This window comes from Macaca thibetana, chromosome 13 (genome assembly GCF_024542745.1).
Source record: "Macaca thibetana thibetana isolate TM-01 chromosome 13, ASM2454274v1, whole genome shotgun sequence".
Classification (NCBI taxonomy): domain Eukaryota; kingdom Metazoa; phylum Chordata; class Mammalia; order Primates; family Cercopithecidae; genus Macaca; species Macaca thibetana.
In genome coordinates, this window is record NC_065590.1 from 71,648,729 (window position 1) to 71,720,817 (window position 72,089).

General features: G+C 35.6%; 1 pseudogene; it reads left to right on the forward strand.

Moving 5' to 3' along the window:
* Positions 1-14,519: 14,519 nt before the first annotated feature.
* LOC126934421 (60S ribosomal protein L23a-like) lies at positions 14,520-49,065 on the forward strand (annotated as a pseudogene).
* Positions 49,066-72,089: the final 23,024 nt, after the last annotated feature.

Sequence of the window (72,089 nt, forward strand, 5' to 3'; positions counted from 1 at the left end):
TTTGTAAAAAATTAATATGCTTCTTTGGAACTAATCTACCCAAAAAGCCCAAGAAAGATTGATTTAAATTAAGTAATCATAGTTGCCCTTTTGAAATTATGTTAGCTTATTAAGCATTATGTAGACAAGGCAACAACTGGAAACAAATTAAATACCCCAAAACAGATAACCGATAAACTATATGATGGTAGGTTCATATGTACAGAATCCTTAAAAGTCATAGTTAAAGAGAATATTCAATGGCATAAAGGAATACTTCTACGTTACATTATATTTTAAAAATCCAGAAAGTGAAATCTCTATACAATACAGTTTTTCTCCCCTACCCTACATGTGCACACCCCCCTCCTTTTGTGTATGCATAAAAATATATGCTCATACAGATTTCACATTCTTAGAAAAAAAACTGGAATGATTTCACTCAGAGAGTAACAGTGCTTATCATTTGACTGTGGGATGATAGATCATTTTAAATTTTGAATCTGTCTGGTTTTTTTTTCTATTTTTCCCCCACTGGATGTGCATGATTTTATAATGCATTATAAGATTTGTAGTGCATTTTTCCCCAGTGGATGTGTATTATTTTCTCATTTTATAATGAGAAAAAAATGTTATTTTTTAGTAAAAGAGAAAAAAGAATCAAGTTGTCCTAGTATTTAAATACTTTTCTAGGTGAAAAATTCAGATGAGATTTATATCCTAAAGAATCATCCAATCTACCAGAGAACTGAAATAATTCAAAGTGTGATGAGCTTTTATAATACATAAAAGCAGCATGGGGTAGAACTACAGGAGAGTATTTAATCTAGTTGTGAAAGAAAGCCCTCCCTGTGGAATAGATATTTGCATTGAGGTCCAAAAGATAAATGTGGGTAGAATTATTTTGTGTGGAGAGAAAAAGTTAGTATGAATGCTCTGGGAGCATATTTTCGCCTGCAGAATAACATGAGTAAAGGTCCATAGTGGGAGAAAGGATGACACATGAAAAGAACTGAACTAGAAGCAAGGGAGAAAGGACGGGTTTTCTAATATGAGAATGGACATGTTGGTGGGAGTTCAGGTGTGGTGGCTCACACCTGTAATCCCAGCACTTTGGGAAGCAGAGGCAATTGGATAACTTGAGGTCAGGAGTTCGAGACCAGCCATGGTGAAACCCTGTCCCTACAAAAATTAGCTAGGTGTGGTGGCATGTGCTTGTAATCCCAGCTAACCTGAGAGGCTGAGGCAGGAGGATCACTTCAACCTGGGAGGTGGGGGTTGCAGTGAACTGAGATCGTGCCACTGCACTCCAGCCTTGGTGACACAGTGAGACTCTATCTCAAAAATAAATAAATAGAAAAGACATGTTGGCAGGTGCCAGATCCTGTAGAAGCTGTACGCTTATTAATTGTGTTGGACTTACACACCAAGGGCTAAAAAAAAAAAAAAAAGCATGAAATAACCAAGTCTTCAATTCTAATTGACCACATTGACTATGAGTAGATAACAAAACAAAGAGGACAAGAGTTAAATCTGAGAAACCAGTTAAAAGATTATTTCAGACCCAGGAAGAAAAACTAATGAATTAAGGAAATAGTAACAAGGGATAGATAAAAGGAAAAATCAAGAGAAACTTAATAATTTACCTTGAAAGGCTTATGACAGATCTGGATGGTGATATAAGGAAGAAAGAGGAGTCAACAGTGGTTTGCAGGATATTGGTATGAGCATTGAGAAGTAAACACAGTCTTTATAACAACAATCTCAATATAAAAGGAAGAAAAATTTTATTAAGCTACTATCATAAGTAGGCAGTTGAGTTTCATGTAATTTCCAGAACCACAACACAAATGAGCTCCAAATTGTAATCCAGGGCAAATTACAATATTGAAACCAGCCCGATTGTCTGGTAGAACTGATGTTTATGGTTTCTTTTGAACAAATATAGACCCTTCCAAGTCCTAAAACATAGGAAAGTTACATTTTTAAAATATTAGTTCTTTTCTCAGGAAACCAACCATCAGGCCCCTCAGACAGTATCAAGGAGTTGAAATTTACCAGATCACCATATCTAGATAACGAGACACCAGACCCCTCTCTCATCAAGATTGACCATCTACTACCTGACCATCTACTACCTGAAAACCAACTCCTCTTTCTTACCCCTCCGTAATTTATGTTCACCTACATGTAGTTGCCTTCTTTCCTCACTGGATAAACCCCCAATTTTGGTTGGTCAAGGAGATGAATTTGACACGGATCTCCCATCTCCTCAGCTGCAGAACCTGATTAGAACTTTCTTCTCCAGCAATACTCATAGTCTCAGTGATTGGCTTTCTGTGTGGTAAGCAACAGGACCTAGATGGAACCCCTGGTGTTTTGGTAACAATATTCAAGCAACTCGGATCAATTTAGTCAAACCTAAATACTGTTTGAATGTTGTAACATTCACCCATTATCTAATGAGTTTCAATACAATTAAGTTTGGTGAAACACCCTTTTGGTTTCCATGATTATCTCAGTTCCAGAGCTCCTTACAGGGTCAGCTAAGGCTCTTGCTGTGATTGCATGCATTTCAGCTTCTCCCTCTGCCCAATCTTGCCTCCTTCACTCTCTCCACAGGTGTTAATTCTGAAAGCTCTCCCCAATACATTTACGTCAGGCTAATCTCCATTTCAAAGTCTGCTTCCTGGGAAAACCAAAGTGTAGCATCATTTCAGCAAGGCCTCATTTGCTGTCCTTTCCATCTCTGATAGGGGCAATATTTCTTAAGCATGTATCTGTGATTTTGCAGCTTATATTCCAGTATTTAAAAACACTGGACTTTAGAAATTTAGTTGCATATGCTGATCTTTCTTCAGAAGTTAATGGTGGCCCTATAAAATTGGAATTAAGGATGAACACACTTTTGAACAGTTAATTCTTTATAGTTTTGGCATTTAACTATTAAATCTTGTTAATGGTCTTTGGGCAATTTTGATAATACTCAAATCTTATTGATGAAGTCAAATATGGTTTAGAAACAGGAATAACTATATGCCAGTCTTCAGACATGCTTTCCGTTATGGTGGTAATTATGTCAAAAGTCATCTTGTCTAGCGCTGCTGCTATGTGTAAATTAACACCTAGTTTTATAAATTAAGTGTCTCTTGAGATTAGAAAATCTCAAAACAAGGACTGCTGAAGGTAATGCAGTAGTGGAAGAGAGGCTAATTATAGAGGCTTTAAAAATCCTGTTTGCAAACCAATGTGGCATCTGCTTTAGCTTTGACTTCTCATTCCCTAAAAGGCAACCATGGACCTCCTGCTGTGTCTTTATATTTGATGTCAGGAAAACTGCTGGAAACTGGCAAGAGAAAAGCTATGTTCATCTCTAAAAAGAAGAGATATCTATGTCTTACAGGGATGTGAGAGGGTGAAGCATTATTTGAGGGAAACAACACTAGAAAAATATAATGTTATATTTTGCATCTTTGTGCTTAAGATGCAAATGCTTTGTGAAGGAAAAGTGAAATGGGAGATGTTAAAAATGAATAGATTAGATAATGTGAAAAATAGCTTTATGAGTTAAACTTTTAGGTTTAATTCATAAAATGAGACATATTGGAGATGTAGTATTGGCTCCTAACTTAAAGGTCCTATCATTCTGTAGTCCTGTGTTGAGCAAAAGATAGATTTTGTTTTCCTTGTTCTGCAGAATATTGACTGCATTGACATGAAGAGATGGCCACTAGATGATTACCATTTGATGAGTGCTGCTAAGTGTCTGCAGTTGGGCTTCCAGGGTTGTCTTTAACATGGTCTGAAGGGCAAAACGTGATCGTAGATTCATCTATGCTCATTGTACTTATTTGTATGGGAGGGGGCTCCTGTATCAGACAGATAGCAACTTGAAAAAGTGAATAAGCAAGATTCACTAAGAATAAATTGCTTTCAGTGAGTCACTGGAAAATTTAGTTTTTACCGTAAAGTATTTTAATAGTTGTTCTGTATACATAGCAGGCTACATCCATTCTACCAAATTCCTCAAAATGGAGACATAAAAACAAAAACAAAATCAAGCAATGTATAAAACCTCAAAGTATATATTTTGTAAAAAGACAACAAAAACATGAAATATAGTGAAACCAAGCAAAATATGAAAGAAACAGCCAGAACATCATCTAAGCAAGTATGTTTCAAATGTGCAGGGCATGAACTAGCATATGACATTGAATGGAAGCAAAATGTGCATAACTCATTGAAAAAAAAATTGTTTTCTTCCTAGGACAGTTGAAATTGAGAAACAGCCGTGCCTGTCCAAGATTAATTTTTATACTGAGCCGTAAAGCTGACAAAAACTGCTGGTGTGTATGAATTCATTTTCAGATCTAAAACAGAAACCTGAGACATTTCACGATTTCAAGCTTAATGCTAAGTAGATTTGAGAAACAAAGCTTTTATATGATCTAAAATTCTCATTTTATTGCTATATAATGTCTGCAGTTATTTTAATAGTTCTTAGTTGTTTTTTATTTTTCTTTCAGAGTTTTAATTATTATTAAGTTATTGGGCTAAATCCCTGTAAAACATGTTATTATGTGTAAGAGATAAAGACACTGAGTCTCAGTCATACTGAATATTTTCCCCCAGGAATGAGAGCAAGTCCCCTGCAAACTGAAAAACGAATTTATAGCCTTTAACATCATCACTTGCTGAGTTTATCTACCTTTTATCTGCATGAAGAAAGCTTGATGTCATTATCATATAATCTGTGATTTTGAGAAAGTTTGTTTCTCACTTATCCTTTCATATATTTGTTTCTTTCTTATTCTCAGTACATAGTATTATTTATCAATTTAGATTCCTTAGGAGACTCAGACCAGGGAATATATATATTTTCTACAGATACATATATCTGTATAGCTGTAGATAGATAGAGATATATAGATATATGTATCAGTATATATATAGATATATGTGTATGTGTATATGTAGATACAGATTTATATGTTTATATACATATGTATCTATCTATATATCTATAGAAAAAGGTAACCAAAGACAGGCAATTCACATATTTTGGGAACTCTGGTGTTTTAAGGGCTCCAAAAGAACAAAGTAATTTTGGAGCCGATTATCATCTTTATCCTAAATATCTGTGATTGAAATTTCATTTTATTTTTGGTAGGTACAAACAAACAAAAGCAGCTGATGTCTTTGTCAGTCAGAGTATTACATGATTTATATGTACATATTTACTTATTCGTTCATTTATTTAGTTAACATTTATTGAAAGCATTTTGTCATGAATGGCTTATCACTGTATGCGAGAGAAAGACCATAAGGAAAAATTATATAACAGATACCAAGGCCAATCACAGTGGCTTATGTCTTTAAAAACCAATACTAGTGCCTGTAATCCCAGAACTTTGGGAGGCTAAGGGAGGATCACCTGAAGTTAGGAGTTTAAGACCGCCTGGCCAATATGGTGAAACCCCATCTCTACTAAATATACAAAAATTAGCCAGGTGTGGTGGCATGTGCCTGCAGTCCCAGCTACTCAGGAGGCTGAGGCAGGAGAATTGCTTGAACCTAGGAGGTGGAGGTTGCAGTTAGCTGAGATTGTGCCACTGCCCTCTAGCCTGGGCAACAGAGCGAGACTCTGTCTCAAAAAAAAAGAAAAGAAAACAAAAGACTGTATTAATACATAATATCCTTTAGGGTATCAGGGAGCATGTTAACTAGAACTCTGACTTTAAGAAAGAGAACATCAAAATGGCTGACTAGAAGCATTCAGCACTCACCTCCTCAAAAAAAGGACCAAAACAGCAAATACATAACTGCACATCAAATAACAGAACACTGGAATTCAGCAAGGAAAGAAAAAAACCCTCTGAGGCATGTAAACTCGAAACAGCAGCATAGAGAAGGAAATGAAGCAACTAGCCTGGATCACCTTGCCTTTATGGGGACTCTCCATTTCAGGGACAAGGTAAGTGGGAGATCCCCAGCAGTCCACATTCCCAGCACAGACACCTGCAATTATAGCTACAGAAAAGCCTCTGAGGCCTCACAGGCCCTAGGTTTCTAAAGAGAGCTGCCTGGAGTCCATGTGACTGTACTCTATTCTAGAGTGGGAATTCTTGTTGGGTACCCCCACACCCTACGGCCCAGGCTGCAGCATGGTGACATGTTGAGAGCAAGGCTATCCCCAGAGTACATTCTGTTCTGTGACCAAAAGCCCATGAACCTCCACATTCCTGAGGCCCTGCTGATATACCCCCACATCCACCCAAAATGCTGCAGCATCATGACATCAGCTAGACCCAGGGGTGAAGCCACATCTCTGTGGCTTAGTTGCATCTATATATGCAACTAATCACAGACCACCCAGATATATAAAGCAAAAATTATTAGAGCTGAAGAGAGAGATATATCCCAATACAATAATAGTTGGGGGATTTAATGCCACTTTCAGCATTAGATACTCTCAGCATTAGATCATAAAGACAGAAATTCAACAAAGAACCAATGGACTTAAACTACAATAGATAGATCAAATAGACTTAGATCAAATGGACATACCAGATATATACAGAACATTTCATTCAACAGCTTCAGAATATACATTTTTCTCATGAACACATGGAACATGCTCAGGATCAACCATTATTTCATTACTTATTTTCATTATTTCATCACAAAACAAGTCACAGTAAATTTTAAAAAATCAAAATGATATCAAATATCTTCTGAGATGACAAAGAAAACTAAAACTAGAAATAAATAACAAAAGGAACTTTGGAAATTGTACAAATACATGGAAATTAAATAACTTGCTTTTGGATTACTAATGTGTCAAAGAAGAAATTAAGAAGATACATTTTTTGAATAACATTTTTTGAAATACATTTTTGAAATTTTTGAAATATATTTTTTGAAATAAATAAATTTGTTTATTTAAAATAATTTATTTTAATTTAATTTCTTTAAAATAATTTATTTAAAACAATTTATTTTAATTTAAAATAAAATAAAACAAGACACATCAAAACTTATCAGATACTAGAATAGCTGTACTAACAGGAAAGTTATAACAATAAATACCTACATCAAAAAAGCAGAAAGATTTTAAGTAAACAACATAATGATGTACCTCAAGGAACTACAAAGCAAGAACAAATGAAACCCAAAATTAGTAGAAGTAATGAAATAAGGAAGATCAGAGCAGAAGAAAGAAATAATAAACCGTTTCTCTAAACAAAATAGAGACTAAAATACAAAAGATCAATGAAAAGTTAGATTTTTGAAAATTGAAACAAAATTGACAAACTGTTAACTGTTAACTGTTTCTAGCCTAAGAAAAAAGTTGAGACCCAAATAAATAAAATGAGAAATGAAAGAGGAAGCATTACAACTGATACCAAAGAAATTAGACTGTAAAAAAATGATACATCAAAAAATTATGAAGCCTACAATAAACAGACAAATTTCTAGACCCATATAACCTACCAAGGAAGGAAGAGAAAATCTGAACAGACCAATAATGAGTATCAAAATTCCATCATTAATAAAAAGTCTCTCACCAAGAAAAATACAGGACCAGATGGCTCTAATGTTGAATTCTAACAAACTGTTAAAGATAATTCAACACAAATTCTCAAACTATCCCAAAAAAATGATGAGGATATAATTCTTCCTAACTCATTCTGTGAGGCCAGCGTCAATCTAATAACAAAACCAGACAAACAAAATCAACCAAAAGAAAACTCCAGGCCAATATTCCTGATGAATTGATAGATGCCAGAAACCTCAGTAAAATACTAGCAAAGTGGAATCAACAGCACATCAGAAAGATAATACACTGGGATCAAGTGGAATTTATCCTAGGGATGCAAGAGTGATTCAACATACACAAATCAATAAATGTGATACATCACATCAAAGAATGAAGAACGAAAACAATATAATTATCTCAATTGATGTAGAAAAAGCTTTTGATAAAAACTCTCAACAAATTAGGTATAAGAGCAACATACTTCAACACAATAAAAGCCATATGTGACAAAGCCAAAGCTAGCATCATACAGAAAAGTTTCCAGCATTTCCTCTGAAGAACTAGAACAAGGCAAGGATGCCCACTTTCAACATAGTACTGGAACGTCCTAGCCAGGGCAATTATGCAGGATAAATCAATAAAGGGCATTTAAATTGGAAAGAGTAAGTTGAATTGTCCCTGTTTGCAGATGACATGATGTTTTATATAGAAAATCCTAAAAAATCTACCAAAAAAGCATTTAGAACTAATTGGCAAAGTTAGCAAAGTTGCAAGATTCAAAATCAGCATACATAAATCAGTAGCATTTGTATACCCAATAACAATCTAGCCAAAAAAGAAATCAAGAAAGCAATCCCTTATAAAAGTAAGATATCTATAAATAAATTGAACCAAGGAAGTAAAAGTTCTCTACAATGAAAACTATAAAACATGGATAAAAGAAATTGGAGAGGAAAAAAAAATGACTATGGACTGGAAGAATTAATATTGTTAAAGTAGGCATACTACCCAAAGCCATATACAGATTCAGTGCAATTCTTATCAAATACCAATGACATTCTTCATAGAAATAGAAACATCTCTCCTAAAATTCATATGGAACCACCAAAGACCCTGAATAGCTAAATAAATACTGAGCCAAAAGAACAAAGCTGGATACATGACACTACCTGACTTCACCATATACCACAAAACTATAGTAACCAAAACAGCATAACACTGGTCAAAAACAGACACATGGACCAATGGAACAGAATGGAGTACCCAGAGGTAGATCTACATATTTACAGCCAACTGAATTTCAACATGCATTAGGGACAGGACACCCTCTTCAATAAATTGTGCTAAGAAAGCTAGATATTCATATGCAGAAGAATGAAAGTAGATCCCTACGTCTCCACATTTACAAATATCAATTCAAAATCGATTAAGCACTTAAATGTAACACAGAAGCTATAAAACTACTAGAAGAAAATGTAGGGGAATGCTTCAGGACATTGGAATGCACATATATTTTATGGGTAAGACTTCAAATGCAGAGGCAACAAAAAAGTGGACAAATAGGACTATATCAAACTAAAAATCTTCTCCACATCAAGGAAATCAATGAATAGAATGAAGTCAAAACCTGTAGAATGGGAGAAAGTGTGGCATGCTTTTCATCCGAGACAAATATCTAGAATACACAGAGAACTCAAAAAACTCAACAGCGAAACAACTACAACACAAATAATCTGATTAAAAAGTGGGCAAATGTTTTGAATATATATATACATATATATTTTAAAAGAAGACATACAAATGGCCAAAAAGTACATGAGGAAATGCTCAATATCACTAATCATCAGAAAAATGCAGATCAAAACCACATTTATCTAATTTCACACCAGGTAGAATAACTATTGTCAAAAAGGTAAAAAATAACAAATGCTAGTGAGGATGCAGAGAAAAGGAAATCCTTATACCCTGTTGGTGTAAATGTAAATTAGTACAGTCATTATAAGAAGCTGTATGAAGGCTTCTCCAAAAACTAAAAATAGGACTACTGTATGATTCAGCCATCCCACTACCGGGTATTTATTGAAAGGAAAGGGAATCAGTAGGTCAAAGAGATATCTATACTCCCATTTTTATTGCAATACTATTCACAATAGCCAAGATACGGAATCAACTTAAATGCCTATCAATGAATAAATGGATAAAGAAAGTGTGGTACATATGCACAATGGAATACTATTTGGTCCTAAATAAATGAAACCCTGTCATTCATAGTGACATGGATGAGCCTGAAGGACATCATGTTGATTGAAATGTCAGACACAGAAAGATACATACTGCATGTTTTCACTCATGTGGAAGCTTAAAAACTTTGAAGTCATAGAAGTAGGGAGTAGAATAGTGGTTATGAGGCTTGGAAGGGTAGAGGGAAGGAAATATAGGAACAAGATGGTTAACAGATACAACTAGATAGGAAGAAAAAGTTCTAGTGTTCTATAGCACTGTATGGTGAATACAGTTAAAATAATTTAATGCGTACTTTCAAAACGATAAAAAGGGACTTTGAATGTTCTCAACACAAAGAAATGATTTCATTTTATTTTATTTTTTGTAGAGACAGGGTTTCATTGTTGCCCAGGTTGGCCTTGAACTCCTGGCTTCTAGTGATCTTCCCGCCTCAACCTCCCAAAGTTCTGGGATTACAGATGTGAGCCACCACACCCAGCCCCTGATAGCTGTTTGAGGTAATTAATATGCTAATTATCCTAATTTGGTCATTACACATTGTATACATGTATCGAAACATCACTCTGTTTCCCATATATGTACAATTACACTTGAACTTTGAACAACACAGGTTTGAACTGCATGGATCCACTTATATGCAACATTTTTTCAATAAACATGTTAGAAATTTTTTTGGAGATTTGCAGCAATTTGAAAAACTCATAGGTGAACTGCATACCTAGAAATATCATAAAATCTTAAGAATAGCTGAGGTATCTCATAAATGCATAAAATATATGTAGGTACTAGTTTACATTATCATTTACTACCATAAAATACACACGTCTATTATACAAAGTTTATATTTATTGAAACTTACGCACATAAACACTTATGGACTGTATGTGATGCCATTTGCAGTAGAGAGAAATGTAAACAAACATAAAGTTGCAGTATTAAATCATAACTGCAAAGAATTAACTGTAGTACTACTGTAATACTATAATAATGTCATAGCCACCTCCTGTCACGGTTATGGTGAACTCAAGTGTTCCAATGCAAGTATCTGCTTAGAACACGGTGAGATGCTAATCATCTCGGCATGAACAGTTCATCTCTCCAGTAAATTGTGTATTATAGTAAAAATTGTCCTCTTTCAGTTCTCACCTAGTTTTCACTGTGTTTAGTGCAATACCATCAACCTTGAATGACACCAAGGGACCCATACAAAGTGCCACTAGAGATGCTGAAAGTGCTCCCAAGAAGCAGAAAAAAAGTCATGACATTACAAGAAAAAGTCGAACTGCTTGATATGTACTGTAGATTGAGGGGTGCAGTTGCACTTACTCACCATTTCATACAGGTAATTCATCTTTTAAACAGACTATGTAAACTTATGGTGTCAATAAATATAGCACAGCACTATAAATGTATTTTTTCTTATGAATTTTTAATAACTCTTTTCTCTACTGTAAGAACACAGAAAATAGCACATACATAATATGTATTAATCAACTGTTTATGTTATAGGAAGGCTTTAAGTCAACAGTAGCCTATTAGTAATTCAGTTTTGGGGGAGTCAAAGGCTATACAAACATTTTCAATGGCACAAGGAGTCAGCACCCCTAACCCCAGCGTTGTTCAAGGGTCAACTGTATTATGTGTCGACTAAAAATAAGGGAGAGAAAAAGAATAAAGGCAGAAAGAGAAGAAATAAAGTCAGGTGAAGGAATTGAAAAAGAACTACTTTCCCAAATATTGTCAATACTATATGTTTCCTGTTTCCATAAGCAAGCTTCAAATATTTTAACAACAAGTAAATCTGATCATAGTCAAATCACTCCAGTGAAATAAAGAAAACGAGTAAAATGAGCTAGTAAAACTCAGACATTAAAAAACTGAGAAAAATGAATTAAAGGTCTAGAAAGTAATCTCAGATAGATATAAAAGTACATAGTAAGGTATTCATCACTGGAGTCCAGAAATATATTATAATACCATTATATAATTACCAGAGAGTCTTCATGATCCAAATGCATAATGATTCAACACAAAACACCTCAATGAAACCCATAGTATAATAGAAAAAAATTAAAAAGATCGTTTTATTATTAACATTTTTAGTAACTTTTATTTATAAACCTAAGAGATAAATCATATTACTACCAGTTTTAGATGAGAAAACTGTGGCATAGAGAGTTTAACTTATTTGTTGTGAAGTTATATTTAATTTTTGCTTTGTGATAATGTTAACGTATTTAAAACAATGAGCCCTTATCTTTTTAGCGATTCTTATTGAAATAATAGCACATATAAAATAACACAGTTTTTAGAATTTGCTTCAAAATAAAATGGGTGCTTTAAACATGGGCAAGGACATAGATGAAGCAAAAGTAGCCATGAACTGATAATTATTGAATCCAAGTAATGGGAAAAACAAAACAAAACAAAACAAAACAAAAAAAACAGTTCATTGTACTATTCTTTTTACTTTTGGTATCTTTGAAATTTTCCCTAACAAAATAAATAAATAAATAAATACACTCATCTTAAGAATAAACTTTAGGGGATCCATATAAGGAGAATACAAAATTCTAATAATAGGTATTAACAAGTTGCATAAATCAAGAAACAAATAATTGCTTGAAAAGGAATGTAAATGAAGAGATTAGCTCAAAATTAATTTTAAAATTTAACAATTATAACCTTAGCACATTTTTTTCAATCACCATTGAAGGATATTTACAGTATACCAGGAGTCAAGAAAATCCAAAAAGAAAAACCATAATGAAATATTTGCATTAATACTTTTACTCTCCTATAGACCTGAATTAATTATGACACAAAGACACTGAAAATAATAAGCGGGAAGAGATGGTTGGACTAGCAGGACCAGAAAAATGACCAAGAAATAAAGATAATTTGTTCTGATAGACACGGCATTTAAAATCAGCATGAAAGAATGATTTGTGCAGTGAATGAAATTAGAAAAATTGAATAATCACTGCAGTAAAATTTAAATGAAACTCCCACTCAGTCATATCTTTAAAATAAACTTTAGATAAAATACATATAAATGTTAATAGATAAAAACATAAATATACTAGAAAAATATTTGTAAATATATATGGAATTGTGTGTTGAAGGAGATTTTATAAACATAGAAACAAAGCCAGAAGACATAGAGTTATAGTAAATAATTTTCACATATAAACACTTACAACTTTTTTTAAAAAATGAAAACTCTCATTTAAAAAATCAAAAGACAACTTGGAAACCAATTTTTATACAAACATAAGAGATAAGCCATTAATTTCCTACAAGATTTTTAGGGGGTGAAATGAAATTGTAGAAAGCAGAAGTGCTTTTAAAAATACAAATGAAGAAGTTTCACTCCCAGAGGAATATCTAAATACTGAAGGACTCTACTGCAGAAAAAAACAAGTAAAACCTTAATAAAGCATACTTTTAATGTTGTGTTGACAGGGCTTGCAGAAGTGAGGGAACTTTCAAATACACACTACCCCATTGCCTATATCAAGAACCCTCTAAAAATGTGTATTAGTTGGTTTTCATGCTGTTATGAAGAAATACCCAAGACTGGGTAATTTATAAAGTAAAGAAGTTTAATTGACTCACAGTTCTGCATGGCTGGGGAGGCCTCAAGAAACTTACAATCATGGCAAAGGCACCTCTTCCCAGGGTGGCAGGATAGAGAAAGAGTGCCAGCAGGGGAAATGCCAGATGCTTATAACACCATCAGATCTTGTGAGACTCACTCATTATTAGGAGAACAGTGTGGTGAAAATCACCCCCATGATCCAATTACTTCCACCTGGTACTGCCCTTGACACGTGGGGATTATTACAATTCAAGATGAGATTTCAGTGGGGACAGAGAGCCAAACCATATCATTCCACTTCTGGCCCTTCCCAAATCTCATGTCCTGACATTTCAAAACACAATCATGCCCTTCCAATAGTCCCCCAAAGTCTTAGTTCATTGTAGCATTAACTCAAATATGCAAGTCCAGAGTTTCCTCTGAGACAAGGCAATCCCTTCTGTGTATTAGCCTATAAAACAAAAGCAAATTAGTAACTTCCTAGATACAATGGGGGTACAGTCAGTGAGTAAATACACCCATTCCAAAAGGGAGAAATGTGCCAAAACAAAAGGACTACAGGCTCCATGCAAGTTTGAAATCCAATAGGGCAGTCATTAAAGTTTAAAGTTCCAAAATGATCTCCTTTGACTCCATGTCTCATGTCCATGTCACACTGATGCAAGAGGGGGACTCCCATAGCTCTGGGCAGCTCTGCCCTGTGGCTTTGCAGGGTACAGCCCCCCTCCCAGCTGCTTTCATGTCTGGCGTTGAGTGCCTGCAGCATTTCCAGATCCATGGTGCAAGCTGTCAGTGGATACACCATTGTGGGGTCTGGAGGACAGTGGCCCTCTTCTCACAACTCCATTATGCAGTTCCTTGGTGGGGACTCTGCGTGGGGGCTCTGACTCCACACTTTGCTTCTGCACTGCCCTAGCAGCGGTTCTCCGTGAGGGGTCTACCCCTGCAGCAAAGGTCTGCCTGGACATCCAGGCACTTCCATACATGCTCTGAAATCTAGTTGGAGGTTCCCAAACCTCAATTCTTGACTTCTGTCCACCCACAGGCCCAATACCACATGTAAGCCACCAAGGCTTGGGGCTTGCACCCACTGAAGCAATGGCCTGAGCTGTATACTGGCCCCTTTTAGCCACAGCTCGAGCTAAAGCAGCCAAGATGAAGGACACCATGTACGGAGGCTGCACAGAGCAGGGGTGCTCTGGGCCAGACCCATGAGACAATTTTTTCCATCTAGGCCTCCAGGACTATGATGGGAGGGGATTCCACAAAGGTCTCTGACATGCCCTGGAGACATTTTCCCCAATGTCTTGGTGATTCACATTCTGCTCCTCATTACTTGTACAAATTTCAGCAGCATGACTTGAATTTCTGTCTACAAAAATGGGTTTTTCTTTTCTATTCCATTGTCAGGCTGCAAATTTTTCAAACATTTATGCTCTGCTTCCTCTTGAAGGTTTTACTGCTTAGAAATTTCTTCTGCCAGATACCCTAAATCATCTCTCTCAGATTCAGAGTTCCACAGATCTCTAGGATAGAGGAAAAAAGGCCACCAGTCTCTTTGCCTAGCAAGAGTGACCTTTATTCAAGCTCCCAGCAAGTTTTTTATCTGCATCTGGATGAGCTCGGCTTGGACTTCATTGCCCATATCACTATCAGCATTTTGGTCAAAGCCATTCAACAAGTCTCTAGGAAGTTCCAATACTTCCCACATATTCATGTTTTCTGAGCCCTTTAAGACTCTAGGAAGTTTCAAGATTTCCCATATTTTCCTGTCTTCTTCTGAACCTTCAAACTGTTCCAACCTTTGCCTGTTACCCAGTTCCAAATTTGCTTTCACATTTTCAGATGTCTTTATAGCAGCACCCCACTCTCTGTGATACCAATTTACAGTATTAATCTGTTCTCACACTGCTATGAAGAAATATACAAGACTGGGTAATTTATAAAGAAAAGAGGTTTAATTAGCTCACAGTTCTGCATGGCTGGGGAGGCCTCAGGAAACTTACGATCATAGCAGAAGACACTTCTTCCCAGGGTGGCAGGATAGAGAATGAGTGTCAGCAGGGGAAATGCCAGATGCTTATAACACCATCAGATTTTGTGAGACTCACTCATCATCACGAGAACAGCATAGGGGAAACCAACCCCATTATCCAATTAATTCCACCTAGTACTGCCCTTGACACATGGGGATTATTACAATTCAAGGTGAGATTTGGGTGGGAGAACAGAAAAACCATATCAAAATGTAAAAACAAAAAAGGGTCTGAAATTGATGCTAAATACATTGAACTGAAACACAAAGGACAAGCAGTGTAGCTTTGTAGGAAAAATACTGATAGCAGCCTCCAAAATCCTAAAATGAAGTTGTGCCAGTAGGAAGGAGAGGGAGGTATTGAACATCAGGCTACTGTATTAGCTGAAACTTTCAAAGGGAATAAAAGACAAAAAAGAGTTCTTAAAAGCAGCTGTAGAAAGAAAGGCAGATAATCAACACCTGCAAAATAATCAAAATGTGATTAATAGAAGCTTTCCTCATAGCAACAATGAAAATAAGAGGCAAGAAAAAATATTTTCCAAGTGCTGAGGAAAAATAACTGTCAAATAATACACTTTCAGGTAAGAATGTAGGGTGATACATGTAAATCCAAATATATCTGTAGAAAGAATACATCTACACGAATACAACTACCATCGATTATCAGATTAGAGTCTGATGCAGAGGAATATGTTATATGTCATATAGAAGAGACACATTTAAACCTGAAACATGAAAAGTTTGAATGTACAGAAGGTCAGAAATGTTATACTAGATAAATACATATAAAATAAAGCTGGAAATGCAATATCAGTATCAGAAAATGTGGGCTTTCAAAGACAAAACACATTATTGGCAATAGAATGAGTCATTACTGAATGATCCTTATAATTATCTTTTAAGAGTAGCCTTATAGTTTTTATAATAATAGTCCTATGATTATCATTGTAAGAAAGATAATAACTAAAAATAGCTGATGTCAATATAGCAAACACTATGTGCTAGACATTTTCCTAAAATCTTGGATACATATTTCATTTTATTTTCACTACAATTCTATGAGATATCTACTATCATTATCCTCATTTCACCAATGAAGAAATTAAGGCACTGAAATGCTAACTTATAGTCATACAACTAGTTAGTGAAGAGACAAAGAGTCAAACCAGGAAGATAAACACCAGTCTCTATGTTCTCAATTCTAATCCATAAATCTATTAAAATATTATATTAACTGAAAAAAATGTAGCGACTAGGCCAAGCAAGGTGGCTCACACCTGTAATCCCAACATTTTGGGAGGCTGAGGCGGGTGGATTACTTAAGACCAGGAGTTCAAGACCATCCTGGCCAACATGGTATAACCCCATCTCTACTAAAAATACAAAAATTAGCTGAGCATGGTGGTGTGTCCCTGTATCCTAGCTACTCGGGAGGCTGAGGCAGGAGAATAGCTTGAACAAGGGAGGCAGAGGTTGCATTGAGCCAAGAACACACCACTGCACTCCAGCCTGAGTGACAGAGTGAGACTCTGTGTCTCTCACACACCCCCACCACACACACACAATGTAGCAACTATGAATATGAATGTACCTATTTTTTTAAAAGCCAGAAGACAAATGAAGCCCAAATTAATAGAACTAAAGAGGAAAGTTGATAACTCCACTACCATAGTGTAAGATTTTAGCAAATTTCCCCCAATTATTAATCGATCAAACAGACAAAATATTTATTCATAACGTGATATGAATAATGTAATCAATAAGCTTGATTAAACAAACATATAGAGTTCAGCATCCAAGTGGAAAATAAGCATTCTTTTCAAGCAGATATTGTTACTGTAGCTTAGACCCTGAGTCTTCACTCTTGGACAAATAGAAATGAACACCAGGTCAAACAGAAATGTTTCTCAGGCAAGCTTTAATAGGCTTGCAGCTTGAGCAAAGCAAGGGAGCAATGCATGGGAAAAGGTTCCCAGTGCCAGGTCTCTGAAGGGCTTGGCTCTTGTCATTTTATAGAAGCTGAGGCCAGAAAAGGAGTGACATGTAGGCATCTAGAGGCAGGGAACTTTCAGCACCTGCTGCACTTTAACATCCGATATGGTTTAGCTCTGTGTCTCCATCCAAATTTCATGTTGAATTCTAATCTCCAAAGTTGAGGGAGGAACCTGGTGGGAGGTGATTTGATCAGGGGGTGGATTTTCCCCTTGTCCTTATCCTGATAGTGAGTTAGGTCTCATGAGGTCTGGTTCTTTGAAAGTGTATAGCTCTTCTCTTTCTCTCTCTCCTGCCAGCCATATGAAGACGTGCCTACTTCCCCTTTGCCTTCTGCCATGATTGTAAGTTTTCTAAGGCATCCCCGGAAGCAGAACAGCTTGTACAGCTTGCAGAACCATGAGCTGATAAAACCTCTTTCGTTTATAAATTACCCAGCCTCAAGTATGTCTTTACAGCAGTGTGAGAGTGGACTAATACAACATGTTTCTTAGTGTGTTGTATGTGTTGTTAGCATGTTGAGTCTCCACCCCTGGGTGTGATTTTCAATACTATAATGAGATTATAGTGAGGAAAAACTCCCTGAAAGGTCAGCACTGTAGTTTATCTTGCCTTTATGCTGCCTGGATCTGGTCTGGTTCTTTCTGGAAATGCCAGAGTCTGGCTTCAGTAACCTCAGAAGACATTACTCAAAGAGGTAAAGAGTTGGTTTCTTCTTTTTATGGTTAGGAGTTCAGCCTGGTCAGCTGAATCAGGAGAGGCCCCCCTTCTGGCATGTAATTTGTGTCAGCTTGTAAGGGAGGCAAAAATAGTTAGGGGAGGAAATATGCCTAGTCATGTGTGACCCATGGGGCCTTGGTTACATTGTCTCTTATCTGCCAGGACCAAGTCTCTTCTTTATACTGTTTCGGTGTCACTCTATAGATTGCTTCATGAATGGGCTTCCAGTAGAGGACTATTTCGCTAATAATTATAGCTGGAAAAAAAGGGCCAAAGAACCTCCATGTAACTATGTATTCAAGGACATTTCCTGTTCAGAAGAGAGACCTTAACAGAAATGGGGAAGTTTTCCAGCTGTACTGATACAGAAGTCCCTAGTGACATATGGCCATTGAGTACTTCCAATGAGGTTAGTTCAAAGTGAGATGTGCTTTAATCATACACACTAGAGTTTGAAGACAAAATTAGAATAACATGCAAAACATCTTATTAATTTTTATATTGCTTTAATGTCAAAATAACATTTTAGATATAGTAGGTTGAATAAACACTTTATTAAAGTTAACTTCATCTGTGTCTTTTCACTTTTAAAATACTATGGCTACTAAAAAAATTTAAATTACACATGTGGCTTGCGTAATGTACCTATTGGAAAAGATGATGCTGGTCTAGAGCTTTATTGAATTCATACCAACTGAGCCAGAATTTTGCTAAGCTATAGAATTGGTGGAGGAGATCAGCCTCTAGATCAAACCAAATTTTTCTGAAGGACCTAAAGAAATGAAGATCTATACTATTCCTATAAAAATGAAAGCTCAAAATCATATACACATCAGTTGTCCTTTAATTTATCTGAAATTCAATGCAATTTTGACCGAAATACCAACAGTGTTTTTCATGAATCTTGACAAACTAATTTGAAAATTTATCTGGAGGAGTAAAGACCAAAAATGGCCAAAACTGAATAATGTACCCTACCAGCTATCAATGCATATTGTAAACCTCTAGTGATAAAGTCAATATGTTATTGGTACAGAGATACAAAAACATTGACCCACGGAACAAAATGAAGATCTGGGAAATAAGACTGTGTTTTATAACTTAATATATCACAAAGGTGCAATTGAAGATCATCGTGGAAGAAAGAGTATTCAAAATGTGAGACTGAACAATTAACTGCCCACATAAATTGGATCCTTATATTGGATTTTTACTTTCCACCATACACATAAGTTAATTCTAGATAGGATAAGGGGAATGGTTCAAGGGGAATATTTGAGACCTTAAAAGAAAATAAGATTTTTTTTTTTTCTAAATTTGAGCTAGGGAAAGACAAATTAAAATACATGTTAAGCATTTAAAATGGACAAATTTTACTATATGTTCATTAAAAACTTCTCTGCAAAAAACACCTAAAGACAGTGAAAAGACAAAACACAAATGTCTGCAGTACATGAAATTTGCAAAGGATTAGGAAGACTCTTACAAATCAGTTAGAAAAGGACAAAACTCAATAGAAAATTGAAAAAAGGACACAAACGGGCATCTCACAGAAGAGGAAACATGTTGCAAACAAGCTCGTGAAAGATGTTTAACTTTATTAGTACTAAGGGAAATACAAATTAGCATTTAAAAACTATTGGCCTGATTTTATTCCCATTGATGATAATCCCACAACAATTACAAAACCAGACAGATCCAACAATCAGAGAGGAGATGAGTCAACCAATTGCTGGAGGAAGTATAAATATAAGCAGAAATAAGCCGTCGTTATTCTTTGAGGCTGAAAATTTACATCAGCTATGATCCAACAATTTCACTCCCATGGAATACATTCTATGCTTTCTCTCTGTCAAGTGTCAAGAGAGCTACAAGAATGCTTATTGTGGCCGGGCGCGGTGGCTCACGCCTGTAATCCCAGCAGTTTGGGAGGCCGAGGCGGGTGGATCACGAGGTCAGGAGATCGAGACCATTCTAGCTAACACGGTGAAACCCTGTCTCTGCTAAACACACACACACACACACACAAAAATTAGCCGGGCGAGGTGGCAGGCGCCTGTAGTCCCAGCTACTCGGGAGGCTGAGGCAGGAGAATGGCGTGAACCCGGGAGGCGGAGCTTGCAGTGAGCCGAGATCACGCCACTGCACTCCAGCCTGGGCGACCAGAGCGAGACTCCGTCTCAAAAAAAAAAAAAAAGAAGAAGAAAAGAAAAGAAAGAAAAGAAAAAAAAAAGCATGCTTATTGTAAAACTGCTGTAATAAAAAAAAAAGAAAAGGAAAAACAAGGAAGGAAGAAAGGATGGAATGAAACAAAGAAAAGAAAAAAGGAAGAAGAGAGGGAAAGAAGGGGAGAAAAAGAGAAAGAAAGAAGAAGGGAGGGAAAGAGAGAGAGATGCAGGAAAGAAAGAAGGGAAAGAGAAATAAGGAAAGAGAGACCTCAAATTTTCAGAAAAAAATGGGCATGTAGAAGGATTCATTCACCCACTCAGATATTTTGCATGTGGAAATGAATGAAATGAAGATATGTGGTACAATATGCATGAATATTATGTAATTCATATTCAGGAGACCTACTTACAGTAAGATACTCCTTTTACAAAGGTCCAAAAAAGATAAACTGGCAATTGAACGTTTATGAATGAATATATAAGTATTGTATGTAAATAAAAATAAAAACGGATATAAAGATAGCATTTATAGTGCGCTCACATTTGTGGGAAAGGCAGTTGTAAGGAGGAACACTTAAGATGAAATGATATTGTAAAATTTTACTTTATAAATTAGATGGTGGTTTAATGGATATTCATTTTATTACTGTGCTTTAGTATATAATACAGGTATGTTACACTTTTTCATGGATCAAATACTATTACATTAAAATGTAATACCTTACATTATTACATTAAACATAAACAAATATGTAAATATGCACACCAACAAATGGTGAGTTGAGAAGATGATAATGTCATTTTCTTTGGAACTTTCTTACAACTCCCTGAACCACTGTCCCTTATAGAGCCATTTGTTTAATCTCCTTATGATTTCCTCTTTGGCTCAACTGTTTAGTGCAGAACAATGCATGAGTTTGTTCAATCTCTGCTTAGTGTGGTGCCTCGCTCCTCATTAGTGGATGCACAACAGATGAAAAATGATAAATGAGTAGCTGTTCCAGATTGTGGAAATATTGCAAGTGATAATTCTATGAGAATTTTTTAAGCTGAACACCCACCTATTTGGTTCCAAATTGCATAAATCATCTTGAAAGTAGGCTTTGTTCTAGCTCTCAAGAAACAGCACAGTCTGACATATCTGTAGGGAAATTGGATTTTTCATAATATGTTCTTAAGAGAAAGCAGTAAAAAGGGCTTCATAAAAAAGAGAAGCAAAATGCATATGCAGCCTTCTGAAAATGTAAAAGCTGATGATATTTCTCCTTTGGGCATTAGATCAATCTCATACATAAACACTGAAATGCAGACTTACTAAGGAAATAGATCATTGGATGTCTAAAAGCATTTGTATTATGGGACTAGTAGAAAAACAGAGAATATTTTCTGCCCCTGCAATATAATGCAGACATTTTGATAGGAAATATATGTTGCCCATAGTCAAAATTCATTGGGAAATACAACCTCAGCATATAAGGGTCCAAAATTAAATAATTAAATAAATATTTTTTTCAACCTTATTATTATTATAAGAAATGACAGTTAACCTCAGAGAGTATTCTGAAGGAAACAGTTTTGGCTTAATGATTCTGCTTGCAGGTATCTTATTCTATCTTCAGAGAAGCTTATGATGTGCCAAGTAAGATCATGTTTCCTTTCAGCGTTTGTATATTATCTTGAGAATGACACCACATTTGCTGATGATATTATCAAAATATCCTTATGGTATTGACTTGGTAAATGGACTGATATGGTTTGGCTCTGTGTTCTCACCCAAATCTCACCTCAAATTATCATCCCCATGTGTCAGGGGAAGGGCATGGTGGGAGGTGATTGGATCATGGGAGTGGATTTCTCTTTTGCTGTCCTCTTGATAGTAAATGAGTTCTCAGGAGATCTGATGGTTGAAAAGTGTGACACTTCCCCCTTTCTCTCTTTCTCCCGCCACCATTTAAGACATTTGTTGCTTCCCCTTCACCCTCTACCACAATTGTGAGTTTCCTGAGGCCTCCCCAGCCATTCAGAACTATGAGGAAATTAAACCTCTTTTGTTTTTAAATTACCCTGTCTCAGGTGGTTCTTTATAGCAGTGTGAAAATGGACTAATACATGGACACAATTAAAAACTACATTTCCTAAATTCTTACTTCTAGCCTAATTTCTGCCTTTTGTAAAGATTATTAAATTTCCTCGCTCTTTGTTAGATTCCAATGAATGTGACCTTCTTTGTATTTTTTGAGAACATGAGCAAATGTAGAGACAAAGGCAAAAAGAAATTTCTACCATCTTTTAGTGTTGGAGATTATATTTTCAATATGCCTGGTTTACTAATGATTTTTGATTAAATGTGGCTTGATTTTTCCTTTGTTGTTCTATTTCAGATCTTATAATGTAAGGAAGAAAGAATTGTCTTAAATAATTACCTCTCATTGTGAGGGAGTATAGTGTATTGTTTAAAAGTGCAGACTGGAGTCAAATAATAATTATTTTTAATGGAAATATATCTAATAGAATAATATTGGTAAAACTGAAACATTAACTGGTAAAAATAATAAACACTAATAACACTAATTATATACATCTCTCTGTCCACTTCATGCTGTCACCCACTTAGCTGAAGGGGGTTGGAGATAACACATACCCATGCCGATTAGTCTTATTTTGAATATGTGACTTCAAACTTCAAATGGCCCCAAAATGCTGCTTGACAATCACACTACCTTTTTCTGTTTCATTTATTCTGGAACTCTATAAGGTGACTCATTCCTTTTAATCTCTTCTCAAAATCTCAACCCTTTTAAGATTGCCACATTTAGCCAAATGAATACAGGATGCTCAGGAAAATTTGAATTAAATCTAAATGCTTATGTATATGTACACTGTGATAAAAGAAAAAGATAACATATGGAATACTTATACTTAAACAATGATTGTTTACCTAAAATATAAAACAAGTATGTAAATCACCTACCTCTGTTTTTAAAAATCATATTCCCTGATGGTTTGGCTCTCCTAAATGGTTTTTTTTGTTTCACAGAGTTTGCTTATAAAGTTCCTTGCAGTATGTATTCCATTTATATGTCATTCCATAATGACACAGTTTCTATAGTGGTCATATCTAATTAATTTTGTTCATTTGTTCACTGAAAAATTATTAATGATATGACATATTCAACGTTGACACTATGAGCCACTATATTAGCATGTACTGGCATAAAGTTCACAAAGTCTCTGGCTTGTCAAACTTGGTTTGTTGAAACTTACAATGCCATCTTTTTTTTGGCATAACTTTATTCATTCCTTTCCATTATTAGGATTATGTAGCATGGATTGATTGATGATTTTTCAAATGCTGTGGCCTGAAGAGAAAGAATATGGTCTTCAAATTTTATTCTCTTGTTGTTCAACACTACACATGAGGATGCCACTTGTTCCCATGTAACTGTTATGTAAAATCAAATTCTTCAAAGTATAAAACATATTTAAAAGATAACTCATGGCAAATGCCATAATAATGATACACTTAAAGATGAAATTTCTTTTCTTGTTCATAAGTAATGTCTCTTTTAAAACAGCTTTGACACTTAAAGAGATATTTTTCCATCACTTTTTGATTTAACATGTTCAACAAGTTTCTGAAGCAATGGAGCACTTTTATGACACAGTGTGCTTTTCGTTCAATTTGCATAATCCTATTGTTAAAGAGATGCTGAAAAGTATTAACAAGGAATAAATAGAATTCATTCAATGAATTACTTAGAAAATCAACAAGCATTGGGAGGGGCCTGTTCAGAACTAAAGTATGAATTCAATAAGCTGGATATTTTCTCACTGTATTTGTTAAGGGAGAGCCAATGGGCTTCTGAATATGAGAGAACTGAACAATCCTGAATTCCAACAAAATCTCGAAAGTCCTTTAGTCATGGGTTTGATAGCATACATACTGAAATTAGAAAATAATTTCATGTGATCTCTGTAGTGCCAATAGGAAATATTTGATGCCAATAGCATGACGTCTCTTGAGCAGTGTCATGTACAATATGGATCAAAAAGCTAACACCTTATGAAGAATCATTCATGCTTTGATTCAACTTTAAATAAACCTTGTTTGCATATTTACACATTTACTTTTATTTGTATTTTTATTACTTCTACTAAAGTCAGTACATTTTTTCCTCATTAAGTCCTAACTAAAATCAAGTCTGCAAAAATTTGCTGTTGTTTCTGAAGTTTCATCTAAAAGGGATTTTACGCTTCATAACCTTCTGAGGAAGCCTTTTTCATGAGGAAAATATTGCATAAGCAAAGGGAATTTTTTTTCTGCATTGTGATTATTTTCACCATGGCTCTTTTGTAAAATGGCGAATCATTTTGATATTTTATAAATGTAGCTATTATATATTTGTATTATTACGGTAGATGTAATTTTGGTACTTAAAAGTTTGCTTGTGATTTTAGAATCAGAAAATGCTTTTGGTAGCTGTTTGTTCCAAAGAAATTTGAGCTTAAATACTGATGCTGATGTATATCGTATGGAAGGCATTCCAACTTCCACTGCTTCATATGAATTTCCCTTAATCAAATTTTTATTTTTTGCCACAATTATAGTATTAGTTAAGAAATCTTATATCACTTGTGCCTATATGCTGGTTTATATCTGATTTTTCACCATTTTCCATATCGTATGAGTAATTGTACACTACACACAGAGGTCTAAAAGAGCATTTTCTTTGTTTAGTAAATGTCACTCTTCAGAAAATTATCACAAAGTTTATTTCTGTGTTTTAGTATTTGAGGATTAAAATATACAAAAACACAAATAGGTAATAGAAACCACCACAAGAATTGAAAAGACTGAATTTAATAATCTCAGGGAATCTTCATTGCATTTGTCACTCACAAGTCCAAATTAATAAGTAACCATAAACAAGGGTTGAGTTGTTGAAAGGGTTGTGAACTTGCAAACTAACAATAAAATTGACTAATATCTGGAGCAAAAGGTGAAGTTTTCCTTTGCTTACAAGTAATAGAGATGACATTACATAAGGTTTCGGAAAAGACTGGCTTATCAAAGCTTGGCAGACTTTCAGAGGTAGGAGGGTTTAGGGACTGCAGAACTTCATATTCTACTGGTGTGGTCATTGTACTAAGGCTGATGTTCACCAGCTGACTTTTAGAAACACAGAAAATACACTGAAACATTTGTTGATTGACTAATGTTCAGAAGCATGGGGTTATCACTGATTAGTATATTTTCAAAAATGAAGTTTAATGATTGATTGACTGACTTTCAGAAGTTATAGTTACATGAATCAGGCTGGTGTTTGACTGATTTTCAGAGCATGGGTAGTAATCTGATTTTATCCCTAATGGTGGTTACTTATGCAAGACTTGGAACCTTGGCCAAAGAACAATCTTTCATATCCTAAATATGAAAAATAAATAATTTTAATTCTTACATGTTTCTTTTGGCTTTCTTTCAGTCAACACTGCAAGAAGAAACTTAAGAGACTCTCCAGATCTTTATTTGTAGAGGTATGACTTTCAGCTTGTGTTGCCATTGAAGTGATTTAAGCTGCCAATGGGTGTGATTGAAAAATTGCTCTAAAAGCCAATTTTTTGTCATTGACTGGAAAAAATACTGAATATAGAACATCTAGAGTGTCCTGGCAAAGACAATACAAGACACAGGAGAAGAGTGTTAGATTCAGAACATTATTCTTAACTTTGTTTTCTATTTCATTGAGAAAATAATAGAAGATAAGAGAGAACTTCTACAAACTGTCTACCACATCTAAACCTTACTTGAATCTATTCCCAATTATTCTAACTTTTCTCCAGTTAACAATATACATAAATTAATTGTGCAGCTGATAAAAGCAATAAATTCCACTTACCTAGTAGATCTTATCACCTCTTACATGAATAAGGGCATAATTCAATCAATCCTCATATTCCTCTCAAATGTATACCTATAGATAAGACCTCTTCCCAGAACATCAGGCTTGTATATCTAACTGTCTGGTAGACATTGCCAGTTGATTGTCTGATAAGCATTGCAATCTTTAAGTGTATATGACCAAGATCCTAACCCATCCCTCAAGAAGCTCCCAACAGCTTTACTGCCGAAACTGTATGCCACAGTATTTTCTATCTCTGTCAAAGACAGCACCATCATTACAGTTCTTCAGGCCAAAATCTCTACATTCACACTGTCAGAAAACCCGATTTTTCTACCTTTAAAATGTATCCAGAATCTTACCACTTCTCATTACTTCCATCATAACACCTTGATCTAAACCAAATTTAGGTTTTTGCCACATCCCTTTTATGGTCTAGCTGTTTTTCTCTTGGACTTTTCTCAGTCTTTTCTTAAAATAGAAATCAAAGAGATTCTATTATAGAGTCCAAGCATGACATGACTGTTCTCAATTCCTTTCAATTATCCAGCACCTCACAGAAAGAAAAAGCCAAAGGCATTGTTTTGACCATCAAGGTTGAACAGGATTTACCTGCTGTAAATTCTGTGACGTTTTCTCCTATTACTCCTTTTTTTTTTTGCTCACTCAGCTCTAGCCACACTTCCCTCCTTGCTGTTCCTCATATACTAGGCACCCTCCTATTCAGGACATTTATATTTGCTGTTTTCTCTTCCTAGAATTCTTTTCAGGATACTCCAGTTCCTTTCTCACCTGGTGTGGACCCTAACTCAAATGTAACCTTTGCCCCAGATCATAGTATTGAGGATTACAACGTCCAAATAGTCTGTTTTCCCTTTTCCTGCTTTTTTTTTTTATTTATCTGTAGGATCTATCATCATTTAGCACTCTCTATATTTTATGGTTTATTGTCTGCCTCCCCCAACTGGACAGTAAATTCAGTGAAGGCAGAGGTTATTGTCTAATTTTTTTTGTCTATATTCTTGATTCTTAGAATGTTGCTCAGGTATTTAATGAATGTTTACTATTACTGTTTTTACTTTATTTTGTCACTGTCATTGTTATAAAGTGCAGTAATCTCATTAAAAAGTCGAAGCTATTAAACTGCTTTCAAAATCTATTTCGAGTCTCGCTCGCATAGCTTTGCCCTTTCTCCAAATGAATTACCTGACTAGAGTAATTCAATTTAATATAATGAGTACTCTTCAAATATCTGTTTTTTGCTTAATTTTAAACTACTTTGATTAAGGGAGGAATAAAAAATACAGATACTCTGTATTATTCTTAAAGGGCTTAAATATTTTTCAGGAAGATAGAATATGCACGTATAAAGAAATAAAAGAAAATGTATGAATAATAAAATATTCAGTCATTGTTTCAAATATACAATAAATATTTCTTATGTATTTATTGCCATGCATGGCTCAATCTAGATGTTATTAATGTAAGTAAATGGAGAGGAAACTACCCTTAGAAACTCATAGTACAATCAAATGCCCTAAATGCATTGAACAGAACACAAGAATGATGAGCACTAATGAGAGAGAGAAACTAAAGATGAAATTCAGGAAGGAGGAGGTATGGGACGTTTTGTCTGGACCATGTAGACTAGACAATCCCCAGTGGAAACTGAAAACTCAGTGTGTCAGTTCATTACCCAGGAAATATCCCCATCTGTCTTACCGCCTTAAATTACGATTATTGTCAAGATTTCCTTGATTTTTGCTCTGGGTATAAATTATTACTACACAGGAATATTTCTACTTTACAATGGAGCTTGTGAGAAATATCATAACTTTGAAATAACATTGGACTACAATCAAATTTAATTTAGGGATGGACTATAGATGTGGGCTAAGAAGATTCTTTGACTATTCCCCTCCTCTCTTCTTTTTTCTGGCTCAGAGTATGTATAAAGTGAGGTTTCCCTGTACCTGCAAGGCTATATTTCAAAGTTTGTGTTGTTCCCTGACATAGGCTATGAATCTGTTTCGCTTCCATCTCTGCATGGATGTGCAGGGCTGTTATTCTGGCAGAGTTACCCACCTAACAACTCCAATGCACTTAGTTTGCCTTGTTTCCTAGCAACGGGTTCCATCTAATTTGTTTTCCTGTAGCATCCCTCCTGCCTCAGACTTTCTTGTTCCTCTTTCTCTTGCTAAATAGATTTATAAGTGTCTAATAGTCTTTGTGCCATATGTCTATCGAACAAGTCTTTCTCCAGAAAAGTAGGGGACTGGATAACACCATGTACCTTCAGGACAGCAATTTTAAATTAGGGGCCTGAACATAAATTTCAGAGAGCTGTGGTCATGTAGTTTGGTAATACTGTTTTATTTTGTAGTATTAAAATAACTTTGCAGTGAGAAACCACTTTTATCCCCAAGGGCTCCATATTAAAAACAACATAGGAAATTTTTACTTTCCTAAATTCAGTTTGTAACTAATCCAAATTATGTGAATTTGATCGCGTGTGAGCAAATCATTTAATTCTTTATTGTTTCCATGACAAGTTCTATCCTTGTTTTTTAATGACTGTTAAGGAGAGTCAACTTTACATTAATCAATGGGGAACTGGTCATGCACGCACATCCTTTTTAGAGGGTAGTGCCCCACTTCATAGAGAAATGACAGATAAGCAGCAACTCACTTTGCCAATGGTCAAGTTATACCTGCCCAATTCAAACAACAATGTACTAATACATATAAATAATAAATTATGAGCTACTGCTTGTGTCATGTATGTAAAATATAGGGGAACAGCCATGGTAAAACTTATTCCATAAAGTATTTTTTTAAGAGACATCCTCCCAAGTGAAGGGAGGAGTGCTGTGTCAAACATCTACAGGGCTCTCCAAGGCACTACAACTCTCTACTAGCAGAGTGAATAAAGAAGTGGGAATAAGCCAGTGTTATTCTTAGGAAAAATTCCATCCTCACAGTAATTGGTAATGGTTAAATAATATTCCACTTTATAACTATAAGTGTCATTGGTGTTATTTTATGGATGAAGACTTGGGTAGATTGGATTAGAAGTAAAAATGACAGCCTTGCGGGGTAAATTAAATACCCTAGACTATAAAAGCAAATACTGGAAGGCTCCTCTATAGCAATGGTTTGTAGTTAGAAAGGGACTTCAAAACCACCTGAAGATCTTTACCAACGATTTGCCGAAGACCTACACATGGGGAGATTCTTTTCATGCAAAATGGGGTTACAGAGGCACGTCATAACAAATATTAAGGAAAAGCTTTTGTAATAATAAAGACATGTGTATTCTGTACCCAAAGTAATGCTATTCTGAAATTAGGACTAGACAATAAATTTATTGCATAATTAAGAGATATTCTAGATAAATAGTTTGAGGCCACATATAAATATTGATTACTTACTATAAATTAGATATAAATTACATATTTTGGACATACGGAATGATTGGAATTATATTTCACCATCATTTAAAAAATTACTATGCTGGAAAGTCAGCTTCTCCCTTCTCTTTTTTGATTCCAGGATTGCTCAGTAGCAATGCTCAGAATTTCAACATGGATGGAATTCTGAGCCTTGAAGACAAGTAGCCTTGTGTTCAAGGCTCAGAAATTCTCCACAGTGATTCTAATTGAAAGGGTTCTTGCTATCTTTCAAAAAGCCATTTGAATTGCCAGCTCTTACTGCAAAAAATTTACTGACAGCTCAAGTCCGTGGATAATAAGTATTGTCTGTATATATTATGTTATGGTTAAAGGTTAAAGGCATCTGGGAAAATGGAATCATGTCTAACACAGAGAGAAATGTATTATTTCCTTTGTATTTTTTTCTTGCATGTTGACAAATTATAGTCGTATATATTTATGGAGTACAAAGTGGTGTTACAATTTTTGAATAAAATGTGGAATGATTAAATTAAGCTAATAAACATATCTATCACCTCAAATATTCAACTTGTTTTGTGATGAGAATATTTGAAATGTATTCTTAGTGACATTGTAATGTGTAGTACTCAGTTATTAGCTATATTTACCATCCTGTGCTATTGATCTAAAAAAATAAAATTTATTCCTTTTGCCAAACTGAAACTTTGTACTCTATTACTATCAATTCCACATTCCTCACCAGCATCTGGTAACCACCATTCTACTCTTGCTTCTATGAGTGCCATCATTTTAGAGTCCACATATAAATAGAAACATGCTGTATTTGTCTTTCTGTGTTTGGTTTATTTCACTTAGGGTGACATTCTCCAATTCCATCTATGTTGTCATGAATAACAGAATTTTTTCTCTTTTTATGAATGCATAGTATTCCACTGTGTGTATAGTAGTTTCTTGGTATCCATGGGGAATTGGTTCCGGAACTCCCATACCAAAATCCATGGATGCTCAAGTTCCTTATATAAAATGGTGTAGTGTCTACCTATAACCTATGCACATTCGCCTATGTATTTTAAATTGTCTCTAGATTTTCTAAAATACCTAATACAATTGAAATGCTATCTAAATAGCTGTTACACTGTATTTTTAAGATTTGATCATTTTTATTGTCGTACTATTAATATTTATTTATTTCAGATATTTTTAATCTGCAGTTGGTTGATTCTGCAGTTGCCAAACCTCCAGATACAGAGGGTCAACTATAAATACCATATTTTCTTTATCTATGCATCCCTTGATGGACTCTTACATTAATTCCATAACTTGACTACTATGAAGAATGCATCAGTAAACATGGGAGTGCAAACATCTCTTCAACATACTAATTTCAGATCTTTTGAGTAAATAACCAGAAATTGAATTGTTGGATCATTTGGTAATTCTATTTTTAGTTTTTGGAGGAACCTTCATAATGTTTTCCACAGTGGCTGCACTAATGTGCATTCCCATCAATAATGCAAAGTGTTATCTTTTCTCTATATCCTTGCTAATACTTATCTTTTGTCTTTTTAAAACTTTTCTAAATTAGCCATTCTTATAGGTGTGAGGTGATATCTTATCGTGATTTTGAATTTTCATCTTCCCAGTGATCAGTGATATTGAGAATTTTTTTGCTTATCTGTTAGATATACATGTCTTCTTTTGAGGAATGTCTATTCAATTCCTTTGCCTAATTATTAATCAGATTATTCATTATCCTTGTATAAAGTTTATAGATTCTTTTAGAATCTTAAAATTTCTCCCAATTCATAGGTTCTCTTTATTCTGTTGTTTTCTTTGCTATACAGAAGCTTTTTGGTTTGATTATCCCATTGATCTATTTTTTTCTTTTGTTGCTGCACTTTTGGGGTGAAAATTAATATAAATATATCTCTCTATATATATTTATATATAGATATCTATAAATAGATATCTATAAATATATATACCTATCTAAATATCTCTCTCTCTCTCTCTGAGACTAGTGTTGTATAGCTTTTCCTCTGTTTTCTTCTGTCAGCTTGTTGCAAAGGTAATTGCAGTTTTGGCCAAACCCCATCACTTTTGTACCAAACTAATAGTAGTTTTACAGTTCTTGGTCTTATGTTTAAATCTTTGTCCTGCCTGCCTACTTCTTCTGATATGGGGCAGGTAACTTCATACATAAAAGATAATCAAATGTTTTTTGAGTTAATAAATAAATAAATGAGTTAATGAATTAAAAATTTTCTGTGATATTTGCTGGAATCTGGCCAAGATCAAGTTTGATGCTGAATTTGTTAAATGTTTAATATTTTCTAGAGTTAGATAATTCTATCATATATGCCCTAAGCGTTGTCTTTTTTGTGGGACAATCAATTAACCACTATCATCTGTTATCTTTATACTATCCTCTGGCCTCTACCATCCTCTGGTCTCTGTTGCCTCACATTATCATCTTCTGCCACTAGGGGGAAATTGATTCCTTCCCAGTAATCTAACACAACTTTCTAATTTGAAAGTAAAAAGGAAAGGAAGGAAGAAGGTTAGAGAGAAGAGAGGAAGGAAGGAGGGAAGGAGGCAGGGAAGGAAGGAAGGAAGGAAGGTAGGAAGGAAGGAAGGAAAGAAAGAAGGAAAGAAAGAAGGAAGGAAGGAAGGAAAGAAGGAAGGAGAGAAAAAGAGAGATAATGAGGGAGGGAGCAAAAGGCTATTGGCACCCATCTGTGTTCAGCCACACCCACAACATTGTGCCTTCCCATCCTGCCTCACGTTTCCTTTGCTCTGATATGACAGTTGGAAGGCCTTCTGTCATATGATAAAATGAAAATCCATAGCAACAAGACATTTCTTACTGTGTGGAAAAAATAATATAAAACCTTTTAAAATTGTATTACTACTTTAGAATACACTGGCTGGGCATGGTGGCTCATGCCTCTGATCCCGACTCTTTCGGAAACTGAAGTGGGCAGATTGCTTGAATCCAGGTGTTCAAGAGTAGCCTGGGCAACATGGCCAAACTCCATTTCTACCAAAAATACAAAAAAAATAGTTGGGCATGGTGGCACATGCCTGTGGTCCCAATGACTCATGAGGTTGAAGCAGGAGGATTATTTGAGCCTGGGAGGTGGAGGTTGCAGTGAGTCAAGATTGGGCCACTGCACTCCAGTCTGGGTGACAAGACCTTGTCTCAAAAAAAAAAGTTTTGACATATAAATAGGATTGATTGAGTTAAGAAGTCCCAGATTTCTCTCCATAAAAGATTCAGACTACCAAAATTTCAGATTTGGGAATATAATCTAGAAGTGTCTCATCCTGCCTGATCTGCTGCAATTCACTTAGTTCATTTGACTTCATTATAATTCGTGTGGATCAGGCTAATTAACCATAATTTATTCTGTGAATTTCTGTCTAATTAATATAATTTACTTTGGCTGTAGGCAGCTAAAAATAATATGCCAAGCTCTCTTTGTCAGAAACTTTACCAACATTTATCTTGGATTCAATTACTAGAATTTAACTATAGTTTCAGCATAGAACTGAAGATCTGCTAGCTCCTCATGCAAAGCAGATATTATCCTAGGTCTAACGTTCTTGTGAATAGTAGATATACAGTCCTTTTAGGAAGATGTATTATTGACCCTCTGGTCCCAAAGCATTATCTCCATTCTCTTTAAATGTATTTCAGACAGTCTAACTAACTTGTAACAGAGTAAATTGATCCAGCTCTCATTTAACAAATTCTCCTTCATCACTTAATAAAAAACTCTATCATCAAACAATTTTATATGTATCTCTTGAAGGTAACTCATGTTTCTTGTGACATTTAACATATTTCATTATGTAATATAATTTCCTGAACTCTTTTCTAGAATTTAAGTCAATCTGTACTTTTGAAGAGGATAAAAAAAGAAAAAATAATTCTTCCAGTGGATGAAGCTGATTTCCTTTTCTTGATAAATGGAAATTTATTATTACTGTAGCAAATGTAGCATTTTTGTTTACAAGAATCTAGTGTTAATTAATTCAGCTGAACTTTGTACGCTATAACTGAAGTAACAAAAATGCTGAAAGATTCCTGAATTGCATTTCACATGGACAAGCTCCATAATCATTGTTTAAACAAGTCAGTTCTCTAGGAGTGTTAATCATTTTGTCCATGAGATTCATTCTTATCATAAGTGAATATAATAATTTCAATAGATTTGAGATTGCACTACATTTAAAAAAGAAAAAAATGTTTAAAATTAGGTAGATTGATTAGATACTCTCTGCAACATAAAGTAATAACTAATACTTATCTCTGAACATGAAAGCAATCAAACCATCATAACAAAGTCAAGATGATCTTGCTCCACATAGAATATGAAATCAAAAACAAGGTTACTTCCTGGGGAGGCTTCTGTTTTCCTTCTCAGGACCTGTAGATTTATCCTGTACTAAACTTAGGTTCAGTTCCTAGAAGGGAGAAGCCAAGTATCAGTGAGATCTTAGGCAGAAATCCCATGAAGAACTCAGTTTCCTCTGTCTGGACCAAGTGGTTCCACTAGCTAAAAGGCAGTCCTTCAATAAAAGATACAGTGGCTGCTGGCTGTTAAAAGTCCATGTTTGAGGCAGATGTATTAGGCAAAAAAAAAAAAAAAAGGTGAGGCATTGTCCTCCATAATATTTTTTACGTAACTTGATTGATTTTGGTGGTCTGTATTCATATTTGCCATGCTATAAGATTCTTGAGATCGCGATTCATGTTTAATTTGCCTTGGTAGCTTCTAAAATAATCCACAACTAGTATGACCCCATTAAATACTCATGGCACTACAAGAAATTAATTCTACCTTGCTCACAATATTTTCCTGCCTGCATTTTGAATTTTTGCAAAATTCAAAATATTGCAAAAGTATATTTGCAATATACTTTTATTTTTCACTTGTATTTTAATTCACCTGTTACTATATTGCTTTGCAATAGTTTTCAAATAGTTTTATAAATCAGATGTTGTCTGATTTATGAAAGAAAGTCTAAGGATTATGAATTCCAACATCAAATTTTGTTACTGTGAAGAACTGCTGTGAAATCTATTTGGTTTCCAGTTTTCTTTTAGAAAGGTCTAGTTGACTCTGGAAATTGCAGAATAACTTTCTGCCTGACTGTATTCAATCTGAGACATCAATCCTCTTCTGCCTTTGGATTCAGACTCAGACTGGAACTTACACCATTGGCTCTCCTGGTGCTCAGACCTTCAGACTTATTCTCGAACTATCCCATTAGTTGTCCTTGTCTTCAGCTTACCAAATGCAGATCTTGGACTTTTTGGTCTCCATAATTGCGTGCATCAATTTTCTCACAGTAAATATCTTTACATATGTGTTTGCATGTGTGTATGTGCGTGTATGTTTGTTCCCTATTGGTTCCATTTCTCTGGAGAACCCAGACCAATACACCCACGCAAGAAAATTATTCAATTTATTAAAAACAAATTTTTGTTTCTGTGTACCAGCAACAAAGCTGGAAAATAAAATTTTAAAACAAAAGAAAACAAACATCAAAAAAGAAACTACAGAGCATCTAATGTAAAATGATGGCTCCTGCTGATTGTGCAATAAGGTGAATGCCTGGAGAGTATTTTTTTCTTTGCCCTAACTGAATAGTAAGTTATCTGAGAACAAATACTCCTCTTTTATTTCTTTAGAATTTTTTCATTAGCTAATGAAATGCTTTGTTCCATGTATGGGTACCATATAATTTATCTGACAAACTGAGTAAGACTGTGATTATAATGCTAAGTCACTGAGAAACATAGTTTCTGGGACCTCTGGGCCCTGTTTGGTCTCTATTTTCTCTACCTCTGTCAATATGACCAATTGCATCAAAGAACTTTAATGTAAAACAAGTAATCAATTTCTACTTAGCTGATTATTTCAGCATTGCCCATGCTTCTGTGAACCTTGTCAAGTATGAAGTTATGTGTGAAACAAAGTGAAGCTGGGAAATTCTAGTTACTCATGTAAAAGCTTGGAAGCTTTTTATCCAAACAACTGTGAAGAAGGAGACTTCTTCACAAGGCAGCAGGAGAGAGAAAGAAAGTGAAGGGGAAGAGCCCCTTATAAACCCATCAGATCTCATGAGCATTCATTTTACGAGAACCACATAGAGGAAACTGTCCCCATGATCCAGTCGCCTCCCTCCAGGTCTTTCCTTCAACACTTGGTGATTACAATTTGAAATGAGATTTGAGTGGAGACACAAAGCCAAACCATATCACATACCATGCAAATTGTTGAAAAAGAATGTTGTCAATTTAAGGAAACTACTTGCATGTGCTTGCTTCTTTCCAGTCTCGTAACCCTGTCTCATTCCAGAAATAATTATTGTCTTATATATTATATTTATCACTCATATACTTTTTAATATTGAGTTTACCTAATTTTATTGATTTATCACTAAACAACACATAATTTAGCTTTTATTCTTTTCATGTCTTATAAATATGGTGTCACACCGAAGGTAGTAATCAGAATTGCTTTATGTTTTCTAAATATAAGGATACATTTAAAACTCATGCATAAATTTGCTTGTATTCATTTTACTTTCATTGCTAGGTATTATGCTGATGAATGAATATATGTTTTTTTCTCCAGGTGATGAGCATCAGGCTTTTTTTTCTTACAATTTTCTTGATATGAATAAACATTGTTAAGTCATTCTATAGTCATATGACTAGGTCTTGGTCTTTTAGTAAAACTGCCTGTCTTAACTGTGAACTTCACAAGTGCTTCTGGGCCTCCTTGCACCCACCTTTGGTATGATAAGACAGCCAAAGTGGGCTAGAGTTAGGCACTTCCCTTTTCCCACGTGGAAGGCCAGAGAGGGCTTGAGTCAGTATTTCCCTTTCCCCAGATAGTCTTTTATTAAAACCCCAATAGTCTAGGCTCTGGTAATATAGTTTCTCTTGAGGGTAGGCCTATTTAAAAACAGAATTCCCTGGTGTATTTCAATATGGTTTATTTTCCCCTCCTCCTAACAGAAACATGAGAGGATTTTTCTCTTGTATTCACTGGGAGAACATGGTTGAGCTCCTGGATGTAAATCTCACAGTGTCAGGGTCTCTCTGTGATTGGGTCTCTCTGAAATGTTTAACTCTCAGACATGCGCACTCTGAGCCTCTAGCAATTTATCAATTATGGTCAGGTTCTCTTACTTTATTACTGGTTTTCACGGAGGTTTTTGCTTAGGATTTTTGTTTCAGTAAATTGTGATTCTCCATATTTGCCTGTTTATCTCCCAAATTTGTGGGCAGGAGTTTACCCTATAGCCTTACTTCTGGACAAATTTATAAAGAGTTGTTAATTTTTCACTTTGTTCACCTTTTTACTTACTGTTAGGACAAGGTGACAACTTCCAAGTCCCTGACATGGTAGAATAGAAACTCAAACTCCCTCTTATTATCTAATTTTTATAGATACAATTTATTTATACTGTGTTAGGGAACATCTTTTGTGTGATATTCATTAGTATTTTCATTTTTAGAAAAACACAGATTCTTGTTTAGTGATATAATATAAGGTACATTTTTGTAAATATTCCAGGTGATATTTAGAAAAATGCATATTTTAATTCATGTACACAGAGTTTTGGTTACATGTGTTAAATTAATCTTTTAAATGTTTTCCAAGCTTTTATCTCAATAAAAATCAGAATTCTTTTATGATATAATAGAGAAATAATGTAATATAAATAGTAGATGCAATTGTGTAGTGTTAAAGTTTTGGTACAATGAAGGCTCTAATTCACATTTTCTCTGGAATATGATAGTAATAAAAATCTAATTTGTGTTGATGGGATTATACGGAATTATACCGATGATCTCTTTTATAAAGTATAGAGCAACAGTAACAATATAATGTACTACTATGTAAACTAAAATGTACTACATAATGTACTATTTAATATATAAAATAAATATTTTATTTATTCATATCTGAGGTTCATAATGGGTGTGACAGCTACCTCCAAGGTGCCCACAATCAATTCCATCTTTTTTGTATACATATGCCTTTTCTTCATTTAGTGATTGGCATAGGCAGGAGAACAGATATGTGGGAACAGGTATTATAAGTAATAGAAAAAATAAAATAAAAGCTTAACTTCTAAAAAATATAACAGGTAAAAAAGAAATGTGTGCTTCCTGTAAATATGCATAAATGCAGAGTCCAACCAAATGATGCAATATATTGCATAAAAGACAAAAATAATATAATTTATTATAATTGAAATTTAATGTTTTACTATACATAAAAGAAATTCTTACTATCTTTATATCTTATTTATGTATTTCTGCAACTATTAATAGAGCTTAGTGTAATTGGCTGGCCAATAAAGGAAAGAAAATGTCACCAGTAAAAAGGAATATGATAAGGTTTCTCAGTTATTTGTATTTTTTTAGAATGTCATCAATAACCTTCTTTCTGCAACTTAAGCAAATTGTGTTTCAAAAAGAAAGCTTGCTTTCTTGGGGCTGTCAGTCACTTCTCTTACTCTGCTGTGAAATTAATACACTTACCTTACACTCACCATCAATCTCATAGACCCACTAGAATTTTATGTTCATGGAGTATAATTGACTCTGTGTGTGAATGAAGCATCAAGAAACAGAGGGCACATATTGCATGTATTTCCTCTGCCCACACACATGCCCCATTTTTAAAATCACCTTCCACTTACAAAACACAAATTCTAAGATAAAATTAAGAACATAAAGATATAACAGATCATCAAACCAAGTGAAGAACCCTTCTGAGTGCAGGAGGGTCCCATGTGACTATACAGGTGAAACACCTGTGAAATTGATCTACCAAGATACATCTCACACAGAGCATAATGTCAGCAGAATGTTAGAAAATACTGAAGATTGGTTAGAAGTTTATTGATGTTATTCCATCTAGAGATCTCAATATCCCAAAAAAGCAAGAAAACAAAATAAAATTATAGATAATTATTACAACTGTAAAATTAATAGGACTAATAAAGTTTGGGAGGTTTGGTATAGTATAATAAAACACCGTCTTCTTCTTCCTGGTTCTTAACCAAGAGAGAGTAATTATAAGGAAGCATGAGCTCAAAATTAAATATCTGTTTATTCTGCAAAGTATAAAACTCCATAAGAAGTAAAATAAAAGAATGAGTCAGGAACCAGAGACTGATATAATGATTCTTCATTTTTTTTTCATCCCCAAATAAAGGCAGTCGGGGACATTGTAAAGAGCTGTCACAACTTATGAAATCAATCAAGGTTAGAGAAACTGGACATAGAAGAGAAAAATCTTAACCAGACCTTTTAGATCTACGTTTTTCTTTTTCTTTCTTCTTTTTTTTTTTTTTTTAACATCTTCTACATGCAGTAAAATGAGTTCATCACATTTAAGTACAATTAGACCTAAGAGGCTAAAGGGGCTAACAACAGGGGAAAATAGGGTAAGCAATGTGAGGGAAAACCAGGCACAAGCATCGGTTTTCATATTAGTCCACCTAATAAAATAATATAACCTATTTTGTCAATCGGAGAAGTCACCTCTTTCCCATTGTGATAAGCAAAACAAGGTACTGAAATTTTAAATTGGTAATGATAATGAAAATGTTGTCCCCACCTGGAAATAAATGAGGAAGTCATCTTTAGAAAACAAGAGGTTGGAGAAAGAGTAATTCTTTGTCTTTGAGAGTGATCAAATGTGAGAAGTGAGGGAGAATAGTGAGAGATGACTCCACATTTCCTTGGGTGCAAAGTGAGTCATTCAAAAGAAAGGAATGCATAGCCAAAAACATTAAGAAAGGGCTTGGGTGTTTGTTTTGTCACTAGAGTATTTATTCTGCCGTTTGGAGGAAACTCTCATAGTTAAGAGAAGTGGTTGGCTGACTTCCCCATACTCAGACAATGGGAGTTATATTTTCATTTTATAGGTATTATCTTTAATAAGTAATAACAGTGCATTACTTATTAAAGGTTTTCAGAAGCAGTTTACTTACTGTGGTTTTCTTGATCAGCTCCGTCCCAAGTTACTTATCAAGAGCTCTATCATAATGAAATAAGCTAACATCTCCAGTGAAATCAAACATTGATAGAAAATTTTAATGAAAAATAAAAACTAAAAAAAACTTTCAGAATCCTTGGGAATAGTAAAATGAAACTGTTTAATTTAAGGAACTTCCAAATTACTCTTCTAGTCCTGCTACTTATTTCTACTTGCCTATTTTTTTCTAGATTAAGATGTGTAATTGTTTACCCATCTCCCAATTTTTATTAAACAACTGAACTGAATAATCCATGTTCTACTCACTTCTCTATCCTGGCACAAAAATAAGCACTACCATTGGTTAAACTGTCTCTATAAGATACCACTGGAGGATGTTTATAATATTTTAAATAGAGTTCACAGTGAATCTTGACCACAATTCATATATCACAACAATGATTAGGGCATGCTATAGCCCATGACTCAGTTACAGTAAATACCATTATCCATATTCTGATTTCTCCTTGCCTACATATTGGACTTAGTTTAACACTTTGCCATGCATACTTTAGACTGGAACCTTAAAGATGTTTTATTCATTAATTCAACAATCATTTATTAATTGTCTTCTTTGTGCTAGGCTTTTTACTACATGCTTGGGATTCAGTTTATAAATGCATCCCTCAACCTCTTACACATTTGGCCCTCTGGCGTCACTCTCTTTCTTCATACCTGTCTGTTTTGTGGTCTTTCCCCACTAATTGTGGTGCTTGCTATATGCATCTCTCTTTCCTTTCTTGCTACAACAATTTGTCCTTCTGTTTGTCATCTTGGATCTAGCAAGAGATACAACTCATACATACATTAAGGGGATAATTGTCCCATGAATATGTTTGTTGACTTTCACTGGCCATTTTTGAAAGTGCAATAACAATTTTACTGGTTTTCTGTTATGACTGCCCTCACTCTGATTACTGCCCAAGCTTGCAAAGAAAACCTGACAAATCAGGTAATTTCTCCTTCAATTCAGTAGAGGAAATAGAATTAAGTCAATTTACCTATTGCTTAATTGGTTCATTGTCCCATGAGGACTTTACCAGTTTCTTGGGGTTGCTCTAACAAATTACCAAAACCTTGCTGACTTAAAATAATACACTTGTGTTCCTTTACAGTCCTGGAGGCCAGAAGTCTGAAATTAGTTCCACTGGAACAAAATCAAGGTGTCGGCTGGGTCATGGTTTCGCTTGTAGGGGAGAATCACTTCCTGGCCTATTCCAGCATTTGGAGGTTACTGGAATTTCTAGGCTTGTGGCTCCATCACTCCAATCTCAAGAGTAACATCTCTAAATCTCTCTCTACTCCATCTGCATATCACTTCTCCTGTCTGTCTATATGACCTCTCCTCCTGCCACTCTCTTATAAGGACATTTGCAATAACATTTAAGACCCACCTGAATAATCCACTGTAATCACTCCGTCTCAAGATCCTTAATTGAATCACATCTGTGAAGATGCTTTTTCCCTATAAGATAACAGATACAGGTCCCTGGAATTAAGACACAGATATCTTTGTGTGATCACTATTCAACCTGCTACAATGATAAATACAAATCAGTACATGAACCTGAGTTAGACTTGCACAGCAGAATCATATTGTCATCATCATCTAGAGGGTTGTTTTCAGGTATTCACCAGAATCCCTTAGGGTATTTGTTAAAAATACGAAATTAATAACATCAATTCTAAAATTGTGATTAAGTTGATTTTGTTTTCGATACAAGATTATAGAAACTTAAGAAGCAAATCTGAGTTCTTTGACCTAGGTGGTCTTTAGGAAAATACCTTGGAAAATAATGACCTGAAGTACTTTGCTTTGTACTATATAAAAAAGGACTTCCTACAATAAGTTTTTGTTTTAGGATTTAAAGTGAGACAAACCAGATAAATCAGATTGTTTTCTCAGTGACTTACAAGAAGTTCTGTAATTCATCAATGAAGAGTAATAATGTGATAGTTATCTCTGTGTCACAACTATGTCAGGCAGTCATGTATCAAGGAATCAAAGGAATATTCTGCCTTTGCTTTGGGGGAGCTGTTAAATTGGGTGATCTGTGTCAAATTTCCCAAAGAATAAACCGGACTGAGGCAGAGTTATCTAATATTATTTCCTACCAAATCTCTTAAATCAAGTCTCAGAATCTTACTATTGACAGAGTGTATCCTGGTCCTTTTCTCCTTTCCTCACTCCTTTCTTTCTTTCTTCTCCTTATCTTAGGCACAGGTGGTTGAATTAAAGACAGTCTTCATGTCGTACTTTATTACCATTGGTCTGTACATGTACTTGTATTCCTATCTGTCTGTCTATATATTTATACACATATATATGCACACGCACACATGCACACACATTACTTTTTTGGCATATCACACTCACGTTTCCCTCCTTGTTCCTTAAGAAAACATTCTCTATTTTTTTTTTTTTTTTTTTTTTTTGAGACAGAGTCCCGATCTGTCGCCCAGGCTGGAGTGCAGAGTGGTGCAATCTCAACTCACTGCAACCTCCTCCTCCTGGGTTCAAGCGATTTTCCTACCTCAGCCTCCAAAGTAGCTGGGACCACAGGCGTGTGCCACCACGCCCAGCTAATTTTTGTATTTTTAGTAGAGACAGGGTTTCACCATGTTGGTCAGGATGGTCTTGATCTCTTGACCTCATGATCCGCCTGCCTCAGCTTTCCAAAGTTCTGGAATTACAGGTGTGTGCCACAGTGCCCGGCCTAAGAAAACATTATTGTTTTTGTGTTTAATGTTTATATTGTATCTGTTCCTGTAAAAGGTATATTTTGCATTGTATGGCTGCCTGTATAATTTTTTAATAAACTCAAAGGATTTCTTTAATTTGAATTTTAACATGACAATAAAAGGATCAGTTAATGACTCGAATTGTAGTAGAGGTTCAGATTAAATGTTCAGATTTAATTGAACAATTCAGATTAATATGATATATGGTAACCTACTTGTGATATAATCATGTAATTTTGGTAATAACGCTAAGTGTTTGCAATAAGGGAATTTGTGAGCTCCATTTGGAAAAATGGTTAAGAGAGGAATGTCTCTTCTTGTGTTATTCTACTGGTTCTCCTCTTCTACATTCCATTTGGTCTATGTCTCAGGCTGATATGTGTTATATAACTTACATAAATCCTGTAAATCTATACTTGGAATTTCTCAAGTGAGAACTTTTAAGTGTAGTGTCTTCATCCATTATTGAAAGGACATTTGCTGTTTGGAAGTCAATCTGCCACTGTGTATCATGAGTGACAGTAGAAGGTGTCATCCTGGCTGTAACAGCATAGATTTTGCTATTTAGCTAAATGCTTACCTATGTTTGAGGATACAAACATCACAGTGTAGTATTTTCCCCTAATAGACCACAAATGTGTTGGAAAATACCTACTTCCAAATAAATGGACTTTTTTGAGATCCCCCCAATTAGATATGAGATCCATTATGATTGACTTACTCAAGACCAATGTTTGGCAAAGCACAGTTTGAGGGCCACCTGCATCAGAATCACTTGGTATTCTTTTTTTAAAATCAGTTTCCAGAATACAATCTAAAACTACAACACAGAAATAGTTTGGATGTGATCTGGGAAGATGCAGTTTTAATAAGTTCCCCAACTTATTCTGGTGCATAATAGAAATGGAGGAGCATTTAGATAAACATAATGAAATGACCTGGAAAGTACTTCACATTTTGGATAAAGATATATAAATTGATTATCAACTGATAATTTTAAATAATATATTAAGTACAATGAGTTCAATGAAAAACAGCATTATCTCTGACAGAATCATAGTCATCAAAAGACGCTCAGCCAATGGTGTTCAATGTTCTATGTCTAGCAAATGTATACATAAGGTCACTGTATGAGGCAGACAAATTTTAATTTAAAGATACGTACAGAACAGGTCAAGTTTTGGAAATCAGATGGCAAGTGAGATTTCAATTTTTATATGTTTTAATTAAAACGTTTTTGACATTGTTGTTAAATAAAAATAATACATTTATAAGTTTTGAGAATTCAACTTGTTTAAAAAGCTAAACATGATGAGAGAAAAATCATACCTTCAAATATTTTGTTCCAAATGTAACCACTAATAAGTTTCTTGATTCAATTTAGGGAAATAAGTTGTATATTCGTGTACATATGTTTATTTGTGTGTATGTGTCAAAACAGAATATAAATATATATACACATGAACATACACACACACGCATATAGATATGTATATATACACACATTTATGTATATATGTATATATGTTCACAAGCATATATATATGTGCGAATATATATACTTATATATTATGCTTTTTAAACTAGCTTTACTGTGGAATAGTTTACATATCATAAACCTCTTTATTCTAAGTATATAATAAATGATTTTAGTAATGATTTAGTCCAGTTTTAAAAATATTTTCATCAGCCTGAAATATTCTCATTTCCATTTTCATGTAAACACCACACTCTACCACGGCCCTTGGAAACCACTGATGTACATTCTGTCTTTATAAATTTTTCTTTTCTAGACTTTCTATATAAACAGAATCATACAATTTGTTTTGTATCTAGCTTCTTTCACTTAAAATGATGTTTTTCATATTTACCCAAATAGTAGCATACATTAGCAGCTCATTCATAATCCCAGGACTTTGGGAGGCTGAGGCAGGCTGATCACAAGGTCAGGAGATTGGGACCATCCTGGCTAACATGGTGAAACCCTGTTTCTACCAAAAATACAAAAGATTAGCCAGGCGTGGTGGTGGGAGCCTGTAGTCCCAGCTACTTGGGAGGAGAGGAAGGAGAATGGCGTGAACCTGGGAGGTGGAGCTTGCAGTGAGCCAAGATTGTGCCACTACACTCCAGCCTGGGTGCCAGAGCAAGACTCCATCTCAAAAAAAAAAAAAATTTTTTTTGGAATAGTATTCCATTGTATGGAAATACAACATTTCATTTATGTATTCACAAGGTGATAATTTGAGTTATTCTCACTTTTTTGCTATTATTTATAATGCTGCTATGAGTGATAGTATACATGTTTTTGTATAGACATATGTGTTCATTTCTCTTTGTTAATATTTATAGTCTAGATTTATACAGAAAAAAATTTAAACACTAACATTGAATATATTTGTTTTTACATTAGTAAGTACATTTTTAAGGAGCTAATATGTACCAGGCATTGTCTTAGGTCCTTAAATAAAGAAATAAAGAAAAAGACAAAATTTCCTTTCATAAAGCTTTGTTTTATTGTGTGGAAGACTAATAATGAATACAAGATAAAAATGTATTATACTGTATTTTAAAAAATTATTATTGGTCCAGAATTCTGATTGGTGAAAGAAGAGATTGCATTTAATTTTTCATATAATATATGAATATAAGAGTTTTTGGCTAATTCCTTAATATACTTTATTCCCCAGATGATTCAAATTGGCATAATGTACCTAATATATTAAATACACAGGGTTCGATGAGGTGAAAAAATAAAAAAATGAAAATGAAAACATATTGCTAAATATGGAGGCAGAATATAAAGTATAAAGGAATGTTCATGTATAACATATTTCAAATTTACTTAAAAACTTTCTGAAAGCAGATTCAGCTATTTACTTATTTTTAGCTATTTTTAAACTAAAGCTCATTTTAATTATGATCACACAACATAAACATCACTTTGAAAATACTTGGTTTTCTGTATATTTTAGAATTTTCAACCTGCCCAGTGAATTTCTTCATTTCCAGCCACCACCAACTTCCAGAGGGAGATATGAGAATTTCTATTTGAAATAAGAAAACAAATTTTTTGCAAATATTTTTATTTGCAAACCAAAACAAAAATTTTAGCACAATATTTAAAACAACTTCTGGTAATGTTTATTCATTTCCCTATTTAAAAATAAAGCTTTTTTGAGGGGCAGATCAAGATGGCCAAATCGAAGTTTCCACTGATTGTTCCCCCGACAGGAACACCAAATTTAACAACTATCAACACAAAGGAAATACCATCATAAGAACCAAAAACCAGGTGAGTACTCACAGTAATTCGTTTTAACTTCATATCACTGAAAGAGGCTCTGAAGAGGGTAGAAAAGACAGACTTGAATTACACCACTATTCCCCAATCCCTTGACAGCAAAGGCACGGCACAGAGAACCTCTGTGTTTGGGGAAGAGAAAGTGCAGCAACTGGGAGACTTTGCAGTTGAACTCAGTGTTGCCCTGTCACGGCAGGAAGCAAAACTGGGCTGAACTCAGCAGACACCCACCCCCGGGGGTAGAATTTAGATCATCCCTAACCAGAAGGGAATTGCCCATCTCAGCAGTCTACACTTGTTTTGGCAAGCCTTGCCATAGTGGGCTAATGTGCTCAGAAGCCTTAAATAAACTTGAAAAGCAGTCTAGGACACAACACAACTTATAGATGAGTCCCAGTACTGTGCTAAGCTTGGAGACAGTGACTTCAAGGCCATGTGACCTACTAAGACACCAGCTGGGGTGACTAAGGGAGTACTTTTGCCACCTCTCCGTGATCACCAACCAGCACAGCTCAACTTCTAAAGACACCCTTTTCCTTCTCTTGAGGAGAGTGAAACCAACCCAATAGTCCCAATAGGTTTTTTTTTTTTTTTTTTTTTTTTTCCTTAATAAATGGAAACTGACCCTTCTGGTCTTAATGCTTGAAACTTAAATTTGTTTTATCTTAGTTTTTTCCTCAGGAAATGAACTTAAGGTCTTAAAAAAAAGTATCAAAGATCTGAAACTCACCAGATCACCACAGACACCACATTTGGCAATGTGATGCCAAATCTCTCAATCATCATGGTTGCTTCATTGCCCCTCACTAGTTCCTGTTTACTTCTACATTGTTACATTTTTTTTTCCTGCTATATAAACTCCTAGTTTTAGTTGGTCAGAGAGAGAGATTTGAGACTGACCTCCCATCTCCTTGACTGCAGCACCTGATTAAAGCCTTCTTCCTTGGCAATACTCATCACATCAGTGATTGGCTTTTTGTGTGGTGAGTAGCAGGACTTAGACCAAATCCCTGGTGTTTTGATAACAAAAGAATGGAACAAAGAAAAGAGGACTTTGTCTTGCATTTTGGATACCAGCTGAGCCACAGTAGGATAGGGCACTGGGCAGGGTTGTGAGGCCCCCATTTCATGCCCTAGGTCCCGGATGACATATCTAGACATGCCCTGAGTCAGAATAGAATTTGCCGCTTTGAAGGGAAGGACTTAGTCCTGGCAGGATTTAATCACCTGCTGACTAAAGAGCCCTTGGGTCCAAAGTGAATACTAGTGGTAGCGTGGCAGGGATCCCTGTGAGCCTGTGACAGTGGTAGCCAGGAGGTAAGGTTCTTCTGCCTGTGCAAAGAAGAGCGAAGAGTGGGAAGGACTTTGTCTTGTGGTTTGAGTGACAGATCACTGCATTGGAATACAGAATGAGGTAGATTCCTATAGTTTTTTACTCTAATCCGTGGCTCCCAGCCAGCATCGCTAGACCAGCCCAGTGCCTAAGGGAACTTGCTGCCCTGAACAGAAGGACACAAGACTGGCTGTCTTCAACACCAGCTGATAGTAGAAGCTTAGGGCTTGGAGCAAACATAGGTGGTAGCCAGGTAGTGGTTAGATTAGGCCTTGGATAAGACCCAGTGCTCTACTGACTTCAGGTCTAACCCAGTACAATCCCAATGGTTGTGGTCACAGGGATGCTTATGTGACCCCTTCTCCAGCTCTAGGTGGCTCAGGATAGAAAGGCAGATTCTGTTTCTTTGGGAGAAAGTAAAGAAAGGGAACAAGAGTCTCTGCCTGGTAATCCAGAGAATTATTTCAGATCTTATCCAAGACCATTGTGAAAGGAAAATAAATCTTGAGGCCCCCAAATCACTAAGCTAAAGGGAAAAGTCAAGCCAAGCTGTGAACTACTTAGGGCCAACCTGCCTTCCATTTCGTTCAAAGTCACCCCTCTGCTCACTGAGATAAATGCATATCTGATTGCCTCGTTTAGAGAAGCTAATCAGAATCCCAAAGAAACACAACCATTTGTCTCTTATTTACCTATGACCTGGCAGCCACCTCCCTGCTTTGAGTTGCCCTGTCTTTGCTTCTAGTCATCCCCCTTTTCCAGACCAAACCCATGTTCATCTTACATATGTTGATTGATGTCTCATGTCTCCCTAAAGCGTATAAAACTAAACTATGCCCTGACCACCTTGGGCACATGTTGTCAGAACCCCCTGAGGCTGTGTCGTGGGCGTGCATCCTCAACCTTGGCGAAATAAAGTTTCTAAATTAACTGCGACCAGTTTCAGATTTTCAGGGTTCACACCACCAAGGCAGCAGTTTTATAAATCTTCAAGAACCAAAGTGTTACTGGGTTTGGGGTGACCCCTAATGCAGATATGGCTTAGATCACAATACTCATCTTCTTTTGAATACCTGGAAAGCCTTCCCATGAAGGACATGATACCTAATTCTTCAATGCACAACTAAAGACAAATATCCACAAGCATCAGTTCATCCAGACACACATGACTGCACCAAAGAGACAATGTAAGGTAACAGACACCAATCCTGGAGAAACAGAGGTATGCAACCTTTCAGAAAGAGAATTCAAAATAGCTGTTTAGAGGAAATTCAAAGAAATTCAAGAAAACACAGAGAATAATTTCAGAATTCTTTCAGGTAAATCTAACACAAAGATTGAAATCATTAAAAATAATCAAGCAGAAATTCTGGAGTTAAAAAAATGTAACTGACATACTAAATAATGTATCAGAGTCTCTTAATAGCAGAATTGATCAAGCAGAAGAAAGGATTAGTCAGCTTCAAGACAGGCTATTTGAAAATATGTAATCAGAGGAGATAAACAAAAAAAGAATAAAAAATCATAAAGTAGCCCTTTTCACAAGACGGCGCTGAAAGCAAAGAAGGAAGCTCCTGCCCCTCCTAAAGCCAAAGCCAAAGCTAAGCCTTTAAAGGCCAAGAAGGCAGTGTTGAAAGGTGTCCACAGCCACAAAAAAAAAGAAGATCCGCACATCACCCACCTTCGGGCGGCCCAAGACACTGCGACTCCAGAGGCAGCTCAAATATCCTCGGAAGAGCGCCCCCAGGAGAAACAAGCTTGACCACTATGCTATCATCAAGTTTCTGCTGACCACTGAGTCTGCCATGAAGAAGATAGAAGAGAACAACACACTTGTGTTCATTGTGGATGTTAAAGCCAACAAGCACCAGATTAAACAGGCTGTGAAGAAGCTCTATGACATTGATGTGGCCAAGGTCAACACCCTGATTCAGCCTGATGGAGAGAAAAAGGCATATGTTCAATTGGCTCCTGATTACGATGCTTTGGATGTTGCCAATGAAATTGGGATCATCTAAACTGAGTCTAGCTGCCTAATTCTAAATATATATATATATCCTTTCAACAGCAACAACAACAAAAAAATCATAAAGTATGCCTACAAGATCTAGAAAATAGCCTCAAAGGGCCAAATCTAAGTTATTGGCATTAAAGAGGAGGTAGAGAAAAAGTGGTAGAAATTTTATTCCTAAGAGTACTAACAGAGAAGTTGCCAAACCTAGAGAAGATATCAACATTGAAGTACAAGAAGGTTATAGAACACCAAGCAGATTTAACCCAAACAAGATTACCTCAAGACATTTAACAATCAGACTCCTTCAAAATCCTAAAAGCAGGAATATAGCAAAAAGAAATAATATACAATAGAGCCCCAATACATCTGACAGCAGTCAGTGGAAAGCTTAAAGGGAAGGAGAGAGTGGCATGACATATTTAAAGTGTAGAAGAAAAAAAGTACCCTAGAATAGTACATTTCGTAAAAATATCCTTCAAACATAAAAAGAGAAATAAAGACTTTCCCAGAGAAACATAAGCTGAGAAATTTCATCAACATCAGATCTAACCTACAATAAATGCTAAAGGGAGTTCTTTGTTCAGAAAGAAAAGGATGTTAATAAAATACAAGAAACTTTGTCTGTAGGTACAAAACTGGCTGGTTATAGTAAGTACATAGAAAAACACAGAATATTATGATACTGTAATTATAATGGTGCAAACTACTGTTAAGTAGAAAAATGAAAAGATGAACCTATAAAAAAATAACAAATACAACAACTTTGCCAGGTACAGACAGAATAGAAACTACAAAAAGTTAAAAAGTGTGGGAAGGAAGTTAAAGTATAGAATTTTTATTAGTTTTCTTTTTGCTACTTTGTTCATGCAAGCAGTGTAAAATTGTCACCAGTTTACAATAATGTGTTATATGATAGTATTTGCAAGTCTCATGAAAAGATACAATGGATACACGCACAAAAAAATAACAAGCAAGAAATTAAGGCATACCACCAGAGACAATTATCTTCAATAAAAGGAAGACAGGAGGGAAGGAAACAAGGAAGAGAAGACTAATAAAACAACCAAGAAACAACAAAATTGTGGGAATAGTTCCTTACTAATCAACAAAAACAAAGAATGTAAATGTACTAAATCCTCCAATAAAAAGACATAGAGTAGCTGAATGAATCCAAAACAAGACCTAATGATTTGTTGCCTACAAGAATCACACTTCATCTTTAAAGACATAAATAGTTTAAAAATAAAGTGATGGAAAAAGATATTCCATGCCAATGGAAACCAAAGAAGAGTAGGCGAAGCTTTACTTATATCAAAAAAGATAAATTTCAAGACAAAATCATAAGAAGAGAAAAGGTCATTATGATAAAGGAGTCAATTAATCCAGAAGATTTAACTATTTTAAATATATATGTGCTCAACACTGAAGCACTCTGATATAAAGCAAATATTAGAGAGAAAGAGAGAGATAGACTCCAATACAATAATAGCTGGAAATCTCAACCGACCTCAACACACACTTTCAGCACCGGACAGATCTTAACATACACTTTCAGCATTGGACAGATCTTACAGACAAAAAATCAACAAAATGACATTGGACTTAATCTACACTATAGACCAAATGGAACTAATAGATATTTACAGACTATTTAATCCAACAAATGCAGTATATAAATTTTTCTTTTCAGCACATGGATCATTCTCAAGGATAGACCATATGTTAGGTCACAAAACAAGACTAGAAACATTCAAAAAATTGGAATAATAACAGGAATCTTGTCCTACCACAGCAGAATAAAACTAGATATTAATAACAAGGGGATTTTTGGAAACTACACAAACATGGAAATTAAGCAATATGCTACTGAATGATCAGAGGGTTAATGAAGTAATTATTTAAAAATTGAAAAATTTCTTGAGACAAATAATAATGGAACTATACAAAAGCTTATGGTATATAGCAAAAGTAGTACTAAGATAGGTTTGTAGCTAAAAGCTCTGATATCAAGAAAGGAGAAAAACATCTAATAAACAACCTAACAATGCATCATAAAAATTGGAAAAACAAGATCAAATCAAGCCCAAAATTAGTAGAGGAAAACTAATAATAAATGTAAAAACAGAAATAAATAAAAATGAAGAAAACAACACAGATGATCAATAGAACAAAAAAATTGTATTTTGAAAACATAAAACAGAATTGAAAAAATTTAGCCAGTTTAACTAAGAAGATAAAAGAGAAGACTAAGATAAATAAAATCAGAGAGACTTTACAAATGATACCACAAAAATTCAAAGGTTCATTAGTGTCTACTAGGAGAAGCTATACAGCAATGAATTGAAATATTGAGAATAAATAGATCAATTTCTAGACACATTCAATATACCAAGATTTAACTATGAAAACATCCAAAACCTGAACAAGCCAATAAATGTAAGATGATCAAAGCTGTAATAAAAAAAGTCTCACAGCAAAGAAAAGTAGGGGACCCAATGGCTTCATTGCTGAATTTTACCAAACATTAAAAGAAGAGCTAGTATAAATTCTACTCAAACTATTTCAAAAAAATAGAGGCGAGGGAATACTTTCAAATGCATTCTCTAAGGCGGGTGTCACTCTAATATCAAAACCAGACAAAGACACGATACAAAAAGAAAATCAATGGCTGATATATCTGACATATTTTCATGCAAAAATTCTCAACAAAATACTAGCAAACCAAATTCAACAACACATTAAAAAGATCATTCATTATGACCAAGTAGAATTTATCCCTGGGATGCAAGGAGAGTTGAACATAGGCAAATCAATAAATGTGATAAATCATATCAAGAAAATGAACGACAAGACCCATATGATCATTTCAATTGATGCTGAAAAAGCATTTGATAAAATTTAACATTCTTTCATGATCAAAACTGGGTACAACGGGAATATATCTCAACATAATAAAAGGCATAGACAACAGTTTCACAGCTAGTCTCATTCTGAATGAGGAGAAACTGAAAACCTTTTCTCTAGGATCTGGAACATGATAAAGATGCCCCCCAACACCACTGTTACTCAACATAGTACTGGAAGTTTGAGAGCAGTCAGACAAGAGAAAGAAATAAAGGGCATCCAAATTGGAAAGAAAGCAGTCAAATTATCCTTGTTTGCAGATAATACAATCTTGTGTTTGAAAAACCTAAAGACTCCAGCAAAAAAAAAAAAAAAAAAAAAAAAAAAAAAAAAAAATTAGAACTAATAAACCAATTTAACCAATTTAGTATAGTTGCAAGATACAAAATCAACATACAAAAATCGAGTATTTCTCTATTCCAACAGTGAGTAATCAGAAAAAGAAATCAAGAAAGTAATCCCATTTACAGTATCTACAAATAACATTTGATACCTACGAATTAACTTAATCAAGGAAGTGAATGATCTGTACAATGAAAAGTATAAAACATTGATGCAAGAAATTGAAGAAGACACAAAAAATAGAAAAATATTCCATATTCATGGATTGGGAGACTCATTATTGTTAAAATGTCCAGTCTAGCCAAAGTAATCTGCAGATTCCATGCCATCTCTATCCAAAATACCAATGACATTCTTCACAGAAACAGAAAAAAAATTATAAAATTTATATGGAACCCCTAAAGACCCAGAATAGCCAAAGCTATCCTGAGCAAAAACAACAAACCTGGAGGAATCGTATTACCTGACTATTGTAACCAAAATGCATGGTATTGGCATAAAAAGAGACACATAGACCAGTAGAGCAGAATAGAGAAGGCAAACAAAGGTGTCAAAAACATACTATGAAAAAAAATGGTCTCTTCAACAGATGGTGCTGGGAAAATTTAATATTTATATGCATGAGAATGAAAATATGCAAAAGTCAAATAAAAATGGATTAAATACTGAAATCTAAGACATTGTATTATGAAAGTACTAGAAGAATACATTAGGGAAGCTCTCCATGGGATTGGACAGAGATTTCTTGAGTAATACTCCACAAGTACAGGCAACCAAAACAAAAGTGGGCAAATGAAATCACAAGTCAAAAAACTTCTGCACAGCAAAGAAAACAGTTTTAACAGGAAACAGCCACAGAGTCAGACAAAATAATTTCAACCAACTCATGTGACAAGGGATTAATAACTAGAATATTAAAGGAGCTCAAACAACTCTATAGGAAAGAGAATCTAATCATCCAATTGAAAACTGAGCCAAAGATTTGAATAGACATTTCTCAAAAGAAACTTACAAATGGCAAACAGGCATATGAAAAAGTGCTTAGCATCGTTGATCATCAGACGGATGCAAATAAAAACTACAATATCATCTTATCCCAGTTAAAATGGTTTTTATCCAATACATAGCTGTAACAAATGCTGGCAAGGATGCGGAAAAAAAGAGAATCCTTTTATATACTGTTGGTGGGAATGTAAATTAGTACAACTACTATGGAGAACAGTTTGGAGTTTCCTCAAAAAACAACAAAAAAAAATAACTATTGTATAATCCAGCAATCCCACAGCTAAATGTGTACCCAAAAGAAAGAAAATCAGTGTTTTGAAGAGATATCTGAGCTCCCATGTTATTGCAGCACTATTCACAATAGCCAAGATTTAGAAGAACGTAAGTGTCCATCAACAAACAAATGGATTAAGAAAATGTGGTATATATATACAATGGAGTGCTATTCAGCCCTAAAAAGAATGAAATCCTGTTATTGTCCACAAGATGGATAAAACTGAAGGCAGTTATGTTAAGTGAAATAAGCCAGGCACAGAAAGACAAACTTTGCACATCCTCACTTATTTGTGGCAGCTTAAATTTAAAACAATTGAACTCATAGAGATACAGTAGAAGGATGGTTACCAGAGGCAGGCACAGGTAGTCTGTGTGTGTTGGGGAGTAAGATGATATGGTTAATGGATACAAAAAAATAGCTAGAAAAAATGAATAAGACCTAGTATTTGCTAGTGATAGATGCAAGAGGCAGATGTGGGAGGGTCCCCAGAGAATCTCTGACTTGCCCCACAGTGTTTGTATCAGTTGCTTTTGAGCTGATGAGGGAACCTTCCCAGGGCCTTCCCGGGCATGCCCTCAATGGACTGGGGGCCCATCTGCAGACTGGGGAAAGGGGGTGGAGCCACCAGGAATTCGTGCCTTACACTGTGGGGGAGGAGCCTGACCTCTTCAGCTCATGTGTGTTGGTCTAGTATTTAATCTGTGAGATGAGAGCCTGTTGGCAGGACCCTTTATTTTCACTGAGCACTTTCTTTTAATAAATTCCACCCTCCTCACCTTTCAATGTGTCTGCATACCTAATTTTTCCTGGTCTTTAGACAAGAACCTGGATTTTAGCTGAATTAAAGAGCAAAACTCCTGCATCATTTTGGTGGCCCATATGGGGACATGAGGAAAGGTGAGTAAAATGCAGACCAAAAAATCTCTTTCTCTTTTGTTTCTGAGCTTTTTCTTGTCCTCAGAATTCTTCTGAAGGTAGAAGGAACTGCAACCCCCCCACCCCACCACCACTGTCACTCTTGGGGGTTGGGAATGTCAGCCGTGGTTCCACCTAGACTTTTCTATAGCATTTTCCTTATTTTTGGGACTGTAATGCCATCTACCTTTTTTTCCCCTAACAGCGGCAGGCACATGCGGGATGAACAGGCAAGCAGTGGTGCCCCATCCCTCTTCCCTCCTGACTGGAGCTGGGACACGTGGTCCAAGGGCTCCACAGAGCAGCCTGGCTGGCATTCCCTGCAATATCCATGGTGTCTTCCCCTTCGAGGAGTCCAGCTCTGTGAAAGCCCCAGGGAAGAAACAACAATTAAAAGTTTTCCTCCCTGATGGAAGAACTCATTTGCATAAGAATAAAAAGCTTTTCCTCCAGGCATCTTTCCAGCTGTACCTCAAGCTTTTTTTTTTTTTTTTTCTTCTCTCCACCCAGTCAGCAGTTAACACAGCCTTGAACTTTAAGCTACTTTTTCTTTTCTCTATCAGGTCAGCAGTTAACTTTTATATAAAAGGCTTTTTTTTTTTTTTTTTTTTTTTTAGAAGACATTTTACCAGGCTAGGACCCCAAATTAAAACTGTAAAGTTTTAATTATGAAAAAGGATTTGTGAGGTTGGTCTGAAGCTGTAGCCAATCTGGTGACTTTACATATCTTTCTGTATGGTTCTACCAGAACAAGGGGTACCCTAGGATGGGATGCAGGCCTAGGATTCCATAGGCCCACAGTTCAAGGCCGACCAGCAAACTGGTCAGTGGCAAACTTTGCTGCAGGCCTCCATCTTGTTTCACTTTCTTGGAAGTATGACCTTTAACCAAGTGGCAGTGCTTTGTTGTAGTCTCCGCCATTTTACAGTGGCAGCCTGAGTTCAATCTTGACTTAGGGAATGAGTCCCTTGCAGCTTGGTATCTGAATGATCTTTGCCATTTGCTGAGTATTTTTCCCTCAGTGAACTTCCTTGAATTTTCCCTTCTCTGAGCACCTGGAAGGTTACCTTTGGTAAAGTTCAAGAGCCAGAAATATTGACTGCTTGGTGTGGCTAAAGTCAGATAATAGACATTTAAACAAATTTTCTTAAAGTGTACTCACTATAATTAAAAGTGGATATCCAAGTTATAGGCATATTTCAAAGGCCTTTATGTTTTTATTTTCTTGGGTCTTGTTTTGCTGGAAAAGTTTTTTTTTTCCCTCAGTAAACTCAATTGTTCTCCATTTTGCATTGCCACTCAATAATGCTCACGAGAGGCCGTAAGGTAATTTCTTATGGCCAGGGACTCTTTGGGAAAAGCAGAAAAGGCACCATGGATTCCATTTTGGGAGAGACCTCTGTTTTCCTCATGGAATCCCAGGAATTAGAGGCAGACAGATTCCTTGCAAAATCTGTTTTTCTCTTCCAGCTATACCTGTTTATTGGGCCCTGGAAACAGCATGCTTTCCTAGCATTGCTCTTAAAGGGCTCCACCCAGAGGCCAATAATCCAGCTGGGAGATTGGTGAATGAAAAATCTTGTAACTACTAGATCTGCTTCTGTTTGTCTGTGTGGTTATATATGTGTTGTGTGTGGTGTCTATAAAAAAGAGCTCTAATTAATTGACTTCAAGAAGGACAAACACTTGGATCAAATATTTTTTAAAGGTAAGATAAAAGCTGTAGTAACTTTTGGCTCATGTGACTTTAATCTTTGAGACATAAGAACAGCTTAAAGATTATTGATAGAATGCAGATGTCATAAAAATGTAAATTTTTGCCTGGGGTTAAAGGATTGTTTATAATTAGATAAAATAAAGCTAAAAATTTAAACAAATTGTGGTTGCAAGTTAATCTTACAAAAGAAGTTCCATGTGTGAACATTGACCAAATTCAAAAGAGTTATAGAAAGTTTTTGATTTTTTAAAAAATTTCTGCATCATCATTTTGGCAAAATAAATAATTTACGGTAATCTGGAATTGTATTTCGTAACATCAAGTGTTTTAAACCTCTCACATCTAATGGGCTTCCAAAATCAAAATTCAGCTTCAAAATTGTCTTCCCTTGCACCTGGCTTTTGAGAGGGCCCCTGGATCATCCAGAAGAGAGGTAATCAGAATTAGTTGACATGTTTAGGTACATTGGATTGCCAAAATGATGTTTAATCTTCTTTAAGTTATATTTTAGGGAATAATATTAATGTATGTTTCAAAATTGTATGGGATTTATAAAATTCTAATGTCTGCACATATGCTATCAATCACAATTAAGGTTGTTATTTTAAGTTATTGTAAACCGTGGAGATAACCAAATTTCTTTGTCAATCGTGCTTTTAATTGTAACTACTCTGGACATTTTGTTATCCACAGACAATTGTTATCTTGTTTTGATCCTCTTCGAAACATGGTTTATAATCTGCTATAGAACAGGTGTTCTCAAATGCATGTTTCTGGTAATTTGGAGATTGTGACATTGGAATAAGGAAAAAACAGGACTCTGGAAGAGCTGAAATGTTCATGGATATCAAGCAGAACAAGAGTTAACTGAATGGTCTGTGGAAACTGAAGTAATCTTTTTTACTTTTGCTTGGAACATTCCTGATCCTTGTTTTGTTCTTCAGAGTCAAGGAAACTTGTTTTGAGCTATGTATGACCTTTAATAATTGAGTAGGGTATACGCTTGTGAACAAAATTTGGAGCATATTTCTTTCTCGCTCTCTGCCTGGCTTCTCCAGGATTTGGAAACTAGTTGTGAGTATTCTTAACTTATGGCAATATAGTTGTTTACATCTGTGCAATAGGAATCCTTTTTTTCTCTCTCTCTCTCAACAGGATGCAATTGGAGAAACTGGTTGTTTTACCCAGGCTTTGACTGGGAGAGTATGCTTCCTCTTAAGGAATTGTTTGATTTCCCTTACAGAGGGATAACTGACATCACACCTTGTCTACACAGTACCCCGTACATGATTCTTAACCTGCAGTGAGTAAAGAATGTCACTTTTCAACAGTGCCAGAAACCCTATGCCTATGCTCTTGAGACCTCAAGGAGAGAGGAGTTTACCTAAGTCACAGGTATTTGAGGAGACAAACCCATAGGTGGGTGCAGCTTTAGAAAGTTCTGTCTCAGATTCCTTGTGGAACAGAGTTCCATTAAAGCCAATTTAAAAAGCCTGTGTAGAAATAATTATTCTTGCTGCACTTTATGGAAACAATCAGGCCAAGCATAAGACTAAAGTTTATTTTGCAAATGACCCAGTCCTATCATGATTTGTTTTTAACAAAAATGAGGACTAGAGAGAGAGAAATTGTGTTTCAAAACTTATACATTTGTCACTAAATTCTAGACTCTAGTTGTTTTTAAGTTTTTGCATATGTTTTAGACTAACGCTGCTTGTTCCAGTGGACCAAACAGACATCTCAGACAGCAGCTCAGAAAGAACAAAAGGGATGGGTAATGTAAAAATCTGGATCAATATTCTATTTCTGAGCAAATATCCTGCAAATCCTGCCAGGTGATGGGAATAAATAGGGTGCCCATTACTTGAAGGTTTCCTTTTTAGGAAAGTAAGACCAAGGGAGCCAAAGCCAAGTCCCATGCACCCAAATCTTAGCAAGCATAACTATAGCCAACAGTTATCCGGGCATGTCACAAGACATCCTTTTCTCTCCCTTGTTGGAGGACTTAATTACACAACTTCACCTTAGTGTTCAGCTTATGTAGTCTATGCAACCCCCCATATTTTTACTCCAAACTCCATTCCAAGCTTCATGTCAACCTAGAAAAGAAAACTAGACCTGAGGGATCCAGAGGCAGATGATAACAAAAGTTAAAAGGCACAGCACCAGTGAGCCTGACTGAATCTTGCCAATTAAGCCAAGCTTCCTATTTTGTGGATAAAGGTCATGCTAGTATCCATGGCATAAATGAGGTCTAGGGAACTCAAAGGCTACTGTCATCAGGGAAGATAGGCCATATATGGGTAAGAGCAAATATTCCTACTCCTTAGGTCCCCCTGTTAACATGGGCAAAAGCCACCTTGACACCCATAGGTGGTCCCTGTCATGGTTGCCGGGGCTTGGGGATATTAGGACAGAAGAAAGAAAAAGAGACTACTCATTTTCTGTCCTTCACATATCCCAGGTATTCACTAGGAAGAGAAGGGACCCTGGGATGCCTCACTCCCGTCTTCTAGATGGGTAGCCATTCATCTTCAGTCTGTACCCCTTTTGAATCCATCCTGAACCCCTGGGACTCCTTTGAAAAAAACACCTTTTTTGATTGTTTGTTTGTTTTCCTTCTTCCTCTTCTGTCATCTCTTTACAGATAGGTAACAGTGTTTCCTTACTATGGGACACTTCCCTCAGATGCATCCTCCAAACTAGGAAAAGCTAATTTCCCAAACCTTAAACTCGTCTTAGAATTGGGCTCAGGGGAAAGGAACCCGGAAGCCTCACATGCCAGCAAAAGGGTAAAAGATTTTTTTAACCAGTTGGTCTTTTGGCTTCCCCCTCCCTGTGCAAACAGGTAAAAGATCTTGAGATTTTTGAGCTGTCCTTACTGCTCCCTTATTTCATTTCGATACATGCTTTCTACTAACCTGGTTTATCTCTTCTAGACTTCAGGCCCTCAAACTCCAGTCATGCAACCAGAGCCTCAGACAATGGACCCTTCTGCCAGGGACTTGTAGAGAGACCTCTGAGGGAGCTGTGACTGCCATTTTCAAAAAACAGTGCCCCCTGTCAGCAGGAAGCAGTTAAGATTAGTCTTTGTCCCTAAGCTTATTTCTAAGGGCAGTTAGATGTGTGTGCTTCTTTAGAGGGGGGAATGATAGATGCAGGAGACAGATGAGGGAAGGTCCCTAGAGAATCTCCAACCCACCCCACAAGTGTTTACATCGATATTTTATGTGGATGGGGGAACCTGCCAGGGCCTTACCTGGGCATGTCCGGCAACAAACTGGGGGCCCGCCTACGCACTGGGAGAGTGTGGCGGAGACACCAGCAATTCATGTCTTATGCCTTATGGAGCGGAAAGGAGCCTGGCCTCTTCAGCTCTTGTGTGGTGGCCTGGTATTTACTTTGTGAGGTGGGAGCCTATTGGCAGGACCCCTGTTTTTGACTGAGAGCTTTATTTATTTATTTATTTATTTATTTATTTTTTATTTTGAGATGGAGTCTCACTCGGCCCCCCAGCTGGAGTGCAGTGGCACAATCTGGCTCACTGCAAGCTCCGCCTGCTGGGTTGAAGCAATTCTGCCTCAGCCTCCCAAGTTGGTGCGATTGCAGACACCTGCCACTACGCCCAGCTAATTTTTAGTGTTTTCAGTAGACACGGGTTTTCACCATGTTGGCCAGGCTGGTCTCAAACTCCTGACGTTGTGATTTGCCCGCCTTAGCCTCCCAAAGTGCTGGATTACAGGTGTGAGCCACCACACCCAGCCGAGAGACTTCTTTTAATAAATTCCACTTCTCAACTTTCAATGTGTCTGTGTGCCTAATTTTTCCTGGTCGTTAGACAAGAACCCAGATTTTAGTTGAACTAAGGACTAAAAAATCCTGCATCACTAGCACAGCATGGTGACTCTAGTCAATAATAATTTAATTATGCTTTAAAAAATAACATAAAGAATATAATTGAATTGTTTGTAACACAATGGATGAATGTTTGAGATGATGGATACTCCCTTTACCCTGATGTGATTATTATGCATTGCATGCGTATATCAAAATATCTTATGTACTTCATAAATATATACATCTACTATGTGCTCACAAAAAATAAAAATAAAAATGTTTAAAATTAAACTTTTTCTTATAATCATAAAGTTTTACTTTTTTATTGCTGAATATTTTTAAAATATGTGAATTTACAAAAAGTAAAATAAGAATGTAAATATCACTACCCAGAGACATAGCTATTGATATTTATGCCTTTTCATCTAATTCTTCACCTTTGTATATTTTGCAAAGTTCATGCATTAATAAATATTTAATTTTGTAGTCGACCACTGAACTCAATATTTGCAATGCAAAATTTTGTCAAAGATGTCATAATTCATCCTATTTTGTTAATGGGATCATATTTTGTCCTATGATTTTAGGATAATCTTTTTTATTATCTGCCTACTTGTAATTATTTAGATCAATTTTATAAATTATGCTGCTAGAAGCATCTATGTGCAAAATATATTTTAGAATTAAAAATAATTTTGTAATATAGTTTATCATAAATGCAATCACACAGCCAAAAGGGTACCAACATTTCAAAGCATTAATATATATTTTCAAAAAATATCTTATATCAATTTAGACTCCCGCCAGTAGGTATTGAGAGTATGGAGAGTACTTATCTCATAATACTCTGAAAGCTTTGAAAATTTAACTTTATTTACTTCTTTAAGTGTCTGTTTGTTACACTATTGGTAGCAATTAACAACCTGACACAGGATGCTTTATAGAGATATGTATTTATATATAAAAGCAATACATTGGGATCATATATTAAATTGTAATTAAAATTCAAGTATGTGAAGAGGGAATTGAGAAGAGGTGTAAGAGACCTAAATCAGCATTTGTGAATTTTACTTAGAAACACTTTAAATCTCAATTCAGGCAGAACATCTCTGAAGTAGATTCCAGTTTTGTGACTGAGAAAAACAGGGAAAATGATAGGGATTGAGAAATGTAAAAGTAGATGAGTGTATAGAGATTCCCAGAGCCAAAAAAGCAGCACCCTGTGGAACGGTATTTAAAGACCCTAACCTTGAGAGGATGCCGGGAAGTCCTTGAGTTGGTAAAAGACAGTTTCATGAATAATTTAATTACATAGAACTGTTGATTAAAGAAACTTCATTTAAAAAATTCAGCTGGGTCTTTTGTCATTAATACAACTGATAATCAAATGCAAGTGACCTCTCTTCACCCACCAGAAAAATTCCACAAGCCACTCAGAGACAGAACTACCTCATAAAACATTTGATGGTGTATTTTTTAATAAATTATTATATAAAATTTTTCATAATTGACACAAATGTATTTTCACATTTGTCTAACAAATCTAACAGTTTCTATCAGCTGACTTTTGGATTATCACAACCATTAAAATACCTGAAGGGTGCTTATCCCCAAAGATCTTGAATTAAAAACATTTCTAAATGGAGAAATAAAGGTGAACCTAGAATAATGTTAGAATGAGAGTTGAAAGGAACTTAAAATACTAGCTTAGTCTAATATAAATTAGAAACCCAATTTTCTAAATTTCATTTTATTATATATTTTGAGTCAGCCTGGATTTTATTGATTCATCTTTTAATTGATTAGGATGTGTGTGTATTTAGGGAAGCCAGAGCTTGACATTTTGCATAGATGACTCATAGTTTGTATTGTCCTCTTTGTACTGGTTTGAAATCCATAGAATGGGTTTGTCTCAAATCAGTACAAACCCATTCTAAGCTCCTTCCAGTTTAAACCCAGGTAGTAAACCAGAAGGAGTATAGAATTTTAAGTAAGGCTGGAAAACACTTTACCAGATGTGTGACTTTAGGTAGATATTACCAAAAAGCTAGTAGAAGACAAGAAATAACTAAGATCAGAGCAGAACTGAAGGAGATAGAGACACGAAAAACCCTTCAAAAAATCAGTGAATCCAGGAGCTGGTTTTTTGAAAGGTTAACAAAATTGATAGACCATTAGCCAGACTAGTAAAGAAGAGAGAATCAAATAGACACAATAAAATGATAAAGGGGATATCACCAATGATCCCACAGAAATACATACTATAATCAGAGGATACTATAAACACCTCTATACAAATAAACTAGAAAATCTAGAAGAAATGGATAATTTCCTGGACACATACATCCTCCCGAGATTAAACCAGGAAGAAGTAGAATCCCTGAAGAGACCAATAACAGGTTCTGAAATTGAGGCAGTAATTAATAGCCTACCAACCAGACAGCTTCAAAGTCAGATTCTACCAAAGGTACAAAGAGGAGCTGGCACCATTCTTTCTGAAACTATTCCGAACAACAGAGTCCTCCCTAACTCATTTTATGAGGCCAGCATCATCCTGATACCAAAATCTGGCAGAGACACAACAAAAAAAGAATATTTCACACCAATATTCCTGATGAACATCTATGCGAAAATCCTCAGTAAAATACTGGCAAACTGAACCCAGGAGCACATCAAAAAGCTTATCCACCATGATCAAGTTGGCTTTATCGCTGGGATTCAAGGCTGGTTCAACATACACAAATCATTAACATAATCCAACACATAAACAGAACCAATGACAAAAACCACATGATTATCTTAACAGAGGCAGAAAAGGCCTTCGATAAAATTCAACACCCCTTCATGCTAAAAACTCTCAATAAACTAGGTATTGATGGAACGCATCTCAAAATAATAAGAGCTATTTATGACAAACCCACAGCCAATATAGCACTGAATGGACAAAAGCTAGAAGCATTCCCTTTGAAAATCGCCACAAGACAAGAATGCCCTCTCTCACCACTCCTATTCAACATAGTATCTGAAGTTCTGGCCAGGGCAATCAGGCAAGAGAAAGAAATAAAGCGTATTCAAATAGGAAGAGAGGAAGCCACATTGTCTCTATTTGCAGATGACATGATTGTTTATCAGCTGAAAATCTCCTTAAGCTGATGAGCAACTTTAGGGAAGTCTCAGAATACAAAATCAATGTGCAAAAATCACAAGCATTCCTATATTCCAATAACAGACAGACAGCCAAATCATGAGTGAAATCCTATTTACAATTGCTTCAAAGAGAATAAAATACCTAGGAATCCAACTTACAAGGGATGTGAAGGACCTCTTCAAGGAGAACTACAAACCACTGCTCAAGGAGATAATAGAAGGCACAAACAAATGGAAAAACATTCCATGCTCATGGATAGGAACTATCAATATCATGAAAATGACCATACTGTCCAAAGTAATTTATGGATCAATGCAGTCCCCATCAAGCTACCATTGACTTTCTTCACAGAACTAGAAAAAACTACTTTAAATTTCATATGGAACCAAAAAGAGCCCAAATAACCAAGACAATCCTCAGCAAAAAGAACAAAGCTGGAGGCATCACACTACCTGACTTTAAACTATACTACAAGTCTACAGTAAACAAAAGAGCATGGTACTGGTACCAAAACAGATGTACAGACCAAAGGAACAGAACAGAGGCCTCAGAAATAACACCACACATCTACAACCATCTGATCTTGGACAAACCTGACAAAAGCAAGCAATAGGGAAAGATTCCGTATTTAATAAATGATGTTGGGAAAACTGCTAGCCATATGCAGAAAACTGAAACTGGACCCCTTCCTTACACTTGATATAAAAATTAACTCAAGATGGATTAAAGCCTTAAACTTATGACCTGAAACCATAAAAACACTAGAAGAAAACCTAGGCAATACCATTCAGGACATAGGTATGAACAAAGACTTCATGACTCAAACACCAAAAGCAACGGCAACAAAAATCAAAATTGACAAATGGGATCTAATTAAACTAAAGAGCTTCCACACAGCAAAAGAAACTATCATCAGAGTGAAGAGACAACCTACTGAATGGGAGAAAAGTTTTGCAATCTATCCATCTGACAAAGGGCTGATAGCCAGAATCTACAAAGAACTTAAACAAATTTACAAGAAAAAAACAATCCCATCAAAAACTGGGCAAAGGATATGAACAGACACTTCTCAAAAGAAGACATCTGGCCCAAAAACATGAAAAAAAGCTCATCATCACTGGTCATTAAAGAAATGCAAATCAAAACCAAAATGAGATACCATCTCATGCCAGTTAGAATGGTGATCATTAAAAAGCCAGGAAACAACAGATACTGGAGAGGATATGGAGAAATAGGAACACTTTTACACTGTTGGTGGGAGTGTAAATTAGTTGAACCATTGTGGAAGACAGTGTGGTGATTCCTCAAGGATCTAGAACCAGAGATACCATATGACCCATCAATCCCATTACTGCGTATATACCCAAAGGATTATAAATTATTCTACTATAAAGACATGCACACACATGTTTATTGCAGCACTATTCACAATAACAAAGACTCAGAACCAACCCAAATGCCCATCAATGATAGACTGGATAAAAAAAAAAAGTGGCACATAAATACCATGAATACTATGTAGCCATAAAAATGGATGAGTTCATGTCCTTTGCAGGGACATGGATGAAGATGAAAACCATCATTCTCAGTAAACCAACATAGGAACAGAAAACCAAACACCGCATGTTCTCACTCATAAGTGGGAGTTGAACAATGAGAAAACATGGACACAGGGAGGGAAATATCACACATCAGAGCCTGTCGGGGGTTGGGGGGCTAGGGGAGGGATAGTATTAGGAGAAATACCTAATGTAGATGACTGATTGATGGGTGCCGCAAACCACCATGTCATGTGTATACTTATGTAACAAACCTGCACATTCTGCACATGTATCCCAGAATTTAAAATATAATAATAATTTTTTAAAAAACCACTCTGAAACTTAGTGCCTTATTAATTTACCAGCACCTTGTGAAGGTTAAGGAGGCAGGGTATAAACAACTCTTATGGCTCCATAAATTTAATGCCTTCCCTACCTCCTTTCTTTCTGTTCTTGCTCTATGCCTTGCATCATTCATCATACCCTTCATTCCTTCAAAACATTTTGTTTCCTAATGGCTATATTTTTCATGGCTCCCTAAAAATCTATTTACAACTTCTCAAACTCTAATTAGGTGACTCATCAGAGCTTTTATCCTTTTCATAAGATAAGTAAAATTCAAAAATTGCATATATTTGTACTTCTTTACAATTTGCTTGTTTTTTTTTTTATGAGAAAGAAAAGCATTTGCCCTGGAAGGTGGCTTTTTCTGAAGGGTTCCTGTTGCAAATGAAAGACTCAACATACATTTTCCTTATTGTTAATTTCAACCTAGCATCAGCTCGCACTGTCATCTGCAGAATACTGATAGGGAGAATTCCATATTGTGTTTCATTTCCAAGAGGGAGATCTTACATACAGTTCTGGAGGTATGGGATGTCCTTATTCAATTGAATAAATGGCATATTGAGCACCTGTTATGTGCCAGTCATTGTGCTGGTCACAAGGAACACACACGTAAAGATTTTCTGTGTTATCCAAGACTTTCACGATTGGGTATACCTGCTACATAGCAGTTCTGTAATGTAATGCCTGCAATCTGACAGGTGTGTGCTGAAATATGCTTAAGGATAGGTTCATCGAGGGGGTAAAATTTAAACTCATAATGAAGTTGGAGTTTGCCTTTCAAAGACTGGGGCTGGATAAGTGAGATAATTGCATTTTAGTCAGAGGAAAGAAATGACATGTACAAAGGCAAGGAGCCAGGAATGAGCCTGGCATTTCCTGAGAATGACAATTAATTCAGCATCAGCAGAGCCTAGGATGTATGTGGGAGAAGGGAAAAAGATCAAATTCTACAGATAGGCAGCAGTTGTGTCCTGACGGGGAGTCTGTGAAACTTTTATAGCAGAAAATTTACTTGATCGTATTTGCATTTTAGAATTAGGGCTCCAGAGGCAGTGATTGTGGAGGATAAATGGTAAGGAGTCAAGTCTGAAGTTGAAGGGTCAATTTTCTGGTCTATTGCAATAGATTCCAGGCAAAAGATAACAAAGGATAGCAGAATGTGTAAGATGAAAAGACCAGGTGTGGGATGGTGGTTGTCCACATTGATTAAGATTACACGCTTGAGAAGCATATTACTTCAGAAATGTGCTGAACCTTTCTAATTTTCTGTTTTCTCATTCATAAAATGGAGATTATGCAACTTACTCTATAGAGTTGTAGAAAAAATGGAGCACGATGGATTATGTACTCAACATAATACCTGAGATGTAACGCATTTTCAATTATTAGTATTTATGTGGTAATATAGAATGTTGTTTTGTACTTGAACAGAGAGCAGAATGAGGAAGAAGAAAAGGCCAAGATATCCACCACTTATTTATAGAAAGGCAGGTTTTGATGGTTGTGATTTCAACTTTGGTCATATTTAGTTTGAATTGCCTATGGCACAATCAGCTGAAGTTGTCTACAAATGTGGATATGTGTTATGTGGAGCACATAAGACTGATCTGAGGACACCTCCCTGAAAAGCACTGATTTCTTTATTCTTCACCCTCCATTGAAAGAAAGAAGCTTCCATTTTTAATGGGATACTATCAGAAGAGTGCATCCAGCCATTTCTTTACTCATTCTTCCATGTAAATGGAATGATAAAACAGGGACTCAGTAAGTGTAGCTTTGGCCCTATCTTCTCTTTCTTCATTATTTATTCTCTCTCTCCTCTCTTCTCTTTCTCTCTCTCTCCCTTATCCTTTGCTCCTGGCTGTTTGACATCGGTCCACATGTGCTAGATACTATTGAGAGTTTGCTTCTTAACTAACACCTGAAGATATTTTCTTTCTTTCTCTTTAGGAACTCAAAAGAAGAGAAGCAGGAAATGAAAGCATTTGCTCTGAAGAGGTAAGCAGAGCCTGCAAATATGTGAAGGAGGAGGGCCAGAGAAATACTAGAGCAGAGCTGAGAATCAGAATAAGTCCTCTGGCATCAGAACCAGTTTAATGCAGACTCTTTCCTGTTAAAAACCAAACCGAAACAACACGAATGGCAGTCCGTGCTCAAGAAGGGTCTACTATTGTGACATCCAATACCTCATTTTCCCAACTCACATTCAAAGAAAAGTTTCCAAGCAGAAAGAGGGTAAAAATGTAGTAAAATGTTAGAATCACAAGGTTTGGAGTGAAGTAAAGGGGCCATCAGAGCATCATGTTCCATCAAGAACAGGCCCACTTCAACTGTCGACCCTTATCATCCCATTGAAAAGTATTTGTGTATCTATGAACTGATCTAAGCCTCCAGATACCCATAAAGATAGTATACAATTTTCCTTAATGTCAGGTGTTGAGTTGGTACTCATTCTTTCATTAGATGAATATGAAAAAGACAGGCAATTGTGGAAATACAAATTACAACCATATAGAACAGACTTTGAGAAAAAGCAGCAAGAAAGCATAGACAGTGACAGTGATCAAATTGGGTTGATTTTAGAGCTAGTATAAGAGGCCATGAAGTCCTATTAAATTACTCTTATGTTTTATGGAAATAAAATACCTCAACACACTGTTTTTGATGAAGCCAAATTGCTGTAGACACTGAACCAGGGTAGCCAGACATACTGACACAAGCTGATATGGAAGCATCTCTTCGAAAGACACGCCTCTTTCACTTTAGAAATTGATTCTTGGAGTACTTTATTGAGAGACATTAACCAGAAAAAATACAATTTAATAATGATGTCTTGGAGAAGTAGAAAGAAGGTAATAAAGCTACCAAATATTGACTTTTCCTTTCCATATGAAAGCGTCAAAACATCTCATTTATCATTTATCCAGGTCGCATCCTTTTCCTGTGTAGCCTGTGACATTGAGAAGAGTTTGATACATTTTCTGTTTCCACAGATAATTTACTTTCTTCTCAGGTATATGGAAGGTTTGGGTGACATAAAACTCATTGAATATTAGAAATCTAACAGTCATTCAAAACAAGTCATTATTTAAAAAGTGTTATTATTTTATAACCTATTCCAGCCACTAAGCTACATGCATGGCATGCATGACATGCATCATTCACATTAACTATTATTATTATTTTTTTTTGAGACAGATTCTTGCTCTGTTACACAGGCTGGAATGCAGTGGTGCCATCTTGGCTCACTGCAACCTCTGCCTCTCAGGCTCAAGCAATTCTTCTGCCTCAGTCTCCTGAGTAGCTGGGATAACAGTGCCTGCCACCACGTCCAGTTAATTTTTGTATTTTTAGTAGAGATGGGGTTTCACCATGTTGGCCAGCCTGCATTCATACTAATTTAAACCAATCCTTTGTACTATAAGATATTATTTTCTACCTAGCAGATGAGGAAACTGAGATCTAGAACACTGAGTATCTTGCTAAAGATTTTATAAGTAATAAGAAACAGAGCAACAATGTCTTTGGGCTTCAAAGCCATTATCTTAATCTTTCTCTTTTATTTTATATGTTATGGAAATTATTACTTAGTTTACAACACTAATAATTGTGACAAAGTTAAGAATGGTGGATAATCTAATCAAGAAAAACAGAATAGTGTGGATTGAGACAGGTAAGTGATGAGAAAGGAGATCAGTAGCTTCCGAGTGTCAGAGTTTCTCTCTCCCAAACTCTCAAGCGCACACTCCCACTTAAATTTGTCTGATACAGACCAAACAGATGGAGAAACCTCACAGGAATGTTACAGGCAGTAAAGAAGAAACAACAAAGATAAGCACATCGAATGAATTTATATCAACTGAAAAAGAGGCAAGGTCAGATGGGCTGAGCCAAGCTGGGAAAATGCCTGAATTTTAGGATTATTGATGTTGGAGAATAACATCATAGTCTATCAAGAGTTTTTGCTCACCAAGATAGACTGATTATGAAACAATTTTGCAGGTAGCTGTGAAGAGTCAATGTGAAATATATTTGAAAGCATGTGCTTGTTAAGGATGAGTGAGTGCTATAAATCATGAATATCCAACCACTTCATGTTCATAGCTGGATGCCACAAATGGCAAACCTAACAACATAATTGAAGCTAATATGTCACCAAAGAGATTTGAATTTAAGAAAGAACCCCCCTAAAGGGACATCGTTTGTTCTCCAGGGATTTATTAAGCGTGATAGAGGTAGTCAGCTCGTAATTTTTCAGCCTCTTCGTTTCAGGAGAAGATAATGAATTTTAATTAGTGAAGAAGACAGCTTTCCACTAAGGAGAAGAAAGCAAAGAAAACAGGAATATCGGTGTGTTTGGAGAATAATGTTAAAGCACATAACACCCCTTATTAATGCTAAATTGATGAGCAAACCTTTTTGCCTTCTGCTGTTGTATAACATAAAAATAAAAGCAAAAACTGAGAAAATGTGCTATAAACTGTGAGAATAAGGGGAAAACGTATGACTAAGATTGATAAACAGATTTTTCCAGATCACAAAGTCCTTAACACACTGATCATCACTCTTAATCAATTGTAATTGATGGTGACACATTTTCAACAATGCTTGCTCTGCCTACTGAACATTCTGTCGGTCCTCTTTGTACTAGAGAATTAATAACTAATAAAGTTGGCCTATTATGAGACAGGAATTTCTTTCTTTTGTTTTCCAAGTATTTTAATTAGGCCTAAATGGTCTCGTATTGGCTATCCGGGAGAATTTGCAGAAGGTAAAAGATACAACGGTAAGATATGGCTTGACTCATTGTTAGCTAAGCTCCTTTTTCCCTTGTTAATTTCAGGTGTGTGTGCATGTGCACAAGCACATATGTTATATGTAAATAAAATACCTCAACACATAGTTTTCGATGAAGCCAAATTGCTAGAGACACTGAACCAGGGTAGCCAGACATACTAAGACAAGCTGATGTGGAAGCATCTCTTCAAAAGACACACCCCTTTCACTTTAGAAAGTAAGTGATTCTTTGAGTACTTCATTGAGAGACAGAAACCAGAAAAAAAATAGTGGAAAATAGAACTGCCAATTTAATAATGATATCTCAGAGAAGTAGAAAGAAGGCAATAGTAAATAAAAGAAAGAAGGTTAGTGTTTGGAGGAGGAGTACTGATTATAGTATTTTCGAAGGAGAAGTTGGTTTTGATTTGGTTTTTGAAGCATCTTTCAAACAATGAATAAGAAGCTACCCTCTTTTGTCATTGTTTAGTTATATTGATGGTCCTTGCAGTCATTCTACTCGCAAACCCTGGGACCTCCATGCAAAAGCTACCTTTGCTAATAAGGCTTTCATTCAGTAAGCATGCCGTGCCCATAAATTATTTGACATCTATTGCCCAAAATTACAACCAAGTATATGCAGCTTCGCTTTAGTGCCCTGATGTAAATTCACATGCAAATGCTGTTTGAATTATGACTGTGATTGATTTTCAGTGACGCCATCTGAGGAGACTAGTGAGTTTATTGTGCTTTTCTGGCCTCCACAGTGAGTATCTGGCTACTCTAGATGAGGGCCCTAAATACTCCCAATTAGACCCATTAAAAAAGACATATACTCACTTTCTATTCAGGACAGCTTGAGAAAACTGGACATGTCCTGTGGCCTGTGTCACTCCTATTACCAGCTATATAACCTCTTGACTGAAGTGAAGTTTCTCTCCTGACCAGAAAGGATAAATTTGAGTCGCTCAAGAACACAAAAGAAGTACAAGACTACTATGCCCCTTTATCTGCCCTATAAACTTGTGTGCACTGTCTAAAAAGAAAAAAGAATTGTAATTTTTTTTTTTTTTTGTAAGAAATAGGGACCTTCTGTTCCATCCCCTTCCACTAAGTTTTGGTAACCATAAGGTAAGAGGTGATGAATAAAACTTGTTTTGGTTTTATGCCTCTCTAGTAATTCTTTATGACATCTCTAATCTCTAAGGCTGTCTTTGGCTAAAGGACTAGACCCTGCTCTTAGAAACCAGGAAATTAGTCTTTAGCAGTCTAAAACAGTAGACCAGTGGTTTTTCAAGTTACAGATCAAAATCCACTAGTGAGCCAATAGTGGCCTTCTTAATAGGTCAGTATTTATTCAGAAACTCAAGGGTTTTTTTTGAGTTATTATGCATAAACAATGAACAATTTCATTCAGGTCTATTTGGGGTGAAGAGCAAGGGCTACTTCTTTTGGATACTAAAAGCTGGTGTGCATAAACCAATATTAGCTCAGTAGTAGAACTTGATGAGATGGTAACATAGTATTATATTAACATGTAAAATGCAAAGTTCCTCCTACACAGTCATGTATGTAGTTAGAATTCTTCTGAATTTCCAAGAAGTATCAGTGTTCCATTGACTTAGCTGTGATTGTCATAAGCCACTAGTTTTGCTTCAGAATGATCAATTGTGGTTAGTTTATCATTTATCTTTTGCCTCTTTGAGAAAGACAGTTCTTGGTTGGTACAGCTGTCCCCTGCATTGCATAGCTTTTGACATTCCTAGAATGACATTCCTGACTTTCCCTGGCTGAAAAATTAGTTCTACCAATTAATACCAATATAATTTGTGGACATCATTTACTTAATTTCAAAATGTGCTCAGATAAGCATAGGACCTTTATTTTATAATAAAAATATTTAAATGTATTAAAATATATTGTGTTTATAAAATATAATATTTTATAAATGAAGAAAATATTAAATATTCTTTCAATTGTGCTTATACTGAAAACATCATTGATATTATGCACCCATGACTATGTACTATTCATATAATGCAAAATTTTATTAGGCAGTGTTGTGGATTGAATTGTGTCCACAAAAAGAAATGCTGAAGTTCTAACCCCTTCCGTCAACTCTTTAAAAATAGGGTTATTGCAGACATAATTCTGTTAGGATGAGATTATACTGGATTAGTATAGATTCTATTCTAATATGACCGGTGCCTTTATAAGA